A 72,089-nucleotide genomic window follows, 5' to 3' on the forward strand; every position below is an offset into this window, starting at 1 on the left:
CCGCTCAAACCACGACCTCTAAATTTATTTTAGATCGTGGTGAGCGTCGTGCGATCGTGGTCTAGTGGGACTGGGGCTTTACCTTTCTCTTGATTCTTTATATCTTCAAATGTGCCTGCAAATGGCCACGGCAAACATTTATTCAGTTCAAAAATGAGACTACATGCAAATCTCCATTTGTGTTTTGATTTTTAATTCTATTTTATAAATGAAGACGGCCTATCTAACAAGGTGTAATAATCAGATAGAATTTTCTCTTGTAATTTCAAAACTTTTTGTTGAATATCTTTGATATTTTTTTTGATAGAAATATCATAATTTTTATTTACAGTTACAGAATAGAATTGTTGGGCTCAAAGACTTTGTGGAAAGCAGTCAGAGACAAATTCATAGATTGTCATCACCAAAAATTAAGGTAGAATTACTCAATTTGTTATGGTATTCCTATTGACCCCCCTTTCTTTAGTAGTAAAGTATACGGTAGTATTTGCTTTCCTTTGTTTTAATCAACAACTCCATAAACCAATATTGAATTACATGTACATCTATAGGTTTAAAACGGGTGAAAATGGGATATTACTTGATGTCAACTTGAGTTATTTAATTTTCGTGAGTTTATTATTACTATTTTTAAAAATTAAATAACAAGAGTTCATATCAAGCAATATCTCATTTTCACAAGTTGTAAAACCTTTTTCTTGTATGGTCAACACTCATTATGTTGAATAAAAAATTCTGCATAATGTTGATCTAGTCTTTTCCACATTCCAATATGACACCATATGTCCTTTTCCGGTGTCAAATTTAAACATCAGACATTTTAAGACTTTTTGTACGCTTGTCTGAAAAAAAAAATTGTCATGTGAAAAATATGAGTGTTTTGTATATTGTTGAAGAAATCACATATGTCTGTTGCCATGGACTAAATATACATCTTAACCTTTGAAAGTCATCAATGACCTAGGGAATAGTTTGTGGAAACGCTGTAATATGATCTTATAGTACTTTGTAAGGCAATCAAATTAACACAGATTTTCGTATCACATTTTTGTATCACACTCTATGCAGTGTGATAGAAAAATATTTATCCATGCAAGAAATAGATAAAAGGCCACAACCATAAGAGAATAAAAGTGATCTAATAGGCCAATTTAAATTAATTGATAGATTTTCATCCCGCCCGCCCCTCGAAAATCGTGCTGCCCCGATTTTTAATTTTTTGGTGGAAGAAGACTTCAAGTCTTCTGAAGACCTATGGTGCCGACTTTACAACCATTACAACCTCTGAATGCCGCATCCGTTTCTGTGCTTTACAATTTCATAACAACTTCCGATTCTTGACACCGATTTTTACACATGATTAAGCATCTGAATCTTTTTATTTGTCAATTAGGATTGAAAAACAAATCACTATCGTAAATATGTACCCTTTTATTTATGTAAATTATTAGATTTCATCTCATCTATATGAACATTGTTTGTTTACTTGGAACCGGATGTTTTTAATGTAGATATTTGTAGTATGCATGCGTGAATTTGGATCGGGTCGACTCGCCCTGTTTACATGTTCACCCTTGGTCTGTTCGTCCTGAGTTCTTTCGACCATATAGTTCGCCCTGTGTTCATTCTCTTCACTCTTATCAAGGACGTTTTATAATACGTCCTTGCATGTATTAGAAAATATTAAAAATCGTTAAAAAAAACCTCTAAAACAGATTTAGTGAAAATCATCTGTTCCTTATTTTCTTCCCAAGGTAAACCAATCGTGTTCAGCCAATCAAATTCTGTGTTTCTCATAATCAAATTAATAAGCCAATCAAAAACGTTTTCTCTGAAGATTATTCTAACATGCTAGATTTTGAACTTTGCTGTTTTCATCTTGTAAAATTGTGAACATGGCACTGCCGCAGGTGAATTTTCATCTGCAAAGAGGGTTCTTAAACAGCTTAAGGACAAAAGCATGGCTGATTGACAAAATTCAATGATGCAGTACTACCATAAAGATAGTAGTTTTTTCACTAATTTATTGACATAATACGTTATTTTTGTATTCAATCAAATAATAAAAAAGAAGATATAAGTTTAGAAACATCACAAAATTCTTTTGACATGTTTTGACCATTTAATACGTGATAGATGCATAGTTCTTTGGGAAAGTTTCATCAACTAATATGAATATAAAGGTGCTCATTTTTTACAGTGGGTTGTTATGGTCTTCCCATGCGGGTAACCCCTCATTTGGAGTGTTGTTCTCAACCTGTAAAAGGTCCATCATTGTGCATAATTCAAAATTGGAAATTTCAACAAGCATCATATATTCTTACACAAGAAAATAAACCCTGGTCTGCTAGCTACATGTTCATGTTTTCTACTGATTTAATAACTAGAATCATGCAAACAGACTTAAGGAAAGGCATGTAAGCTCATCATACAAATATGACACTTTTTCTACACAATCTAGATCGTGCAAAATACTTCGCTAAAAATTGTAACCTTTAAAATTGTTATCGCGCACTAAAAACCCCCATGGGAACTTTCAAAAGTGGCAGGTATGTAACAAGTCTTACTATTTTTATGCCCCATTTATGGGCATTATGTCTTCTGGTCTGTCAGTCCGTCCTGCTTCAGGTTAAAGTTTATGGTCGAGGTAGTTTTTGATGAAGTTGAAATCCAATCAACTAGAAACTTAGTACACATGTGTTCCTTATGATATGATCTTTCTAATTTTTCTGCCAAATTAAAGATTTTACCTAATTTTCAGGGTCCACTGAACATAGAAAATGATTGTACGGATGGGAAATCCATGTACTTATGACACATTCTTGCTTGAAGAAAAAAAATATGTCATAACGATAATGGAACAAAATAGGCTGGGCTAGTGGGGCTGCTGTTATGGTAATTCAAGTTACCTTTTATTCACCTTCCTCCACCTCAGAGCTATCAGCTCTTTGATTTTTAAATTTTACGAATTCCTGGATTATGTTCATTTCTGTTACCGGTATCCGTATAGACAATTTCGTTTTTAGTTAACATCCAGTAACAATATTCAACATGGTTTTCGTGATACTTAGAGGGAAAACGGTACTATTTATTCTGCCATTGGCGACAATATTAACATTTTCTAAATTTACCACTTTTTAAGATAAAAACCTGGATAAATCAGTTATATGTTGTGTTAGTACTTTATTATTCTGTTTTAAAAATTATAGCCAAATAGTATCATGACCAACTTTAAACGGAGCTTGTTTATGTTATCCAGGCCCACCATCATTTTGCACCAAATTTATGAAATTTTGGAAGTTTTTCGAATAATTCTCCAGAAAATATTTCAATAGGTTTCAAAATTTATATTGTAAATATACACACTGCAGTTATTCATAGATAAATAGAAAATATATTGTACCCTTACATCCAGTCACAGCGCTCCTAATTTGACTTCCTTCACCTGCCTTGGGTACACATAAGGCCAACCTAATGCTGGGGAAATTAAAAACTACCATTTTCCCTAGAGTAGCATGCGGTGTGAATGAAAAGAAATCGTGGTACGCTACGAATTTCAATGATGAAAAAAACGTTTTTGATTTATATAATGACTTCGTGTCAGGAAATCTGGACCATAAACCGCCAGTGGATGAAATGTAAAACGCTAGAATAATGGCACACATTGGAACAAAAAAAAGTGAATTGAATACGGAAATCGATCCCTGCACAAAGTTTTGTGATGCGGTACCTTGTCTTGGACCCTACATTGAATACAAGGTAAATAAAGATGAAAATGAAAACTGTGTAAATAATGCTAAAGCTGATTTTAATGCAGGATGCAAATAAAACTGATCATCTGCCTAACATTAAACATGAATTAAACCAAAAGAACAAATTATTTAATGATTTAAGATGTTGCCAATAAAAACTATTCTTTTAGAATTTGGATAAAATTTGAAAAAGTATGATGATTTTTTTTTAGTTTCACAGCAATACCGATCAGAATGTAGTGCTTCGAAAAAACAAGTTTTCCAAGGGGATAAGGAGAGGTGGGAATATTTAGCACCTGTGTCTAATATCAATCCAACAAAGCGATCAAGATACAATTTATTACATACTGCTATTATACATAGTGACTTTTTTGCTCCTATTGTGGTCAATGACTACTATCCGGGTGAACCAAACAGAAGATATGACTATTTCAAAGGCCTAATAGTTCCGGTAAAATGCTGTCAATTTACATATACTGGATCAAAAGAACACTTGATGTTTCTGTGGAAAGTTTCAATGGTATCTGAGAGTGATTTACTGACAAAGAACATGCAAATAACATGCATTTTGCGTAAATAACTCCCAGTGTATCACAGTCGGGTAATGCGAGGTGAATTTCTTTCTTTGTTTGGTCGCACAATTTCCATGCTTTTTAAAGAGAGGCTTATAGACGTTTCACTGGGGACCAGTCTGCATCACAGACAGCAGTTGACAAGCGCATTAGTGAAATTTTAGACAATGAAGACTCTGAAATTATTTGTGACTTAAGATTAAAAAACCGGGGTCAACCCGAAAAGTATAATGATTTTCTTTCAGAATGCCAAAACTATATAAATGAGAAGCTTGAATTAGCTGTAGATGACAGACGGCATTACAAAATTGATAAGGGAGGGTGATGTTATTACTGATTTGGCAGATGCTTTTTCAGTTAGAGATCTTTATGAACAGGTTAAAGCTAAATTACCACCAAACATTTTAGTCCCTTCACAGCAATGGTTGTGTTGGCAATTTTGGCCACGACATGCCAATTTTCAGTCTTCTTATAGATATACAGGCAAGTTAAAAGTAAAATTTATGATTCAAAGTCGCCAATTTAGAAAGACTCATGCAGATATGCAATATGCTTCTGCTATTTTTATACGACCGCAAAAATTAAAAAAATTTTGGTCGTATATTGGTATCTAGTTGGCGTAGTCGTCGTCGTCGTCAGCGTCCGAATACTTTTAGTTTTCGCACTCTAACTTTAGTAAAAATGAAAAGAAATCTATGAAATTTTAACACAAGGTTTATGACCACAAAAGGAAGGTTGGGATTGATTTTGGAGTTTTGGTCCCAACATTTTAGGAATTAGGGGCCAAAAAGGGCCCAAATAAGCATTTTCTGGGTTTTCGCACTATAACTTTAGTTTAAGTAAATAGAAATCTATGAAATTTTGACACAAGGTTTATGACCACAAAAGGAAGGTTGGGATTGATTTTGGGAGTTTTAGTTCGAATAGTTTAGGAATTAGGGGCCAAAAAAGGGCCCAAATAAGCATTATTCTTGGTTTTCGCACAATAACTTTAGTATAAGTGAATAGAAATCAATGAAATTTAAACACAAGGTTTATGACCACAAAGGGAAGGTTGGGATTGATTTTGGGAGTTCACAGAGGTCTGAACAGTTTAGGAATTAGGGGCCAAAAAGGGGCCCAAGTAAGCATTATTCTTGATTTTCGCACCATAACTTTAGTATAAGTAAATAGAAATCTATGAAATTTAAACACAAGGTTTATGACCATAAAAGGAAGGTTGGTTTGATTTTGGGAGTTTTGGTCCCAACAGTTAAGGAATAAGGGGCCCAAAGGGTCCATCAAAAATTGAATAATTGGGGTTCTTTGATATGCCGAATCTAACTGTGTATGTAGATTCTTAATTTTTGGTCCCGTTTTGAAATTGGTCTACATTAAGGTCCAAAGGGTCCAAAATTAAACTTAGTTTGATTTTAACAAAAATTGAATTCTTGGGGTTCTTTGATATGCTGAATCTAAAAATGTACTTAGATTTTTGATTATTGGCCCAGTTTTCAAGTTGGTCCAAATCAGAGTCCAAAATTAAACTTTGTTTGATTTCATCAAAAATTAAATAATTGGGGTTCTTTGATATGCCAAATCAAACTGTGTATGTAGATTCTTAATTTTAAGTCCCGTTTTCAAATTGGTCTACATTAAAGTCCAAAGGGTCCAAAATTAAACTAAGTTTGATTTTAACAAGAATTGAATGCTTGGGCTTTTTTGATATGCTGAATCTAAACATGTACTTAGATTTTTGATTATGGGCCCAGTTTTCAAGTTGGTTCAAATCAGGATCCAAAATTATTATATTAAGTATTGTGCAATAGCAAGAAATTTTCAATTGCACAGTATTCAGCAATAGCAAGAAATCTTCAATTGCACAGTATTGTGCAATAGCAAGAAATTTTCAATTGCACAGTATTGGGCAATAGCAAGAAATCTTCAATTGCACAGTATTGTGCAATAGCAAATATTTTCAATTGCTCAGTAGTGTACAATAGCAAGAAATATCTAATTGCACAATATTGTGCAATAGCAAGAAATTTTCAATTGATTGGAGTTATCTTTTTTTGTCCAGAATAGTAGTTGAATCAACTTAAATCATTGTTTTATATAATATACAATGTGTATTCACTTTTACTACCAACTGATAAATTAAAACAATCTTTACCATTCAGTGATAACAAGCACCTTTTGTTACATTTTAATATTTTATGATGTATTTAAATGAGTAGTTATTGTTGCAAACTCCATTAGAAATTTGAATTGAGATCAGTTTTGGAAAAAGGGAAAGGGGGATGTGAAAAAAAATGGGGGGGGGGGGTTAAATTTTTCTCATTTCAGATTTGATAAATAAAAAGAAAATTTCTTCAAACATTTTTTTGAGAGGATTAATATTCAACAGCATAGTGAATTGCTCAGAGGCAAAAAAAAATTTTTAAGTTCATTAGACCACATTCATTCTTTGTCCCAAACCTATGCTGTGTCAACTATTTAATCACAATCCAAATTTAGAGCTGAATCCATCTTGAATATTTGTGTCCATACTTGCCCCAACCGTTCAGGGTTCAACCCCTGCGGTCGTATAAAGCTGCGCCCTGCAGAGCATACCCGTAGCCAGGAGGGGTTCGAGGGGTTCGGACGAACCCCCCCTTGAAAACTAATAAGCACTGTTAAAGTCGATGTTCTGTTCGAATTGTGACTGTTAAAGTCGAGTTTGTGAGTCAAACGAACCCCCCTTTGGAAAATCCTGGCTACGGGCCTGCAGAGCATCTGGTTATGTACCAAAAAGAGTTTGCAATAATGTATAAACCATTTTGTAATTTTTGTGTATGGATGATAAGCACAAATTGAAAGTTGGGGAGCCTGGATATCCAGTTGCAACTGTGGAAAGGGGGAAGCAAGTCATTGTTGCCATGGGAAAGAAATTTGAAGTTGCTGATCACGACTTCACAAAATTTTCCAAGTGTATATATTTATTTTCAGAGATTCCAGATAATAATTGAACAAACATTTTATGGTAGGCAAGTGTTTGTTGGTGTAAAAGAAACAGAATTTCAATCTTCTTCCCCATGGCGACATGCATCTGAAATGTCTAAAATTTTGAAAAATTCATTTCTAGATCAAGCCCATTTTAATTTTTTACAGCGACTGGGGTCCCGACCATAGATTGACATATGTTTCTGTTCAAATGTCTTTGATTTGCCTGTTTCTTATATTTGATGATATGATTTGTGTTGCTAGAACCCCTCCACAAAATAAAGAATAATGAACCTGGGTTTTCAGTCAGTAGGACTGATGCGTGAAAAAACAGAGCACTATGAAAAACAATTACATTCTGTAAATTCATTAGGTGAAATTAGAAAACTAGCAGAAAAATATCCTACTGTTGAGGAAGAGGTTCTAGACTCAGTAGAGCCTGTTCGTATTTTATTGTCAAATGTAATAACTAGGCTCAAATGGAAAGATAAAAACTTAAAGGTATTTGATCCAGCAACAGGGGGTGATATATTTGTTTTCAGACGAGAAATATTGAAAATAGACCAGGATATTAAAGTTACAGATAGTACTCAGCAGGATATTAAAAAAAGAAAATTGTTGATCAGTTTTTTGAATGATCATTTTAAAATCGCTCAGTACATTTTTAGTGTAAATAATGTTGTAAAACATCATGTCATGTTTACAAAAAACGTCGTTTAAGTAATGAAATGTTTGAAAGTCTTTTTCATCTTCTGGACCCAGAGCGGCTTAATTGTAACAAATATAAATCATTTGATCAGTAATATGGAAAGCCAACTTCAGTAAAATATAGACCATCACTTGCTGGCAAACCATCATTTGAACATGGATTACCATTTTCTCCATCTTCTCGGTATGCTAAAAATGTGGAAATGGTTGATCTATGTTCCGATTGTGATAAACCTAGAGTTCTCTACTCCAAAAAGGTAGTAAGGGGTGTCAGAAGGACACAACTATCAAACTATTTAACTGATCTTCAGTACACATCTGGTTTCTCATTTGATGAGTTAGATCTTGAAGAGGAAACCCATATTTTGAAAACTGTTTGTAAGAAAAAACATAACATGTACCGGTAACTGTACTGTTGAATTAACTTATTATTCTGCTGGTTTTGAAGCTGTTCGTTTCTTTTGTGGAACTGATGAGCTTGGACCTGCTGAGGCAGGTCATGAAGACGAAGATAATAAATATTATCCGATATGTACTGGTTGTAAAGAGAACTTGTCGAAAGACGTACTAGGAACAAATTTAATCCTGAATGACTTTGAAAAATATTAAACCAAAATTTTCTATAAATCATACATTGTTACAAATATGTTTGAACTCTTTGTTTTGATACATTCCAAAATTTGTAATACATTGCATTTAAATATCATTTTTGTTTTGTTTAATAAAACAGATAGTTTTATTTAAATTTAACTTTTATTGTCATTCACTTTGATATGGTCAACTGCTGGATAATTTTCCCAATGGATATTTGTCAAAGAAATGAAATTTGAATCTTGTCACATGAGATGGATCATCTGATATTGAAGACTATTTCTGTGACCTTTTGGTCAGTTTAATTCTGCAGATATTGGAAGTTGAAATTTCTATTGTGCATGTGTCTGGAATAAAATATAATATAAAAAAGAAGATGCGGTATGATTGCCAATCAGACACTATTCACAAGAGACCAAATAACACAGAAATTAAGAACTATAGCCAAGGTCATCTTATGGCCTTCAATAATGAGCAAAATAAGCCATTTTATAACGTTTACATATTAGTAACACCTTACAAAATAGTTTCATATAACATAAAAAAATAAAAAATAAATCCTCCCACCCGCGCCATTTTTTCAAAAAGTTGGATGAAAATCGAATTAATTTTAGTTGGCCATACACATAACAGTGTAGTTTTAATAATTTTAAGTGTACCCATAGCAGACAGCTATGTCAGTGGATCTCTGATGAATGGTTGTCTCATTTGCAATCATACCACATCTCCTTATTGTATATGGACATCATGATATTTGAAAAAAAAAGGGGGCAGGCAGCTTTTACAGTAAAAAAAGATGCACAGATAAGTCAAAATTAATGAAATCTTTAAGCAACTCACAGGAGTCATTGTATCTGTATCACAATTTTAACCCTCTTTTATTTTTTTTTGCCAATTTCAAGTAACTATATGCATTTTGTATATAGCTAGAACAGGATAATGGATACACAAAAGCTCTGTTAAGAAAAAATGATAAAGAAACATATAGGGCACCCAGTTTACCATTACCAAAAATATTGTTGTTGCATTGTAATAATTCTATGCAAAAATGCTAGGTTAATGATACAGGCTTCTTAATACAACCTCTAATTTTTTTCAATAATGTTTAAATGTGCATTTTCTTTTGTTTTTATTGAACTAAAACATAAGTCAATGCTTTACATAAATACAGGTTCCTTGGAGGGTCTGGTTTTCTGTATTTTTATAGACATATTTGAGATCAACCTGTCATCCTGCTTTCTGTATACTTGTAGTCAAGATTGAAACAAATTTATGAGGAGTGCAGTGCAGACAAGGGGAAAAAAGTTATACAAAGAATGAAGATGACATTGGAAAAGGGGATTGACATACAGAGAAAAGACATGTTCCAAGAAGTGTCAAAAGAGATCGTAGCAGAACTAGAAACTCTGATGGTATTAATTATTTCTACCTTTGGTAACACATTAATTGAACACTGCAATTGACCTTTGCTTTAAATACTGTCATGTTTTATGGACATCCAGTGTCCTGCTTGTGTATGGCTGAAGGTGACAACAAATATGGAGTTGTCATTTTAACATGTTTCAGAAGTTAATGCAACCTTTTTGACTTGGTGTTTCACCTATCACAGACATATGCATGATTCATAAAAGTGATACAGTAAAAACCGGCTAGCTATATTTGGGGCTATGAAAAATGGCCAGTTTTGGACAGTCTGTCAGTATATTTAGATTTCTGTATTTGCATGAAGTCATTGACTTGTTACCTTAGATATTTTTATGCCACCGCCATAGGGGAGGGGGCATTAAGTTTTACCCTTGTCCATCTGTACATACGTACGTACGTCCGTACGTCCGTACGTCCCATAATTAGTTTCCGTTCTCTAACTTTAGTTTGCCTCAACCAAATGTTGTGAAACTTTTAAACAATGCTTATTATCACAAAACACAGATCAAGTTTGAATTTTGGTGGCGTCACTTATACCGCTCTAGAGTTATGGTCCTTTAGGAATGGAAAAATTACTAAATTCTTCGTTTCCGTTCTCTAACTTTAGTTTGCCTCAACCAAATGTTATGAAACTTATACACAATGCTTATTACAACAAAACACAAATCAAGTTTGAATTTTGTTGGTGTCACTTTTATAGTTCTAGAGTTATGCCCCATTATTCATTATAAAAAGGAGGGGTTTCCAGTTTTTGGACAATAACTAAAAAATGCTTTCTCCAATTTGCAAGAAACTTTGGTCAATTGTTTTTATCTATTGACATAAGCTCCCTTTTGATTTTTATAAATTTTAGATTTTACGTTTTCGAGTTGTGGGGTTTTATTCATTAAAAAAAGGGGGATTTTCCAGTTTTTCGGACAATAACTCAAAAATGCTTTCAGCAGTTCTCATGAAATCTTGGTGATTTGTATATATCTATTGATGTAAGCTCCCTTTTGATTTTATAAATTTTAGATTTTTCGTTTCCGAGTTGTGGGGTTTTATTCATTAAAAAAAGGGAGATTTTCCAGTTTTCAGACAAGAACTAAAAAACGCTTTCAGCAGTTCTCATGAAACTTTGGTGAATTGTTTATATCTATTGATGTAAGCTGCCTTTTGATTTTTATAAATTTTAGATTTTATGTTTTTGAGTTATGGGGTTTTATTCATTAAAAAAAGGGTGATTTTCCAGTTTTTATACGACCGCAAAAATTGAAAATTTTTTGGTCGTATATTGGTATCATGTTGGCGTCGTCGTCTGTGTCGTTATCGTCGTCGTCGTCGTCGTAGTCTGAAGACTTATGGTTTTCGCACTATAACTTTAGTTTAAGTAAATAAAAATCTATGAAATTTAAATACAAGGTTTATGACCACAAAAGGAAGGTTGGGATTGATTTTGGAAGTTTTGGTCCCAACAGTTTAGGAATAAGGGGCCAAAAAGGACCCAAATAAGCATTTTCTTGGTTTTCGCACTTTAACTTTAGTTTAAGTAAATAGAAATCTATGAAAATTTGACACAAGGTTTATGACCACAAAAGGAAGGTTGGGATTGATTTTGGGAGTTTTGGTTCTAACTGTTTAGGAATTAGGGTCCAAAAAAGGGCCCAAATAAGCATTATTCTTGGTTTTCGCACAATAACTTTAGTATAAGTGAATAGAAATCAATAAAATTTAAACACAAGGTTTATGAACACAAAAGGAAGGTTGGGATTGATTTTGGGAGTTGAGATCCAAACAGTTTAGGAATTAGGGGCCAAAAAGAGGCACACAAAAGCATTTTTCTTGGTTTTCGCACCATAACTTTAGTATAAGTAAATAGAAATCTATGAAATTTAAACACAAGGTTTATGACCATAGAAAGAAGGTTGGGATTGATTTTTGGAGTTTTGGTCCCAACAGTTTAGGATTAAGGGGCCCAAAGGGTCCAAAATTAAACTTTGTTTGATTTCATCAAAAATTAAATAATTGGGGTTCTTTGATATGCCAAATCTAACTGTGTATGTAGATTCTTAATTTTTGGTCCCGTTTTCAAATTGGTCTACATTAAAGTCCAAAGGGTCCAAAATTAAACTAAGTTTGATTTTAACAAAAATTGAATTTTTGGGCTTCTTTGATATGCTGAATCTAAACATGTACTTAGATTTTTGATTATGGGCCCAGTTTTCAAGTTGGTCCAAATCAGGATCCAAAATTATTATATTAAGTATTGTGCAATAGCAAGAAATTTTCAATTGCACAGTATTCAGCAATAGTAAGAAATCTTCAATTGCACAGTATTGTGCAATAGCAAGAAATTTTCAATTGCACAGTATTGCGCAATAGCAAGAAATCATCAATTGCACAGTATTGTGCAATAGCAAGTATTTTCAATTGCACAGTATTGCGCAATAGCAAGAAATATCTAATTGCACAATAGCAAGAAATTTTCAATTGGAGTTATCTTTCTTTGTCCAGAATAGTAGTTGAATCAACTGAAATCATTGTTTTATACAATATACAATGTATATTCACTTTTACTTCCAACTGATAAATTAAAAAAATCTTTACCATTCAGTGATAACAAGCACTTTTTTTACATTTTAATATTTTATGATGTATTTAAAGAGTAGTTATTGTTGCAAACTCCATTAGAAATTTGAATTGAGATCAGTTTTGGAATAAGGGAAAGGGGGATGTGAAAAAAAATGGGGGGGGGGGTTTAATTTTTTCTGTGTCAGAAACCTATGCTGTGTCAACTATTAATCACAATCCAAAGTTAGAGCTGAATCCAGCTTGAATGTTGTGTCCATACTTGCCCAAACCGTTCAGGGTTCAACCTCTGCGGTCATATAAAGCTGCGCCCTGCAGAGCATCTGGTTTGACAATACCCTTAAAAGTGCTTTGAACAGTTTTCATTAAATTTTCATGCCTTGTTTATATCTATTAAGATAACCTCCCTTTATTTGTTTATTGTCTGACAACAGATTTACAAAGTATTGAGCAACAGCATAGTGTATTGCACAACAGCAAGAAATCTTTAATTGAATATAAATTCAATTCATATAACCAATTTCAAGTTCTTTGACTACATTTATTCAGACACCTATAATATGTCAAATATTTAATTACAATCCAAATTCAGACCTGTATCAAGCTTGAATATTGTGTCCATTTTTGCCCCAACTGTTCAGGGTTGGACCTCTGCGGGTGTATCCAGCTGCGCTCAGTGAAGCAGTTTATTCCTTTCTGTTTTCAATCTTTAGTTTGCTTCAACCAATCTATGATTATAGTTGAATAAACTACAATCAATGCTTTACACAATGCGATGTTGAATTTTGCCTCCCACTGATAAATAAAAGCAATCTTTACCTTTCAGTGCTTTCAAGCACTTTGATTACACTTGTAGGGTTATGCCCCTTTACAGATTGAAAAATTGTTGAATATTTCGTTTTCATTCTTTAACTTAAGTTTGTCTCAACTAAATGTTATGAAATGTATATATAATGCTGATTACCACAAAGCTCAGTTTGAGTTCAAATTTTGGTAGTGTCACTTTTACGGTTCTAGAGTTATGCCCCTTTATAATGTCATGTGCTAGCGGGGTGCATCATCTGTATCCCTATGGACACATTCCTCATTTATTTATGTAAAAGTTTATTCTCATTGTAAACTGGAAACTTATAATAACAAATACCATAATAATCTGTTTACTAAAATTTATGTCATGATTTGAACAAAAATATTGTGACATAAACATTAAAAGTTTTCTCTGCATTTTCACAATTTTACTACACAAGATGGTGTCTTTAGTCATCTTATTCTTTTTCTTTAGAAATTCTAGAAATATGTTGTCCTAATTCGAAACAATAAAATGATGAAGTGTTTACATATCCTAGCAGTCAGGATTCTACTTCGTCAAAATTATCTCCCCATTACGCCAGTTCATTTTTACAATCGTAGAAATGGAAGCCATTGTAGGGATGACGCGCTGCCAATTTAGCTCTTGAAAACCGATAAATTTGTCCACATAGCACCGTTACGATCCTTATATGTCATTTGTATTTTAAAAGAAAAATGTATCTACTAGCTAATGAGCATCAGTTAATGTTCTTGTCTGCATTGAGACCACTTAAAACTATTGTCTAATCGGTTGTCAGGTGGAATTTGCGAAAATTCATAAAAATTAAAAAAATTCTAAATAAATATTTTGTGGAAGGGCAGACTAATAAGTTTCAGTGGTTGAAGACTATAAACCCTAATTATCACACACAAAAAATGATTTTTTTTCGAAGATATGCATTTTTACCATCCAACTTAAAAGACTGTCGTCAAGTACTTTTAATAAAAATTAGCTATTCGAACACACCTACTCTTTTTTTTGTGATTCATTAGAAAGGTATTTCACTTGACCCATATATTTCATCTTTTAGTACTATGAATTTTTGATGTAATAAATTCAACCTGTAGCCTTGATATATAAAAATGATAGAATCTGTAGCGAGATGATGTATCAAATACTCTTGCTTTATACGTTTTCAAGACAAAATATTCAACTCAAACACGCCCTAACGTAAAAAGGTGCACTCGATTTTCTCTTTTCGAGACAATTGTTACACATTTTTGGGAATTTTTTCTTGAGTCACATAATGGAAGGGCAGACACGAAAATTACTGAACTAATAGATTGATATGTTCTCCGTCCGCCGTAAAAAAACAACTTAAAAATCGAAGGTTATGCGTTTTCTACATTTAACTTGATAGATACCCATGTCGTCGACTTGATATCTAATTGTTTTGCTTAACTATGAAATAGATAAATTGAAAACTTATGCAAATGGTGTTTTCGAACAGAAATGTCATTTTGTTTGTTTCTATTAACTTTTAAAATGTTTGTTACTATAGTAAACATTACAGTAAGCATTTATCGCTTTTTCTAACAAAGAGCTTCGATTCTTTTGTTCTATTTCAACCGGGTTTCCGCCTGCTAGTATGTCATTGCTCAAAGTGAACTTTGTCCTTTATTTACTTTAGCCATGTTTTCTTATTATTCAAAAATTTATACTCACATAATGATATATCATCTCCACTTTTGGCAGATTGAGCCAACATTTGTGATTACAATGCTGCACCATCTAACAGTAGTCTTGCCCATTCTGACTACATCATTCTTGACCAATGGCAATGCAGAAGAATGATATATATACTCATGCAATTAAAACAGTTGCATACTGTAGATTTCATATCAATAAGATAGTAATTACAATGGCAAAAAACATATCATATGTATTCAATGAAATTTTGCAAATGAAATCTGGTGCAGTGTGGGTGGGTGTCTTTCCATGATACGTACACATTTTTGTTGTTGAAGTTACAATCAAACTTATTTCATACAATTATTTGTAGAAACCATGAAGGTTACTTTGTTTAAGTATTGAAGAAAATGCCAATTACTCTTTTTATATAATTGCAGAAAATTATAAAAGAAAAAATTTTGTGTGTATGTACCGAACTAGTCAGATTTATAAAGACGACATTTGAACCTTTGTGGACACATGCAGACACTCAAGACCTTCGAAATACAATATTTGATGGTGGGTAATTCAGTTGTTATAAAATAATAAGATAACAACACCTAATTGTCTAAAAGATGATGAACAACTTGAAACTTTAAACTATGGTTCATGTAGTATAAGTAAATGACTTTTGTAATTAATTTTTAAATGGTTAAACAAGTTATGTTTCCAGACAATATCTTCTGAGACATACATAAATCTTAAACAAAATTGTTTAGTAATGCAACTTGAAAAAATATTTGTGGTCACTTATACAAAGGTCAAGATCACTTCAGCAGCTTATGCACTGAAATGTGAACATTGCCTACAGTCATGTATTTACACCAAACGTCAAAGCATCCAAACAGTCATAAGTTCCAGAAGAATTTATATCTTTCAAAAAGTCTATCGATAGGATAATGCTGACCCAGATCTCCACTATATTCCATATGTTTCGGAAAAAAAATAGCTTCTGGGATTTTTGTTCGGCACGACAGTTTTCCCGGCAAACTTTTCCAATTAAACATACTTTTGTTAAGAGTAAAAACAAGCTTTAATTGAATACCCTGCCAAACACTGAAGCATCACCAGTTTCACTTATCTTTGTGAAGTCACCTGGCCCGAAGGGCCAAGTGAGCTTTTCTCGTCACTTGGCATCCGTCATCTGTCATTCGTTGTTGTTAGCTTTTGCAAAAATCTTCTCTTCTGAAACCCCTGGGCCATTTTTAACCCAACTTGGCCTTAATCATAATTAGGGTATATAGTTTTTAAAAAATTGTGTCTGATGACCCTGCCTTCCAACCAAATTGGTTGGCATGGCTAAAAATAGAACAAAGGAGTAAAATGCAGTTTTTGGCTTATATCTCTGAAACTAGAGCATTTAGAGCAAATTTGACATGGGGTCAACATCTATCTGCCCTGAAATTTTCAGACCAATCAGGCAAATCCTTGTTGAGTTGCTGCCACAGAATTAGTAATTTTAAGTAAATTTTGCCGTTTTTGGTTATTATCTTGAATATTATTGTAGATAGAGATAAACAGTAAACAGCAAAAATGTACAGCAAAGTAAGACCTACAAATAAGTAAAAATGACCAAAATGGTCAGTTGACCCCATAAGGAGTTATTGCCCTTTAAAGTCAAAATTTAACAATTTTTCGTAAATTTTTGTAATCTTTTACAAAAATCTCCTGTAACAACAGAGATAGATTTTACCAAACTAGTTTAAAAAATTTCTCTGATGACCCTACCTGCCAACCAACATGGCAGACATGGCTAAAAATAGAACATAGGGAGAAAATGCAGTTTTTACTTATATCTCAGACTCTGAAACTGAAGCAAAAGTATAACAGTTGCATTATTTCATGCATCAGTTGTAAATAAAAATATCAGGTGAGCGACACAGGCTCCTTGGGGCCTCTAGTTTTTAATGGTTTATATCAAATACTATATAGTGGATGGAACCTTACTTGAATATTTTGTCACATATAATAGAAGAAAAATCACTTGATTTAAGTTCACTATATATAAGCTCAAGGTCAAAGTTACTAAAAATAACTATGACAATAAGTATGTTCAAATTTAATAAAACATGATTGATTGTTGGAAGTTAAAGCCACTTTTATCATTATAAGCTGTCTGGTTGTGACTAGATTTTATTGGTTGAGGGAGCTGGAGTGAACGATTATCTTTGGCAGAAAAATCACCAATCCAAGCCCAATAAAATTGAGTCGATTGCACCGATCATTTGCATTTCGAACTGACAACCTCAGTGTTGACTGGTTAAGGATTGCTGTATATGAACAGCCTACCTGTTTTAGTTTGTCAGGGGTGCCTAACACATTATACAACATTTTTGGTTAAGTGCTGTGAAAATCCAATGAGGATTTAAGGATCTGTCTGAAACCTACTTCCTGTCTGACACCTACTTCCTATTAACAGAAACTTTGAATTTTTCAATATTTTGAATGAACTTAACAATTTTTGTCACACTTTTCTCAAGTAACACAGAACATATTTATCAACTTGGTAGTGATGAGTTGTAATGTGTAAGCCATTAAACTGCTTCATGGTGTTCTATACTTTGAATTAAGAGTTGGGATATGCTTAGTATGGAAAATGTCTCCTTCTTAAATTAACCTACCAAAAGGTAATTCATTGCTATTTTTATTAACCCGAACAGAGAACTCATTGTGTTAATTCTACTTTGTATTTGTTGATAGATGTAGATGAAGCTGAGCAAGAATTAACAGTTTTATGTGACACGTTTGGTATAAAGATTTTGGATCAAAAACAAGAACTGGAAGGTCATCACCAACAGCAGGTAAGCGGGACTTTCTCAATGTGTTGAAGACCCATTGGTGGCCTTCAGCTGTTTTCTGCTTTGGTCGGGTTGTTGTCTATTTGGCATATTCCCCATTTCCAACTCAAATTTATTTATTATCAGATTAAAAGTTTTTGGTTGAGATAGTTTACCATGAAGGTCAGGTCACACCAACTTAAAACTAAGTATACATGTTCATTAGGATGAGGACTTCTCAAATTATATGGCTAATTTCATTTTTTTGCTCTGATTAAAGAGTTTACTAAACATAGAAATGTGAAAGTTGGAAATGACAACACTTTTAGGTTTAGGTATTGTCTAGTCATGAGACGAAAGTCTCCTCATGCTAGACATAGAGATGCTAATTTGGTAGCAGTGATTTCAGAGAGTCGAAGATTGGCTGCTGGTACAATAACCGGCAAAATCAATCCCAACCTTCCTTTTGCGGTATTGAACCTTCTGGTAAAATTTCACAGAGATCCATTCACTTAACTGAAGTTATTGTCCAGAAACATCATAGCATTATACGATGTAAAAATAAATTGATGTTGTATGAAAATAACAATAGAAAATATGTTATTCTTATATATATGCATCAATAAAAGATTTTGCTTTGATCATGTTGATCATTTGATTCATTCAATTGTTGGTGTGAAACACCACTTTCATCGATTTTTGATATTTTGTGACCACCAGTTTTAATTGGTGGAGGAAGCTGAAGTGACCACAGAGAACCACTGACCTTTGGCAAGAAAACTGGCCATCCTTTTTTATTAAGATCATATCCAACACAGGTTTTGGGTTCAAACTCACAATTTCAGTGTTGAAAGGCAAGTGATTCTGTAGATACACTTCTTAGACCACTACTTGACCACCAGGTCTCCCCGTTTTTTTTTTAAGTGAAAAATGATATGGTTTGAAACAATGAAGAAGCAGACAGCAGAAAGGAAAATAAGTAAAGTTGAAATCAATTTCTACAACACATTTCTACTACAAACAATTTATCTTCATAAAAACCTTCTGAAAGGTGACATTTTTGTGTTTTTGTACGGATGTCAAAAGATCTCGAATTTAATACTTGGAAACTCGGTCATGATACTCACGAGTACTCAAGTACTCGGATGAATCTTAAACGTGGATTGAAAAGTTTAGATTATATGTGAGATGCGGTGTTTTTATACCCCACCTACAATAGAAGAGGGCCATTATGTTTTCTGGTCTGTGGGTCCGTTCATCCGTCCATCTGTTCGTTGGTTCGTCCATCCGTCTGTCCTGCTTCAGGTTAAAGTTTTTGGTCAAGGTAGTTTTTGATGAAGTTGAAGTCCAATCAACTTGAAACTTAGTACACATGTTCCCTATGATATGATCTTTAATGCTAAATTAGATTTTTGACCCCAATTTCATTGTGCACTGAACATATAAAATGATATTGATAGTGCCAGTTTCAGGTTCAAGTTTTTGGTTAAAGTTTTTGATCAAGGTAGTATTTGATGAAGTAGAAGCCCAATCAGCTATAAACTTAGTATACATGTTCCCTATGATATGATCTTTCTAATTTAAATGCCACGGTCCACTGAACATAGAAAATGATAGTGAGAGTGGGGCATCCGTGTACTATGGACACATTCTTGTTGTTATTATCTTCATAAACATAACGAAAGACAAACCGTACTACAAAAATAACTTGATCCTCTGTTATGTGTATTGGCCCTCCTTTTTTGTGTTAATTAAACAATGAATTACCGACCGCCGTTTCTACAATTAACCTATCATAATAGCTATTATTGTGTGTGTACGTATTCATGAACCAAATTAGAAACATGCCAATAAAACCATAAATAGTTGCATATCAAAGTCCGACAAAGTAGACAATATGTATCATCTGTTCTCGTTGAGTTGGTATTTTCTATATTACGACTTGTCCATTAATTTGGCAACAACAATATTGGACTTCAAATTACTTGTGCTTGTTCGTGTTGCTCAGTCATAAGTTTTCTATGTTTTGTTTTTTTGCACTATCGTTTGTCTGTTTGTGTTTTTCCTTATTTTTTAGCCATGGCGCTGTCAGTTTATTTCCAACTTATGAGTTTGAATGTTGCTCTCGTATTTGTAGCCTCTTTTTAAATTGTAAAAAAAACAATAATTAAGTTTCAAATAAGGAGTAATTAAGGAGGTAGACCTAGGTTAAGGAAAGTAACTCTTTAAAATCATCAGTACGTTTGTGTCAGCCATTTTCATAAATATGTTCTTAGCTTCTAGGATACATAGATTATTTTCAACCTGTTTCAGGTAAATGCTTTAAATTCATTGACGAAACTTGACTTTTACAAACGCATAACTGATTTAAAGAGTTATCTCCCTGAACCCAGGTCTACCCCCTTAAATTAATTTAAACCTACATCTCATACCAATAACGTTTACATAGAAGGCTTGATTAACAAAAAAAAGGTAAGTTTACGGCTTGTGATGTGTTATTAATCCATGGAAGTGTTGATCAGTGTACAAACACCGTTAAAAAAAATCTAATCAGTAGGGTTCCCCGCAGGGCACTTTAATTTTATTCTTGTTCAGAAATATGATCTGGTCAACAACTTCAGATGAAAGACTGTTTGACTTTCTATTTTTTATACAATATATATATATATATATATATTGGTATCATGTCGTCGTCTTCAGCGTCGTCCAAAGACTGATGGTTTCCTGATAATAACTTTAGTATAAGTAAATAGAATTCAATAAAATTTTAACACAATGTTTATAACCACAAAAGGATGTTTGGGATCGATTTTGGGGTTATGGTCCTTAAGGTTTAGGAATTAGGGGCCCACAGGGGCCCAAAACAAGCATTTATCTAGTGTCAGGACAATAAGTTGTGTATAAGTATTTCAATTTCTCTGAAATCATATGCTGAATCTAAACATGTACTTAGATTTTTGATTATGGGCCCAGTTTTCAAGTTTGTCCAAATCGGGGTCCAAAATTATTATTTTAAGTATTGTGCAATAGCAAGAAATTTTCAATTGCACAGTATTCCGCAATAGCAAGAAATCTTCAATTGCACAGTATTGTACTAGCAAGAAATTTTCAATTGCACAGTATTGCGCAATAGCAAGATATCTTCAATTGCACAGTATTGTGCAATAGCAAGAAATCTTCAATTGCACAGTATTGCGCAATAGCAAGAAATGTCTAATTGCACAATATTGCGCAATAGCAAGAAATTTTCAATTGCACAGTTTTGCTCAATAGCAAGAAATATTCAATTGCACAGTATTGTCCCGTTTTCAAATTGGTCTACATTAAGGTCCAAAGGGTCAAAAATTAAACTTTGTTTGATTTCAACAAAAATTTAATTCTTGGGGTTCTATGATATGCTGAATCTAACCATGTATTTAGATTTTGGATATTGGACCATAATTGGTAAATGTCCAATTTGAATTTTTAAGTTTTTAAGTTTAAGTTCTTAGACCACATTCATTCTGTGTCAGAAACCTATGTTGTGTTAACTATTTCATCACAATCCAAATTCAGAGCTGTATCAAGCTTAAATGTTGTGTCCATATTTGCCCCAACTGTTCAGGGTTCGACCACTGCGGTCGTATAAAGCTGCGCCCGGCGGAGCATCTGGTTGGAATAAGGGAAAGGGGGAGGTGAAAAAAAATTTGGGGGGGGGGGGGGTTCAATTTTTCGTATTTCAGATTTCAGAAATTAAAAAGAAAATATCTTCAAATATGTTTTTTTTGAAAGGGTTAATATTTAACAGCATAGTGAATTGCTCAAAAGCAAAAAAAAATAATTTAAAGTTCATTAGACCACATTCATTTTGTGTCAGAAACCTATGCTGTGTCAACTATTTAATCACAATCCAAATTCAGAGCTGTATCCAGCTTGAATGTTGTGTCCATACTTGCCCCATCCGTTCAGGGTTCGACCTCTGCGGTCGTATAAAGCTGCGCCCTGCAGAGCATCTGGTTGTTACAAGTAGTGCACATGAAGACATCCCCTCAGAAGGAACGGACTTCTATTTAATAGCAGTGGCGGATTTACCGGGGGGCACAGGGGGCATGTGCCCCCCCCCCCCCCCCCCCAGTTCAGGTCACCAAAAAAAAATCTAACATAATTTTATTGCTATTGAATCTTCTTATCCAGAGCGGAAATTAATCCCAGCTTGATTTTTAAACTGGCCGTTATGTAATTAATACCAGCGTCCACATGTGTGATTTATGACAAATTATCGGTGGGTGTGTAAATATTGACACCTGTGTGTAATGTCTGCTTTCAAAGGCTTTTATGTAAAATACATTTACATGTTGATTCGAATAGTACGATTTTTTATTGGTTTATAATTACGATTACCAGGTGAAACTTCCGATGTTTTTTTTTTAAATAGGTACAACTATATGTTTGAAGTCGATAAGGATGGCATATGCATTTATATTTGGGTATCTCTTCATTCCAAAATACAGTACTCACAAATAAAATTTCTTCTTCTTCAATTTCAAAACTCGTTTTGAGAATTTATTCAGCAAACAAATTAAACTATTTTTATACGCCCGTCAAAATTTTGACGGGACGTATTATGGTATACAAATGTCCGGTGTCCGTCCGTCTGTCTGTCCGTCCGTCCGTCTGTCTGTCCGGCGTAAACATGTCGCACCGTAACTTGAGAACGACTTATCCAAATTTCATGAAACTTAACATAGTTGTTTCTTATGATGGTCAAATGATCTGTATACTTTTTGGTGAAAATAAGATTAAAACTTTTTGAGTTACGGCACTTTGTAACTAAAACAGGGGTGTGTTTTTTTCACATGTCGCACCGTATCTCAAAAATGATTCTTGATTATGGCTTAAAACTTTAAACACTTCTTAGTTATATTAATCTTAATATCTGTATACTTTTTGGTGATGATTCAATATTTTATTTTTGAGTTATTGAGTATTTTGTAAAAAAGGGGGAGGGTTTTTTTACATGTCGCACCATATCTCAAAAACGATTTATGATTATTGCTTAAAACTTTACACATGTCTTTGTTATATTAATCTGAAGATCTGTATACTTTTTGGTGATGATTCAAAATTTCATTTTTGAGTTATTGAGTATTTTGTAAAAAAGGGGGAGGGGTTTTTTACATGTTGTGCCGTATCTCAAAAACAATTTATGATTATTGCTTAAAACTTTACACACTTCTTTGTTATACTAATCTAAAGATCTGTATACTTTTTGGTGATGATTCAAAACTTTATTTTGGAGTTATTGAGTTTTTTGTTAAACAGGAGAGGGTTTTTTTTACATGTCGCGCCGTATCTCAAAAATAATTTATGATTATTGCTTAAAACTTTACACACTTCTTTGTTATATTAATCTAAAGATCTGTATACTTTTTGGTTTTGATTCAAAATTTTATTTTAGTGATGTTTAGTTTTTTGTAAAAAAAAAAAACAGGGTTGGGGGTTCACATGTCCCGCCGTGTCTCAAAAACAATATATGGTTATTGCTTAAATCTTTCTCAGAAACTATTTATGATTATTGCATAAAACTTCCACACAAGACGTTGGGCGTATCATGCGCTCATGGCGCAGCTGTTTATTTTAATACCATATAAGATTTGGGTTTTTTTAAACGGCATGTCATATTTCTTTCCCCTCTTATTTTCATGGAAAATTAACAATTTGTTTTACCCCTCCCCCTTTTCACCATGTCCAGGAAAAATGAATTGATATTTAAATTTCTAATAAATTATCATTTATAAATGCTATTTTATTTCCATAAGATCTACTTTAAAACAGAATCTGGGACTTATACAGCCCAAACATACAGTTATATTTGTTTATTTTTCTTGTTTCAATTACAGTACCATATGTACGTACATGTACAAGGAAATGAATAGGTCACCATATATAAGGATATGAAGGTGTTTTACAGAGATAAGAATTCTGTGCAAAAAAGTAAGCCTGGAAGGGAGGCCAAACAGTATAGATAAAAGAAGGTAGAGGCGATGAAATATAATGAAAATATTGATTGATTGTTGGTTGTTTAATTAAAGTCCAGTGGCAAATATTTGATGCATGTTTAGGACGAATATAAAAAAGATAAATAATAAAGTATAAAGTGAAATAGTTATAAAAAAATAGAAAACGATGATGTGACCCCCCCCCCCAAAAAAAAAAAAAAAACCAAACAACTAAACAAACCCACCCACACTCGCATATATACATGTATACATCTCTAAAAAATATATAAATTTTGGTTTCATGGTGCCCCCCAGAAATCGAGGTTCTGGATCCGCCCCTGCATAGTACCAAATAGAAGTCTCAGGATAAAAGTATGAACTTGTTAATGAATTTAAAATAGTATTAGGAAGGGGAAATTTCAACAGAAAGTGAGCGGAAATATTAGGAGAATTATCTCAAGATTTATAACAGGCAAAGGAGTATCCGAGTACTAAAATTGTACTTGAGTACTCGGCATTCCGAGCTAGTACCGGAGTACTTGAGTACTTGTTGCCATCCCTAGTTTTTATACCCCCGTCAAAATTTGGACGGGACCTATTATGGTATACAAATGTCCGGTGTCCGTCCGTCCGTCCGTCCGTCCGTCTGTCCGTCCGTCCGTCCGTCTGTCTGTCCGTCGGTCAGGCGTAAACATGTCGCACCGTAACTTGAGAATGACTATCCAATTTCATGAAACTTAATATAGTTGTTTCTTATGATGGTCAAATGATCTGTATACTTTTTGGTGAAAATAAAATTAAAACTTTTTGAGTTACGGCACTTTGTAACTAAAACAGGGGGGTGTTTTTTTCACATGTCGCCCTGTATCTCAAAAACGATTTTTGATTATTGCTTAAAACTTTACACACTTCTTAGTTATATTAATCTTAAGATCTGTATACTTTTTGGTGATGATTCAAAATTTCATTTTTGAGTTATTGAGTATTTTGTAAAAAAGGGGGACGTTTTTTTTTTTACATGTCGCACCGTATCTCCAAAATGACTTGTGGTTATTGCTTTAAACTTTACACACTTCTTTGTTATATCAATCTTAAGATCTGTATACTTTTTGGTGATGATTCAAAATTTTATTTTTGAGTTATTGAGTATTTTGTAAAAAAGGGGGAGGTTTTTTTTACATGTCGCGCCGTACCTCAAAAACAATTTATGATTATTGCTTTAAACTTTACACACTTCCTTGTTATATTAATCTAAAGATCTGTATACTTTTTGGTTTCGATTCAAAATTTTATTTAAGTGAAATTTAGTTTTTTGTAAAAAAATAAAAGAGGGAGGGAGGGTTTCACATCTCCCGCCGTATCTGAAAAACAATATATGGTTATTGCTAAAAACTTTCTCGGAAACTATTTATGATTATTGCATTAAACTTCCACACCAGACGTTGGGCGTATCATGTGCTCATGGCGCAGCTGTTTATTAGATATAGTGATGCAAGTAAATATTGCAAAAAATAATGAATAATTTAACTTTAGATTGCCTTTTCTCAAAAACATGTCCTACTAATTGTCTTAAAATTGATATATCATTGCCACTAGAATTTCCATTTTATAAATATGAAAATGATAGGATGTCATTGAATTATTTTTTCTTGTATAAATCAAACAAGTGGCTTTGTAATATCTAACTAGAGACTCTCAAGAGCCTGTGTCACTCACCTTGGTCTATGGGAATATCAAACAAAGCACACTCTCCAACATTGTAGACAAGAATACACCATGACAAAAATCTCTATTTTGTTGATCTTGTAGTACTGATCTTTTAGTCTGTCTAGTTTCTTCGACTTATTTAAAGGGTCTTGCCTTGCTGATCATTTTTGTGATTTTGAGTGTTTATTTATCTATCATAATGAGGCATAACAGAAAAAAAAATTTTCCCTCTAAATATCATAGTTTTCATGATGAAAGGCAAAAATGAAGAAAAAAATCGTAAAATTTAGTCATATATGGACAACAACTCCTATAAGAATTTGTCTAACAGTTTTGACGTATATATGGACAATTGGTAGAGCTTATTATTCTGAACATATTGTTTCCTTTCATATTTTTTCTATTTATAACGTTTCAAAATAATAGACAAAACTTGCTTTTTATCCCTATGTTCTACTGTTCGCGATGTCAGCCATGTTGGTTGGTAGGCAGGGTTATCTGACACATTTTTATACGACCCCAAAATTTTTTTGGGGATCGTATAATGGTATGATGTCGTTGTCTGCGTCGTCGTCGTCCGAAGACACAATGGTTTCCGGATAATAACTTTAGTTTAAGTGAATAGATCTTCATGAAATTTTTTCAGAAGGTTCAATACCACAAAAGGAAGGTTGGGAATGATTTTGGGCATGATGGTCCCAACCGATTAGGAATTAGGGGCCCAATACAAGTATTTTTCTAGTTTCAGGATAATAACTTGTGTAGAAGTATTTCAATTGCCCTGAAATCATACCGCAATGTTGAAAACCACAAGTAGAAGGTTTGGATTCATTTTAGGGGTTATGGGGCCAAAGTTTCGGAATTAAGGGCCAAAAAGGGGTAAAAACAAGCATTTTTCTAGTTTCAAGACAATAACTTATGTGTAATTGTATGGATCTCTCTGAAATTATACCACAATGTACCATATACCTAAGGGGAAGCTGGGATTCAGTTTTGGGTTAATTGCCCAAATAATGTAGGAATTAGGGGCCAAAAAAGGGCCAAAAAGAAGCGTGTTTCTAGTTTCCACACAATCATGACAATAACTTGTGTTTAGGTGTATGGATCTCTCTGAAATTGTACTTCAAGGTTCAATACTGCAATGGAAAACATAGGATTGAGTTTAAGGGTTATTGCTCCAAGGGGTTTTCAAAAAGTTGGGGGGGGGGGGGGAGGATTTTTTGTTAACCATTTTTTGAAGGGCTTCCTTTCTTCCAAAAATTTTCAAATTTCGAATTTTGAAAGGTTTCAAGAAGAAATCTTCAATTGCACAGTATTGTGCAATAGATTTGTTAGACCTTTGACCACATTAATTTTGTGACAAAAACCTATAATATGTCAAAAATTTGATCCAAATTTAGACAGAATCAAGCTTGAATATCGTGACCAAATTTGCCCTTACTGTTCAGGGTTCAACCACACTGGGGTCGTATAAAGCTGCGCCCTGCGGAGAACCTGGTTAAACTAGATAGATTTGTTAGACCTTTGACCACGTTAATTTTGTGACAAAAACCTATAATATGTCAAAAATTTGATCCAAATTTAGACAGAATCAAGCTTGAATATCGTGACCAAATTTGCCCTTACTGTTCAGGGTTCAACCACACTGGGGTCGTATAAAGCTGCGCCCTGCGGAGAACCTGGTTAAACTAGATACCTTAATGATGATTGTGGCAAAATTTGGTTAAATTTGTCTCAGTAGTTTCAGAGAAGATTTTTGTTAAAGATTACAAAAATTTACAAGAATATGTCAAAAATTGACTATGAAGGGCAATAACTCCTAAAGGGGTCAATTGACCATTTTTGTCATTTGACTTATTTGTAGATCTTACTTTGCTGAACAATTTTGCGGTTTACAGTTTATCTCTATCTATTATAATATTCAAGATTATAACCAAAAACTGTAAAATTTCCATAAAATTACAAATTCTGAGGCAGCAACCCAACAGCAGGTTGTCTGATGCGTCTAAAATTTCAGGGCAAATACGTCTTCACCTGATGAACATTTTCATCCCTGGTCAAATTTGCTTTAAATGCTTTAGTTTCAGAATATAAGCCAAAAACTGCATAATTTTACCCACAAGTTGTATTTTTAGCCATGGCGGCCATCTTGGTTGATAGGCAGGGTCATATGATACATTTTTTTAAACTAGATACCCTAAGGATATTTTAGGCCAAGTTTGGTTTCATTTGGCTCAGGAGTTTCAGAGGAGGAGATTTTTGTAAAATTTAATGGACGACTACTACGACGACGGACGACGGATGCCAAGTGATGAGAAAAGCTCACCTGGCCCTTTTGGACCAGGTGAGTTAAAAATGAAGAAAAATATGGCTTTAGGTCACAACATCACAATTACATTTGTTTATTCAGCACTTTATCCATTCTATTTGTACAAAAAAAATTCCTGAACTTTTATTAGGATATTTACCTGCATTCTAATATCATCATGTATTGTTTTTCTATTTTAAGACTTTTATGATGTATTTAAATGGGTAATTATAGTTGCAAACTCCATTGGAAATTTGAACTGAGATAATGACCATATCTTGAGGGAAAAACATTTTTTTTTTAGAAAAAGGGGGGGGGGGACAATTTTTTCTCAAGATTTCAGAAATTAAAAAGAAAATGTCTTCAAAGATTATTATTTTTATTATGCTCTCGCCGTAGCGAAGGGGGCATTAAGTTTTAACCTTGTCCGTCTGTACGTCCGTCCGTCCGTACGTCCCAAAGTTGGTTTCTGTTCTCTAACTTTAGTTTGCCTCAACCAAATATTATGAAATGATCAAGTTTGAATTTTGGTGGCGTCACTTAACCGTTCTAGAGTTATGTCCCTTTACAAACTGAAAAATTGCTGAATTTTTCGTTTCCGTTCTCTAACTTTAGTTTGCCTCAACCAAATGTTATGAAACTTATACACAATGCTTATTACCGCAAAATAAAGATCAAGTTTGATTTTTGGTGGTGTCACTTTTACTGTTCTAGAGATATTCCCCTTTACAAATGGGAAAAATTGCTGAATTTTCGTTTCCGTTCTTTAACCTAAGTTTGCCTCAACCAAATGTTATAAAACTTCTACACAATACTTATTACTACAAAACTCAGATCAATAACAAATTTGGGTAGCGTCACTTTTACTGTTCTTCAGTTTATGTCCCTTTATAACTATATATGTAATGCAAGCGGGACATCATCTGTGTCCCATGGACACATTCCCCATTTATTTTGCCAAAAAAGGGGGAGTGGGTAAAAAAAAATTCGGGGGGAGGGGGTGTTCAATTCGCAACATCATGGTGTATTGCTTGCACAAAAGCAAAAAAAAAAATGAATATAATTTCAAATCATATAACCAATTCTAAGTTCTTTGACTACAGTTATTTTTGTCAGAAACCTGTTATGTGTCAAATATATAATTACAATCCAAATTCAGACCTGTATCAAGCACGAATATTGTGTCCATTTTTGCCCCAACTGTTCGGGGTTGGACATCTGCGGTCGTATCCAGCTGCGCTCAGCGAAGCAATTTATTCTTGTTATTGCAAACTTAAACCGTCAAGGACATATCTATTTACTTTTTTGTCCAAATTGCAATCATCAATTCAAAGTACAAAGATCTACCACTCAATGACAACTAGACCTATCGTATGCAGTACCAAATTTCAGCAACAGCTTATCTTACCAACATCAACAACAGTTTGAACCAGAATCACTTGGCCACATGGAGACACTCAACCAGCTACTGAATCCAGAACACATGCCACTATTCTGACATATAGAGAAGATACACTTGCCCAAGTATGGTCTCACTTCAAAGACCACCTACCAATAGATGTAAACAGAGCTACAAATAAGTACCTAGAACTTAAACTACTACAACGTCTACAGAAGTCACTGAGTCTACAACAAATGGGAACTCAGTTATACTCGACAACTTCTTAGCTGATTATCCTAACTATGCAGTACTTAAAAAGCTACTACTTTAATATATTCCCTGTAGCTAGTATTGCCTGTGAGAGGGTTTTTTCTTGTGAAAACAGGATCAAGACCAGACTCAGATCCATAGACTGTCACCAAACTAATGAAAGTACAACAAGATGGCCAACCCTACCAGATTTCAAACCCAGGCTCTTGACTTACCAAGTTCCTTGAGCAAAGAAGCAGAAGAAAGTAAATGTGATAGACACTCATTATGAACACTTGTTATGTTGTAAAATACTTTATGAAAGTGAATTAAATGTAAATGTTGCTTTTTTGGCGTACGGCTGTCTCAGCAATTTAGCGTGCATGGTCACTTTATCCGAATTTTTTGAAAAACAAATAGAAATAGTGTAGTTGTAGGCAAACTGCGGTTTGCTTGCAAACATAACTTTAAAGTAGTCAGACCGGTTGGTTAGTGCCCAGTGTCTAATCTATTTTAAAGAAACACTATATTATGCACTATCCGCTCTCCTGGTTCCAAAGTATGTGATTGATAAGCATCTGAACTGTGATTCAGATAAGTAGCCAAAGATATAGTAGGAAGCCAGAGAGAGCCGATCTGCGAAATAATTAGCATAAGCCTTTGTCTGAGCTTTCTAGCCAGAAAATATTGGCAAGACTTATGCTAAAGTTAGGATGTAAGTGACCACTGAATTCCCCGTAAATTTGTGATTTGAGTGAAAACTCGAAATGACCCCAAAAACAGATGTTGAATATTTTGATTAGGCCGATGAGACAGATGGACCCCAAATTGACGGGAGAATGAAAAATAAGATTATGATAACTATGAAATGAAGTTGCTAGCACTTCCGATTTAAGTGTTTTTGGAACCAAAAACAGCAAGAATAGTATATTAGATGTTCTTTGACTGTGAAAGAAACTGTTCTCGATATAGTCAGTAATTTCATATTCATAATAATCAGTTTTCAAGTAAGAATATGTAACAAATTCGAAATATAACTCATCAAGGGTAATAACTAGTCTAAACACGAAGTATAGTTTAAAAACAAACCAGACGCTCCGCAGGCGCAGCTTTATACGACCGCAGAGGTTGAACCCTGAACGGTTGGGGCAAGTATGGACACAACATTCAAGCTGGATTCAGCTCTAAATTTGAATTGTGATTAAATAGTTGACACAGCATAGGTTTCTGACACAGAACTAATGTGGTCTAATGAACTTAAAATATTTTGTTTTGCCTTTGAGCAATTCACTATGCTGTTGAATATTAATCCTCTCAAAAAAATGTTTAAAGAAATTTTCTTTTTATTTATGAAATCTGAAATGAGAAAAATTTAACCCCCCCCCCCCCCATTTTATTTCACATCCCCCTTTCCCTTTTCCAAAACTGATCTCAATTCAAATTTCTAATGGAGTTTGCAACAATAACTACTCATTTAAATACATCATAAAATATTAAAATGTAAAATAAAGTGCTAATTATCACTGAATGGTAAAGATTGTTTTAATTTATCAGTTGGTAGTAAAAGTGAATATACATTGTATATTGTATAAAACAATGATTTAAGTTGATTCAACTACTATTCTGGACAAAGAAAGATAACTCCAATTGAAAATTTCTTGGTATTGCACAATATTGTGCAAATATTTCTTGCTATTGCGCAATACTGTGCAATTGAAAATATTTGCTATTGCACAATACTGTGCAATTGAAGATTTCTTGCTATTGCGCAATACTGTACAATTGAAAATCTCTTGCTATTGCACAATACTGTGCAATTGAAGATTTCTTGCTATTGCTGAATACTGTGCAATTGAAAATTTCTTGCTATTGCACAATACTTAATATAATAATTTTGGATCCTGATTTGAACCAACTTGAAAACTGGGCCCATAATCGAAAATCTAAGTACATGTTTAGATTCAGCATATCAAAAAAGCCCAAGAATTCAATTTTTGTTAAAATCAAACTTAGTTTAATTTTGGACCCTTTGGACTTTAATGTAGACCAATTTGAAAACGGGACCAAAAATTAAGAATCTACATACACAGTTAGATTTGGCATATCAAAGAACCCCAATTATTTAATTTTTGATGAAATCAAACAAAGTTTAATTTAAGACCCCGATTTGGACCAACTTAAAAACTGGGCCAATAATCAAAAATCTAAGTACATTTTTAGATTCAGCATATCAAAGAACCCCAAGGATTCAATTTTTGTTAAAATCAAACTAAGTTTAATTTTGGACCCTTTGGACCTTAATGTAGACCAATTTGAAAACGGGACCAAAAATTAAGAATCTACATACACAGTTAGATTCGACATATCAAAGAACCCCAATTATTCAATTTTTGATGAAATCAAACAAAGTTCAATTTTGGACCCTTTGGGCCCCTTATTCCTAAACTGTTGGGACCAAAACTCCCAAAATGAAACCCAATCTTTCTTTTATGGTCATAAACCTTGTGTTTAAATTTAATAGATTTCTATTTCCTTAAACTAAAGTTATAGTGCGAAAACCAAGAAAATGCTTATTTGGGCCCTTTTTGGCCCCTAATTTCTATAATGTTGGGACCAAAACTCCCAAAAAGCAATCCCAACCTTCCTTTTGTGGTCATAAACCCTGTGTTAAAATTTCATAGATTTCTATTCTGCGGTCGTATATAAAGCATATGAATTTGACAAATTGAAGTATATACACGATCATACTACGCTATCATGATTCTCAAAATAGAATATATTCAAATCATATAAGGAAACGTACAACACGTTTAGTTGAGTAACATATTATATAACTATCGATTGTTAAGCACCAATGATGAGTATCTTCAAGCTCATGATCATAGAAAGGGGATTACTATGTCCCGCCAAAGCATGCAGATATGTTTTCTAATGCACAAGTGCAACTAATGTACACACTAATTCCAATGAAGGTGTTATGTCCAATAATAAAGTAACACACTGCAGTCGACGGGGATTATTATGCCCCTGTTAATCAAATTGAAATTTCATAAAATAGAATTGTAGTCTACATGTAATTGACAAGAAAACACTCATTCTAAACAGTGGATTATTATGCCCCTGTAGAATCGCGCACATATTTTCCATGAACTCTACAAAGAAAACTGTTGAATAGTAAAACTAGACTAATCGGATATCAAAGCTAGCTGGGCTTGCTCAATCGTAGATTTTGGAGTATGAATATATCTGATATAGCATTCGGATCTCCAACGACCTAAAATCTTAATCAGGTGATCTTCAATTTTTGATGCAGCTGATGTTGCCGCTCCTATTCGGAACCTGTGTCCGTTGTAATTAGATGGGTTGAGTCCGATAAATTCCAAGATGGATCGAACATGATTGATAAAAAAAGGTACGTGTTAGAGCCTCTCCATTTTCCATAACAAAGAGCGGACTATAGTTGCAAGCTATGCTGAATCTAGATCTTCTAACATCGAGGTATCTAATCACCGATTTGACCGGGCACACAGAAGTATTGTTTTTGAAAAGATAAATGTTTACTCCACTTCTGAAAGGGTCTGTTTTAGACGTCTTTAAATGTAAGATTGCGTAATCCTCGAAAGTGATGTCTTCTATACATAGATTGCAAGATGCATCAAAGTCCGTGTTGACGGTTAATTCACCGCAGCGGAGAAATCCGAAGTAAGCGACAATACAAGCTGCCTCAATAAGTGCAGTTACAAATGGCGAAAATATTCCCTTTTGAAGCACTGTTATCATATTTCTAATTATATCATAAGTTAGCGGTAATCTTTTCGGGAACTCTTTACTTCTTCTTTTTAGCTCACCTGGCCCGAAGGGCCAAGTGAGCTATCCCATCACTTTGCGTCCGGCGTCCGTCGTCGTTAACTTTTACAAAAATCTTCTCCTTTGAAACTACTGGGCCAAATTAAACCAAACTTGGCCACAATCATCATTGGGGTATCTAGTTTAAAAAATGTGTCCGATGACCCGGCCAACCAACCAAGATGGCCGCCATGGCTAAAAATAGAACATAGGGGTAAAATGCAATTTTTGGCTTATAACTCTGAAACCAAAGCATTTAGAGCAAATCTGACAAATGTAAAATTGTTTATCAGGTCAAGATCTATCTGCCCTGAAATTTTCAGACGAATCGGACAACCCGTTGTTGGGTTGCTGCCCTTGAATTGGCAATTTTAAGGAAATTATACCGTTTTTGGGCTATTATCTTGAATATTATTATAGATAGAGATAAACTGTAAACAGCAATAATGTTCAGCAAAGTAAGATTTACAAATAAGTCAACATGACCGAAATGGTCAGTTGACCCGTTTAGGAGTTATTGCCCTTTATAGTCAATTGTTAACCATTTTTCGTAAATCTTAGTAATCTATTACAAAAATCTTCTCCTCTGAAACTACTGGGTCAAATTCAACCAAACTTGGCCACAATCATCATTGGAGTATCTCGTTTATAAAATGTGTGGCGTGACCCGGCCAACCAACCAAGATGGCCGCCATGGCTAAAAATAGAACATAGGGATAAAACGTATATGTTGGCTTATAACTCTGAAACCAAAGCATTTAGAGCAAATCTGACATATCAGGTGAAGATCTATCTGCCCTGAAAATTTCAGACAAGTCGGACAACTGGTTGTTGGGTTGCTGCCCCTGAATTGGCAATTTTAAGGAAAATATCCCGTTTTTTAGCTATTATCTTGAATATTATTATAGATAGAGATACACTGTAAACAGCAATAATGTTCAGCAAAGTAAAATCTACAAATAAGGTAATATGACTAAAATGGTCAGTTGACCTCTTAAGGAGTAATTGCCCTTTGTAGTCAATTTTGACCAATTTTTCGTAAATTTTTGTAATCTTTTACAACAATCTTCTCCTCTGAAACTACTGGGCCAAATTTAACCAAACTTGGCCACAATCATTATTGGGGTATCTAGTTTAAAAAGTGTGTGGCGTGACCCGGCCAACCAACCAAGATGGCCGCCATGGCTAAAAAATGAAACATAGGGGTGAAATGTAGATTTTGGCTTATATCTCTGAAACCAAAGCATTTAGAGCAAATCGGACATGGGGTTAAACTGTTTATCAGGTGAAGATCTATCTGCCCTGAATTTTTCAGACAAATCAGACAACCAGTTGTTGGGTTGCTGCCCCCGAATTAGTAATTGTAAGGAAATTTTGCAGATTTTGGTTATTATCTTGATTATTATTATAGATAGAGATAAACTATAAACAGCAATAATGTTCAGCAAAATAAGATCTACAAATAAGTCAACATGACCAAATTTTCAATTGACCCCTTAATGAGTTATTGCCCTTTATAGTCAATTGTTAACATTTTTCATAAATTTTTGTTAATTTTTGAAAATTTTTAGGAAATATTTTCCACTGTAATTACTGGGCCAAGTTCATTATAGATAGAGATAATTGTAGCAACAAGAATGTTCAGTAAAGAAAGATCTACAAACACATTACCATCACCAAAACACCATTTTGTCATGAATTTATCTGTGTCCATTGTTAATATGCACATAGACCAAGGTGAGCGACACAGGCTCTTGAGAGCCTCTAGTTTGTTATTATCTTGAATATTATTATAGATAGATATAAATTGTAAACAGCAATTATGTACAGCAAAGTTCATGAAATAAGACCTAAAAATAAGTCAACATGACCAAAATGGTCAGTTGACCCCTTAAGGAGTTATTGCCCTTCATAGTCAATTTTTAACAATTTTCATAAAATTTGTAGATTTTCACTAACATTTTCCGCTGAAACTACTGGGTCAAGTTCATTATAGATAGAGATAATTGTAAGCAGCAAGAATGTTTAGTAAAGTAAGATCTGCAAACACATCACCATCACCAAAACACAATTTTGTCATGAATCCATCTGTGTCCTTTGTTTAATATTCACATAGACCAAGGTGAGCGACACAGGCTCTTTAGAGCCTCTAGTTTAATACCCCTGTAAATTGTTTCAAACCTAAGCAGTTTTAAGGAGCAACAGCTACTGAATAAATACTGTACTCCGGATTGGAGATATATGTATCTTAAACCGCAAATGTACATTTTTATTGTAAAACATTTTATCTTAAGATTTTCGTGACAGTATGTAGCGTAATGCATTAAAATATCTTTCGTTAGAGGTGGCAAATCTGTTTTATCATCCCACATAAAACCGGAGAGACACAAAAAGTGTTTGTATGATTTAAATCCATGTTCGTATTGGGAACGCGTACTGTTTGCGATTGAGTTGTGAATTAAATTTTTAACTTTTGCATTTAATTCCACATTACTTGCCAAGATTTCGGACACGGAGTGGGTACTGTCTCTGCTAGTGGTGCTGCTTTTTGGAAGGTCTGAAAATCGAAGCGAGATAAAGAGTCAGCTATCACATTTTAACTCCGGGAATATGTTGACATTGAATAGTAAAGTTTTGTTTAACGGACAGCCAAGTAAGTGTTCTCATTAACTTCATAATGTCTAGCACTTTAGATCTTCCTTTGTTAAATATTTTAACGACGGCTTTATTGTCACAGTGGAACATGATACGTTTCTAATTCCATAAGTGCCCCAATAATAAAGATGCAACAACAATCGGGTACAGTTCTCTAAAAGCCATGGACATGTCTGAATCGAGTGAAGTTGATAGTTCAGAAGGCCAAGTACTACTAAACCATTTACCGTGAAAAAACCCTCTGAAACCAAAGTTAGAAGCCGCATCTGTGTACAGTTCAATGTCATTAGCTAAAGTTATATGTTCGTCATAAAAGAAAGTAACTCTATTCCAGCCTTTTAGGAAATTTCGCCACATGATTAAGTCAGTTCTACAGTCTTTTGATAATGATATATAGTGATGCAGTTTATTAACTTTAGTAGATAACTTAATGAGATAACTGACAAACGATCTACCCGGACAAATAATTCTGGCCGCAAAATTAAAATGTCCTAACAGTTGTAATAATTCTCTTTTCGTTACCGATTTTTTATGCAGAAAACTGTCAATAAAATTTGAAATTCTTTCTACCTTTTCATTAGGTAATCTTGCTTCAAAACTTACAGTGTCTAGTATGATTCCTAGATACTCGATAGTACAAGTGGGACCTACAGTCTTTTTAGCTCACCTGGCCCGAATGGCCAAGTGAGCTTTTCTCATCACTTTGCGTCCGGCATCCGTCGACGTCGTCCGTCGTTAGCTTTTACAAAAATCTTCTCCTCTCATGGCTAAAAATAGAACATAGGGATAAAATGTAGATTTTGGCTTATAACTCTGAAACCAAAGCATTTAGAGCAAATCTGACCTGAAAAAAATTGTTTATCAGGTGAAGATCTATCTGCCCTGAAAATTTCAGACGAATCGGACAACTGGTTGTTGGGTTGCTGCCCCTGAATTGACAATTTTAAGGAAATTATACCGTTTTTTGGCTATTATCTTGAATATTATTCTAGATAGAGATACACTGTAAACAGCAATAATGTTCAACAAAGTAAAATCTACAAATAAGGTAATATGACTAAAATTGTCAGTTGACCCTTTAAGGAGTTATTGCCCTTTATAGTAATTTTTTACCAATTTTTCGTATTTTTTTCTAATCTTTTACAAAAATCTTCTCCTCTTAAACTACTGGTCAAAATTCAACCATACTTGGCCATAATTGTCATTGAGGTATCTAGTTTGAAAAATGTGTGCGGTGACCCTGACACCAAACCAAGATGGCCGCCATGGCTAAAAATAGAACATAGGGGTAAATTGTAGATTTTGGCTTATAACTCTGAAACCAAAGCCTTAAGAGCAATTCAGACATGGGGGTTAAATTGTTTTTCAAGTCAAGATCTATCTGCCCTGAAATTTTTAAATCAATCCGACAACTGGTTGTTGGGTTGCTGCCCCTGAATTGGAAATCTTTAAGGAAATTTTGCTGTTTTTGATTATTATCTTGAATATTATTATAGATAGAGATAAACTGTAAACAGCAATAATGTTCAGCAAAGTAAGATCAACAAACAAGTCAACATGACCAAAAAGGTCAGTTGACCCCTTAAGGAGTTATTGCTCTTTATAGTCAATTTTTAATAATTTTGTAAATTTTTGTAAATTTTAACAAAATATTTTCCTCTGTAACTAATGGGTCAAGTTCATTATAAATTGAGATAATTTTAAGAAGCAAGAATGTTCAGTAAAGTAAGATCTACAAACACATCACCATCACCAAAACACAATTTTGTCATGAATCTTTCAGTGTCCTTTGTTTAATATGCACAAAGACCAAGGTGAGCGACACAGGCTCTTAAGAGCCTCTAGTTCTTAGAAATCGGAATATTTAGACGATTGAATATAAGCGTTATTAGCGCCATTGTTCTAAATCCGCAAGAGTCCGGTGGTTGAATAGTGAGAAATCATCTAGGAGATGAAGTATAACTGGTATGCCGTAATTTTCCTTTGCTATCCAAAAAATAGCCTGTGATAGATTGTCAAAGATGCAAGGGGAGCTGCGAGAACCAAAACAAAGTCTTACATAATGATAATAATTGTTTTTCTATTTCATGCATTATAAGTGATGCTGGTCTTTACGGATTCCTAGCTGTTTGAATGCATCGGTCATATCGGTTTTGCTTAGAATTGTTTGCTTTCCGAAATGCTTGATGGCCCTTATTGCGTCATCTATGTTTACATAAGATAGCAAACATACCTCCTTATCTATAAGACTATTGATGCTTTCATGTGTTCCATGTTCGTGTGGTAAAGATAGATCAAGGATAAGACGTTTTTTGCCAGAATATTTGCCTTCTGCAATCCCAATATGAATAACACGGTAAGTTTCGAAAGGTGGACTACTAAACGGACTTTTAACATATTCTTTATCTATTTCTTGTTTTAAAAGCATATCAACACTTTCGGGGTCTCTGATGGCAGAAAGTAAATTCTTACATTCAAACGTAGGTAAATCGAGTATAGATACTAATATATCAAAACCGAAACGTATACCATTCAGAAGATACATAACAAAATGTTTATCTGGGTGTTCTTTAAGTTCGTATTCAAGTCTATTTACGTTTATAGGTGACATATCTAGTCAGATGTTAGCCTTTGGCATTTCTTTTTGTGACGCTTTAGATAAGTTGGATGATTTATCTAATTTTGCAGTTTCATTGTTTGACCTTGGTTGTTTTGTCTTTTGTTTGGCTAAACTACAAGTTTTCATGCCATGCCCGCTTGACCCACATTGACTACATGCGTGCATGAATTTACATTCTCCTCTATAGCAAGTGCCGTAATTGAAGTTATTGCAGAGTTCTGCCTCTGCAATATTAGAAACCGGTCTGCCCCTCTTATCTGTGTTACGAATATTTGCAGCCCCTTGGGATAAAGTTGGGTTGCCGTGTTTTGCTTTTTCACAGAATTTTGATGTGTGGTCAAATTCCCCGCAGTGAGCACATGCTCTGCTTTGAACATAATGAGTAACAAGGTTCAACAATTAGTCATCGACCTTTGACCACTTGATAAAAATATTGTGTTCAACTATGGCAGCAGCTGCTTTAGCAGAAAACATCTTGTGATATGTATAGAAACATGGGCCGTAATTTTGTGATATTTCGTTTATGTCAGCTTCATATTGTTCCAATTCTACTTTTTTTTTTAGGGAAAGCTTTCCCCATATTATTACGGTATTTCCGGAAAGCCCTATTAAACTCTTCTATTGAAAGATTGTGGTCCAATCTTACGTCTTTCTTACTCGAAAGCTCAACGGTAAACCCCCTTGACTGCATAGTTTGGTTTTGAGGTATATCATATTTTGGTGCCAATAATGTAGCCAGGTTAATGTCCCTACCTTCTATTATCTGCTTTTTGATGGAAGGTGCAACGAAATCCATCTTCGGTAGATCTTCAGCGTAGTATACTTTTCCTGTCGATGTAGCCTCGGCAGCGGAATCTGTTTGTCGGCTATTAGAACATCTTATGGCAGATTCTAGTGTAGGTGTTGTTGCTTCCTTATTGGTAACATTTGAAGTTTTTAACATGAGCTTAGCGCTATTTGAAAGAGTATCTGTTGCTGAGGTAAAGGCTGTCGCAGATTCCCTGAAGAGTACCTCACTGTTTAGATTAGGTGTGTTACCTGGCGTATGAATACGCGTATCATTTACGACAGGAAGCGTTGACGGGTGATATAATCCTACTTCTTGATCATTCGTATTTGTAGAGTTTTGCAACTCATTAACGGGAGGCTGATTAGATGTTTCAGGAATTGTTATAGACGGAGTTTTTGGTTTATTAGCCAAATACAACTAACGAAGCATTTCTACCTTCCACGTTGCATTGACCCCGACACCCATCTCTTTTAATTTTTCCAGATATGTTTCTTTTGGCCAATTACTACTATTATCAATGTTTTGCCTACGTGGCCTCTTTCTACCAATCATATTGTTTTAGTTGATGTACTTACGTGCGATTAAAAGCAATAGATGTGTAGAAATTTTTCCTCTGTATCACGTTATAAATACAAATAAATAAATACAAATATTTTATTAGCACAAACTCATCAACAATAAATGGTTAAGGCTCATGGTATATGAATTACATAGTTGGTCAAACATAATAAGTATTGCAAATAATGACTATATTAATATGTAATATTATAATTATAAACAATGATTATGAATTAGACATATTGACAATTTTATAGAGTTTGTTCTGCTTTACGCAGGTTCAAACTGTCTGAGATGAAAGAGGAAGTCAATTTTTAGGATTGTGTATGAATTATTATTTAATAAAAAGATTATATTATTTTCATGTTTTTGAAACTTTGTAGGATCAACGATTATATTTGAAACTTTATGGTAAAATATGGTCCTTTTAGTTGAGTATTTTTCACAATGTAAAAGAAAATGTTTTTCATTTTCAATTTGACCAGAATTACATACAGAGCAGTATCTCTCATTTCTGGGAATATTTAGATGTCTCCCTCTTTCAATCATCAGTATATGAACGCTTATACGGATCTTACATATTGTAGCTCTGTCACTTCTGTTTTTCAATATATCAACATAGGGTGGTCTTCTGCCCATTATGTAGACACTCTTGAAAAAGTCTAACTTTTTGGATTCAAATATATTTGCATTTTGGACTTGCAAACATTGGTCATTAATTCTTTGTTTAATAGAATTTAAATTACCTTTAACATAATTAAAGTTATTGATGATATAAGACATTCCAAGTTCATTCAAAAGACTCTTGACCTTTATGACCCAAGGGTTTGAATCTACAGATTTAGTGAATATATCATATGCCAAATATTACAGACTAGGGGAATAGCTCTGGTAGCATGGATGGAGACGATTATATTCGGACACATAAAAACACATCTGCCTCTATTTTCTACATTTTAATCAGACAAAGATTGACGTCACAAACATAAATACAAGATACTGGCAAAAGGGGAACAACTCTCTCTTTCACACAGAAACATAATCCGACTATACATACTGATACATAACATCCCGCCCACAAAACAAAAATTTACTAAATTTTTACAATGGTCAATATGTTTATGTGTAAAAAAAAAAATACAATTAATAATAATTTCCAAAATTAAAAGTTCACATGAATAAAGTTAATCTCTCGACACTCTAGTAACCATTTTAAAACAAACGTATCAACGCTGCAAACCCGAAAGTCTGGCATCTCGGACTCCTCCCTCGGATGACTTTATGCACGCATCACTTCCACACAACAATTACAGTGATACACACATATTAATGGCATTTCCTACTAGACAAACATATATCATTATAAATAGCTGAATACAAATTTGATAACATCATCAGAGACCTTAAACTCTTAAATTTAATATTTATGATAAATATCACACCGCTAAATGATAAACACATTCACATTAGCTTAATTTCAAAATAAACAAATAACGTAGATCAAAAGTATCTGGATTCCTAAAATCAACATAGTTAAAAATAAAATGTTCTCGTACAGAATAAATTCATCAGCTTTTCTTTAAAAAAAAAAAGTCTTCTTGGAAATCTTCGAAACCATGGCGATACAGTTATCACCAAAACCAGTACAGTTAATATAATTACGTTTTTAAAAGACGGAGTCAAATAAAGGTTACGGCGGAATGAACACAACAGCAATACAGTCAACATATTACGCAATACACATCACACGTGTAGAAGGTTTCAACGGATAAATCTGGGTCAACAGTAAAAATGGTTCTTTTGGTGAAATCGAAAGTTTAGACTATGCATGGCGATACAGTTATCACCGATACAAATTGAATAATGTCAAATGAAAATAGCATATATATTAACAGGATCCAAATGTTACGAAAATCAAATAATGTATACTGCAATGAGATAATTCTCACGTACGTTCTGGATGAAAACGGAATACATGTAGACATCCACTAATAATTCACAAAGACAGTACGTACACGAGACGAGACATGGTCTGTTCTTCTTTCAAAAATCCATTTAAATTTTGGTATCATAATAAAAGTTCAGGTATAAATTTTTAAAAACAATAAAAAGTTATCAGCATCATGGCGGAATAACAGGATCCATCAGGAACAATCGGTCAACTTTTTAAGCAAAAATATCCAAAATCGAATGAAAAATTAAAACTCCAAAATATGTATAAATCATTATCAAATCATCGTTTCGGGTCCCCACCATATTACAGACTAGGGGAATAGCTCAGGTAGCATGGATGGAGACGATTATATTCGGACACATAAAAACACATCTGCTTCCATTTTCTACATTTTAATCAGACAAAGATTGACGTCACAAACATAAATACAAGATACTTGCAAAAGGGGAACAACTCTCTCTTTCACACAGAAACATAATCCGACCAATTCTATTAAGTTCGGCTCGACATCCATCATTAGATGCCTTACAGTGAACCCCTAATATGTCTTTGATAAATTTAACATGAAGTTTTTCAAATGGATCAGAGTCTTTAAAATGTGAATCCACCCCCAAATTTCACTACGATATGTAAGAATGGGAGTAACTAAACAATCAAACAATTTTTCAAGAAGTCTACATGGGTTGTTGAGACCTATAGTTTTTTTTTATGCCCCACCTACGATAGTAGAGGGGCATTATGTTTTCTGGTCTGTGGCTCCGTTCGTTCGTTCGTTCGTCCGTCCGTCCGTCTGTTCGTTCGTTCGTCCGTCCCGCTTCAGGTTAAAGTTTTTGGTCGAGGTAGTTTTTGATGAAGTTGAAGTCCAATCAACTTGAAACTTAGTATATATGTTCCTTATTATGTGATCTGTCTAATTTTAATGTCAAATTAGAGTTCTGACCCCAATTTCACGGTCCACTGAACATAGAAAATGATAGTGCGAGTGGGGCATCCGTGTACTGGGGACACATTCTTGTTATCTTATAATATGCCTTCCTGGCATTTTCCATTAGAGTATTCACAGCAAGGCAAAAATTGCCATTATACTTTATAAATAACTTTCTCAGGTTTCGAAAGTTCACCAATAGTTCATGAAATGTGTGTATAAAACTGTTTGTAATTAAAACAACACATTAATGTTCAGATAAATCCTTATTGATATGGAATGTCACTTTAGAATCGGATTTTATATCAGCACCCGCTTGGTATATACGAATTAGTTGATTAATTGTGTTTAAAATATTAACAAAAAGAATAGCGATGCCTTCAACGTAAACAAAGAGAATTTATAAATAGTTTTCACGTGCTAAAAATAATTCAATATAGATAATGCAATGTGGAATGGAAAGGGGCAAATCGTGTGTTGTATAAACCTGAATTATATTCATAATTCTCATATTATGAACACTTGTTATGTTGTAAAATACTTATGAAAGTGAATTAAATGTAAATGTTGCTTTAAATGAACTGTAGTGTTTTGTCAAAACTTCTAGAGTTGTTGAAAAACAGTGCATTATATGTGTTATATATGATCTGCTGTGCCTTTTATGTGTCTTTTCTATATTTTATATTAACTGTAGCTGCTTCTATGTGTATTGTAATGAATAAGAACTTACCAGAGCTTATATATTTTATTGAGGTCAAGGTCATAGGTTAATTGGACGTTCTAGATTTTGACCTTTTGCTTCAAATTCATTTCTATACACCATAAAGCCATATGACTCTGTGCTTAAGGTTACAAACAAAATGACTTTTAAAAAAGGAAACCGGAAGTGACCTTTGTAAACCGGAAGTAGCTCTTTTTAAACTTATTCCATTAAAAGTATATAGAAACCATATATTTTTGGAATCAGCTAAGAATTACATTTCATTTGACACTGGAAACTACATTTTAAACCGAATTCTAATATTTTCATATCAAAATAAATTGTAAGGAGTGGAAAGACCTTCAATTGTTCTCTGAACAATTGGTTTTTAATTATATTGGGTATTTCTTCCTGAGTTTTTTTAGTTCTGTTTTCTTTCAAAGGTTTACTATTTAAGTGGTCCTACCAGTTGCATATATAATAAAAGAAGTAAAACATGTGGAAAAAATTAATTGTTGAAAGTGAAAGTAGTGATTTTGCCAAAATGAAAGAAATTAGCCTTCGACATTTATTCTAGATTCAAATCCTTCCATTGGCATGTTAATATTGCTCTCAAAAGAAAAAATAAAGATGGATTGTCCTGGGACAAGCATTATTTATTAGAATAATAATTGTCTATAAGCAGTTCAATTTGTTTCATATTTGACTCGGTGCAATTTTTGTTTAATTCAATTTAACTTTCACAAAGAAATGCAATGGGAAGAAAAATTGTGGTCTGAGGCCTGTACTGCTATTAAACAATCCAAGATGGTGGTATGCAGTGAATCTACCTTAAACAATTAGTTTTTATACGCCCGTTTACGGGACGCATTATGGTATACCGTTGTTCGTCTGTCCGTCCGTCGTCAACATGTCGGACATTAACTCAAAAACGCTTTCACCAATTTGAATGAAACTTTGGTGAATTGTTTATATTTATTGACGTGAGCTCCCTTTCGTTTTTTATAAATTTTAGATTTTACGTTTCCGAGTTTTTGGGGTTTTATTCATTACAAAAAGGGGGATTTTCCAGTTTTCGGACAATAACTCAAAAATACTTTCACCAATTTGCGAGAAACTTTGGTGAATTGTTTATATATATTGACATGAGCTCCTGTTCGATTTTTATAAATTTTAGATTTTACGTATTCGAGTTATGGGGTTTTATTCATTACAAAAAGGGGGATTTTCGAACAATAACTCAAAAATGCTTTGTTTTTCCTGAAATTTTGAGGAATTTTTTATATCTATTGACGTAAGCTCACTTTTAATTTATATAAATTTCAATTAGATTTTAAGTTTTCTAGTTATGGGGTTAAATTAATTAAAAAAGACAAATAGCGGGGGATTTTCCAGTTTTCGGACAATAACTCAAAAATGGTTTGCAGTTTTCATGAAAACTTTGGTAAATAGTTTATATCTATTGTTGAAAGCTCCCATTTGAATCTTTAAAGATAACCTCCCATTTTTTTTTTTTATTAATGTCTGATATAACATTGAGAAGTTATTGAACTTTATTCTTTGAAAACACGACGGGCGTATCATGCGCTCATGGTGCAGCTGTTTATTAATTTTAATTTGCTTTCAATATAACTGTAAGGTACAATTCGTTATTTTGTATTTTTGCTTTTTGTTTTCTAATTCATATTTTTTAATTGTTTGCTTCTAATTTTGTTGTTTGGTAACTGTCTTATTAATAGTAACCCTACATAGCTTTTTATTCATATTTTTTATGTATTGTATATTTTTGATTTTAGGAGCCAACAAAAGCTAAGAGCATGGATTGAAAATAACGGTGGATCACTTAAAGAGAAAAGACTCATGAACTGTATTCAACTTTGGATATGTTATAAAATTGGCAAAATAATAGGATGTCTTTAGAGATGACTATTGTTGGTTATTCAAGTTTTATCCTTTAAATAAGAAAATAGTAGTGTATTATGGCGTAAAAGCAATTTTCGAACATTTTCATCTCTTGCCTTCTGTTTCAATGTCTTCCAGGATGTCATGTTACACCAGTCACTTTTAACAAATTATTTTATAGATGTTTTACAGTAAGACCCATGAACTAATGATATTTATAGCTGTAATTCAGAAGACCATCTTTTTCATAAATAGAGAGAAAACATTGTACATTTAAACAAAGTCAATACAAATTGGCCTGTGTGCTTGCCTTTTTTTTTATAGAGGGAAAAGATATCTTCAAAGCATTAAATTCAAAAGATAGGTATTGTTTGCTGAACCTAAAAACGCAGTTCTCACATATTCAAGTAAATTTGGTCTTACTTGTACAGATAAGGGAGAATCTGACTTTAAAATTTAAGTTGGATCTGCATTTAAATCTGACTTGAAGAAGTGGACTGACTGACAGAAAAATACAATGACTTCATGTTATTGTAATATCAAGTCATTATCTAAATGATTTTTTACAGGTAATGTATTAAGACACTATATAATGGTCTTGGTATTATCTTAATTTTCGCTGATGAGGGCATTTATTTTGTATCAAGAAATTTAGTCGTATTGCAAAGATAACTTTAATTGTTTAAAACTGTACAAGTGTACTAACTTATGTATGACAGAGAATGTTAACTGTTTTAAAATTATCATGGTAAAGTGTTTGTTTTACAAACAGATGCAATAAGTGTGGAAATCAATTGAAATTTGGTTTAGATACTACTTTTAAAACCAAGATTTTGTACATCATCCATTTTCATATATATTTCACATCAATAAGATGGAGAATGCTTTTTTTTTTTTAGTTTATTTGTTTGTCAGATATTATATAGAATACTTATATTCTCCACCTTATATATATGTGAAGTGATCATTATTTGATTTCTTTGCCTAATTGAAGTATTGGAATACCCCCCCCCCCCCTTTTCCAACATCCATGTACATGCAGGTAAGGGTGCATGACCACAGTTCTACAATGCTGGTATATTTTTAGGATTCTAAGTTGCCCATAATCATACTAACTCGGTAAAGAGATGCATCTAGTAAATTCTGACAACCTAACACAAATTAAGTTATTCTGACCTACTTTTAACCTTTTATTTACATAATTTAAGATTTCCATTAGAGTTCAGATCTCAGATCTACAAAAACTCAAATCATATAACTTGACATAATGACCCATGTTAAGATGTATAGCTCTCTACAAAATGAATGTCTTTCTGAAATATTTTTTTACAATGTATTGTCTTCTTTTAAGTTTTGATTAAGAGCTCAGACATCAGGTACAAAATTACCTTAATTCATATTGATTGTTGAAAGGGTGCTTCTCGTGAGTTTTGCAGCATCCAAAAAATAGTAACTCACTCTGACCTTTTTTATGCTTTCAATGACTTTTATTAAGTTTTACATGACTTTCAGTGTCACATTCGTACATTTGTACTTAGAATGGAATGCTTTGTAATGCTTATGTCTTACATAATCGTCCAATAACGTCATTTACACCGATTGACTTCGGATAACTCATTCATAAAAGCATATGACGTGCGAGTATTTCAGAATAGCCCAAACAAATCATGATGTTGTCTATTAGCTGACATGCAATATATTCATATTTTACCACTGGTGTGTACTCAAAGCGTTTGAAGAACATCATATTAGAATTTACATTATAAGAGTTGATATCAATTTGATAAAGTTTGAAACAGATTTTTGAAAGCAATATACTTCAATTGGGGTACCACATTGAGGCTTCAAACGGTGACATTATGGAGTATAGGGGAGGTCGTCAAAATGTGTCATTATAGATAAAAGGATAGGGGGCATCATATTGGAGGAAAGGGTTAACATAATCTAAGTTCATTTGTCTCTTATTTTGTTATATCAATTTGATTCTTTTTTTTTATTGAAGTTATTTGTACTTATTGATCAATTTTTTTGTTTTGTTATTATACGACCGCAAATTTTGAAAAAATTTTCGTCGTATATTGCTATCACGTTGGCGTCGGCGTCGTCGTCGTCGTCGTCGTCGTCGTCGTCGTCGTCGTCGTCGTCGTCGTCGTCCGGCGTCCGAATACTTTTAGTTTTCGCACTCTAACTTTAGTAAAAGTGAATGGAAATCTATGAAATTTTAACACAAGGTTTATGACCACAAAAGGAAGGTTGGTATTGATTTTGGGAGTTTTGGTCCCAACATTTTAGGAATTAGGGGCCAAAAAGGGCCCAAATAAGCATTTTCTTGGTTTTCGCACTATAACTTTAGTTTAAGTTAATAGAAATCTATGAAATTTTGACACAAGGTTTATAACCACAAAAGAACGGTTGGGATTGATTTTGGGAGTTTTGGTCTCAACAGTTTAGGAATTAGGGGCCAAAAAAGGGCCCAAATAAGCATTATTCTTGGTTTTCACACAATAACATTAGTTTAAGTAAATAGAAATCAATGAAATTTAAACACAATGTTAATGACTACAAAAGGAAGGTTGGTATTGATTTTGGGAGTTTAGGTCCCAACAGTTTAGGAATTAGGGGCCAAAAAGGGACCCAAATAAGCATTTTTCTTGGTTTTCGCACCATAACGTTAGTATAAGTAAATAGAAATCTATGAAATTTAAACACAAGGTTTATGACCATAAAAGAAAGGTTGGGTTTGATTTTGGGAGTTTTGGTCCCAACATATTAAGGGGCCCAAAGGGTCCAAAATTAAACTTTTGTTTGATGTCATCAAAATTGAATAATTGGGGTTCTTTGATATGCTGAATCTAACTGTCATGACTGTGTATGTAGATTCTTAACTTTTGGTCCCGTTTTCAAATTGGTCTACATTAAGGTCCAAAGGGTCCAAAATTAAACTTAGTTTGATTTTGACAAAAAATGAATCAGTTAGGTTCTTTGATATGCTGAATCTAAAAATGTACTTAGATTCTTGATTATTGGCCCAGTTTTCAAGTTGGTCCAAATCGGGGTCCAAAATTAAACTTTGTTTGATTTCATCAAAAATTGAATAAATGGGGTTCTTTGATATACCAAATCTAACTGTGTATGTAGATTCTTCATTTTTGGTCCTGTTTTCAAATTGGTCTACACTAAAGTCCAAAGGGTTCAAAATTAAACTTAGTCTGATTTTAACAAAAATTGAAATCTTGAAGTTCTTTGATATGCTGAATCCAAAAATGTACTTAGATTTTTTATTATGGGCCCAGTTTTCAAGTTGGTCCAAATCAGGATCTAAAATTATTATATTAAGTATTGTGCAATAGCAAGTCTTTTCAATTGCACAGTATTGCGCAATGGCAAGAAATATCTAATTGCACAATATTGTGAAATATCAAATTTTTTTTTTAATTAGAGTTATCTTTCTTTGTCCAGAATAGTAAGCAAGAAATATCTAATTGCAAAATATTGTGCAATAGCAAGATTTTTTTTTAATTGGAGTTATCTTTCTTTGTCCAGAATCAACTTAAATCTTTGTTATATACAATATACAATGTATATTCACTTTTTACTACCAACTGATAGATTAAAATAATCTTTACCATTCAGTGATAACAAGCAGTTTTTTTACATCTTAATATTTTATGATGTATTTAAATGAGTAGTTATTGTTGCAAACTCCATTAGAAATTTTAATTGAGATTAGTTTTGGAATAAGGGAAAGGGGGATGTGATTAAAAAAATTGGGTTCAATTTTTTTCAATTGAAATTTCATAAATAAAAAAGAAAATTTCTTCAAACATTTTTTTGAGAGGATTAATATTCAACAGCATAGTGAATTGCTCTAAGAGAAACAAAAATTTTAAGTTCATTAGAACACATTCATTCTGTGTCAACTATTTAATCACAATCCAAATTTAGAGCTGAATCCAGCTTGAATGTTGTGTCCATACTTGCCCTAACCGTTCAGGGTTCAACCTCTGCGGTCGTATAAAGCTACGCCCTGCGGAGCATCTGGTTATACATGTTGTAAGATTTATCAAATCAGTAAGCTTTGAAATCGTAAATAATGTTACTATAGTGTTTCACAAATCTAAGAAGCTATGCTTGAATAAATACTGTTTGACAGATGATTCTTATTGACCTAGTATTATCAAATTTTTATAGTTTATGGACACCATATGCAAGGACCATGGTTTATGTGCAATATTCATAACTTACACTGTTTTTGATTAACATTGTTCAAATACTACATGTACATACATATATTAAAACAAAATGATGTAATGAAAATCTGTTTTTGAAAATGAAATGAATTAAAATGGAAAGAATTTTTATATTATAAATGTGCAACCTTCAACAGAACATGTTGACCGATAGATAAGCCTCAGCAGGGGTTGCTTTTCATCCTATTGAACAAATGAGAGATGAAGTTATCAAAATGTAGTTTTTATCCATTAATAATATAAGTAACACCAATTTTTACGCTCAATCACTGGATATATTTTTGTCCTTTTATAATGCAATTCGGATAATTGTTTTACCGAGTTGAAGTTGGAATTTGTCTCTTTATACTGATCAACAGGTGACAAAAATTAGCCATTCCTAGTGACGATATTGTTAGTATGAAGCTATTGCTTTTATTGTGTTTAAAAAAATATTCTTATTCCATTTTTGACAACTTGAGAATGTATTTGCAATGTTAAGCTTCTAGTTGTAAACAGCTAATAAATAATTTATTGTAAACATTGTTTTTACAGTTAAATTAATTATTGAAAACATTAAATTCAAGGCACTTATATAGGTGGTGTGTAACATAAAGTAATATAAGCTCCTTTGGAAGTCACTTCTTCACTAATTACTACAGAAAAATATATTAAAATTAAATAAACAGTAACACTTTGTTTGAAAACGAAGCAACAACTTTTCACCCAATAAAACAGTATTTAGAAATATTTGCATTCAAATTGTCATTATGATAGAACTGTTCATATCCAGTTCAAACTTTTTAAGCTCTCATTCCTGATAAATATGTGTTTAAAAGAACATTTCAATTTCTTTTTAAAGACAGTCAATAAATGGAAAATGATGGTAAACATTATTTATTTTTACACCGCACTTGCTTCATACTAACAACCTTTTATTATCAATTAGCTTAAATATTTTACCAGTTGATCAGTTTGAAGAGATTAATTTAATTTGCAACTTTGTTAAATTATACCCTTTTGGTATTGTGAAAGGACAAAGTCTTTTGAAAATGCAATGTAATTGACAACGAAACAGGCAGCTAAAAATCATGTATATTTTATAATAATGTGTTCATTTTTCTTGCCAATATGATAACTTAGCCTATAGTGACTATTTTGACGAATTTTCTTTAACTTAAACTCTGTTAAAACTGTATTTGCCTTCAAAATTATATAAATAACATTGTTGTTAGTGGCGATAAAAGAAAAGTATCATTATTATCGGACAATAACTTTAGTTTAAGTTAATGGATCTGTATGAAAATTTATCAGAAGGTTCGATACCGCAAAAGGAAGGTTAGGATTGATTTTGGGGGTTATGGTACCAATAATTTAGGAGTAAGGGGCCCAAAACAAGCCTTTTTGTAGTTTCTGGACAATAAATTGTGTGTAAGTGTATGGATCTCTCTGAAATAGTACCACAATGTTCCATATCACAAAGGGAAGGCTGGGATTGAGTTTGGGTGTAATTGCCCAAAACGTTCAGGAATAAGGGGCCAAAAACAAGCATTTTTCTAGTTTCCAGACAATAACTTGTGTTTAAGTGTATGGATCTCTCTAAAATTGTACTGCAAGGTACCATACCACAAAGGAAAGGCTGTGATTAAGTTTTGGGGTTACTCCAAAGGAGGGTTCAAAAAAAATTTTGGGGATTTTTTTCACAATTTTTGGGGGTTTTTTTCCTTAAAATTTTCCCTTTTTACATTGATTATTTCTGATTTATATATAAAAGCAAAAAAAAACTGATATGGCAGGAGGTACACACCAAACAGGGTGTATAAATTATTATATACAACAGATTAACTAAGTATTGTACAACAGCACAGTATTGCGCAATAGCAAGAAATCTTCAATTGCATAGTATTGCTCAATAGCACAGTATTGCCCAATAGCAAGAAATCTTCAATTGCACAGTATTGTGGAATAGCAAGATATATTCAATTGCACAGAATTGCGCAATAGCAAGAAATCTTCTGTTGCAAAGTATTGAATAGCATAGTAATGCACAGGCAGTAGCACAGTATTGCACAATATCACGCTATTGCGCAATAGCAAGAAATCTTCAATTGAAAATTAATACAAATATTTTAACCTGGTTAAGATCTTTCACCACATTTATTTTGTGTCGGAAACCTACAATATGTCAAAAATTTGATCACAATCAAAAATATCAGATAGTATCAAGCTTGAATATTGTGTCCAAACTTGCACCAACTGTTCAGGGTTCGACCTCTGTGGTCGTATCAGGCTGCGCTCGGCGAATAATTTTATTAGTATTTATATAATTTAAATTTTTAACACTACTTATTGAAAATAAAATGAATTAAAACACTGTTTTTATTTTATATAAGCACAAATAAGAGACCAAATGATGTAGATGTAAGCAACTATTGGTCACCGTACTACCTTCAACAATGAGAAAAACCAATACCACATAGCAATCCTTTTTAGCTCACCTGGTCCAAAAGGGCCAAGTGAGCTTTTCTCATCACTTGGAGTCCTTTGTCCGTTGTCGTCTGTTAACTTTTACAAAAATCTTCTCCTCTGAAACTACTCAGATAAAGTTAACCAAACTTGTCCAATGACCCCGCCCACCAACCAACATGGCTACCATGGCTAAAGATATAACATACATGTTGGGGTAAAATGTAGATTTTGGCTTATATCTATGAAACCAAAGCATTTAGAGTAAATCTGACGGGGATAAATTGTTCATCAAGTCAAGATCTATCTGCCCTGAAATTTCCAGTCAAATCAGACAACTCGTTGTTGGGTTGCTGTCCCTGAATTGATAATTTTAAGAAAATTTTGCAGTTTTTGGTTATCTTAAATATTACTATAGATAGAGATAAACTGTAAAACAGCAATAATAATCAGCAAAGTAAGATCACTATTAAGCCAAAATGGCAAAAACTTTAACATTTTTTGGTCGTATATTGGTATCACGTTGGCGTCCGTCGTCGTCGTCCGTAGTTGTCGTCGGCGTCCGAAGACTTTTGGTTTTCGCACTTTAACTTTAGTATAAGTGAATAGAAATCTATGAAATTTAAACACAAGGTTTATGACCATAAAAGAAAGGTTGGGATTGATTTTGGGAGTTTTGGTCCCAACAGTTTAGGAATAAGGGGCCCAAAGGGTCCAAAATTAAACTTTGCTTCAATTCATCAAAAATTGAATAATTGGGGTTCTTTGATATGCCGAATCTAACTGTGTATGTAGATTTTAATTTTTGGTCTCATTTTCAAATTGGTCTACATTAAGGTCCAAAGGGTCCAAAATTAAACTAAGTTTGATTTTAACAAAAATTGAATTCTTGGGGTTCTTTGATATGCTGAATCCAAACATGTACTTAGATTTTTTATTATTGGCCCAGTTTTCAAGTTGGTCCAAATTGGGGTCCAAAATTAAACTTTGTTTGATTTCAACAAAAATTGAATTAGGGTTTTTTTTATATGCTGAATCTAAACATGTACTTAGATTTTTTTATTATGGGCCCAGTTTTCAAGTTGGTCCAAATCGTAATCCAAAATTAAACTTTGTTTGATTTCAACAAAAATTGAATTCTTGGGTTTTTTTGATATGCTGAATCTAAACATGTACTTAGATTTTTTTTATTATGGGCCCAGTTTTCAAGTTGGTCCAAATCGTGGTCCACAAATTATACTTTGTTTGATATCAACAAAAATTGAATCCTTGGGGTTCTTTGATATGCTGAATCTAAACCTGTATTTAAATTTTTGATTATAGGCCCAGTTTTCAAGTTAGTACAAATTGCAGTCCAAAATTAAACTTTGTTTGATTTCAACAAAAATTGTATATATGGGGTACTTTGATATATGCTTAATCTAACCATGTATTTAGATTTTTGATGTTTGGGCCCGGTTATCAGATCGGTTCACATTGAGGTCTAAAGGGTCCAAAATTGAACTTTATTTGATTTCATCAAAAATTGAATTCTTGGGGTTCTTTCATATGCTGAATCTAACCATGTATTTAGATTTTGGATATTGGACAATAAAAGGTAATGTCCAATTTAAAATTGAAAGGTTTTGGTGGAAGAAGAGTCTTCTGAAGGCCAATGGTGCCGACTTTAACATCATTGAACCTCCGTATGCCGCATTCGTTTCTGTGTATTCATTTCATAACAACTTCCGATTCCTGAAACCGTTTTTTACACATGATTAAGCATCTGAATCATTTAATTTGTAAATTAGGATTAAACAACAATCACTATCGTAAATATGTACCCTTTTATATATGTAAATTATAAGATTTCATCTCATCTACATGAACGTCATTTGTTTACTTGTAACCGGATGTTTTTATTGTAGATATTTGTAGTACGCATGCGTGAATTTGGTATCGGGACAACTCGCCCTGTTTACATGTTCGCCCTTGGTCTGTTCGTCCTGAGTTCTTTCGCCCGTATAGTACAGTCGCCCTGTGTTCTTTCTCCCGTATAGTACAGTCGCCCTGTGTTCATTCTCTTTACTCTTATCAAGGACGCTTTATAATACGTCCTTCATTTATTCAAAAATATTAATATTAAAAATCGTTAAAAAAAAAGTCTAAAACACGATTTAGTGAAAATCATCTGTTCCTTGTAAGACAATCGTGTTCAGCCAATCAAATTCTGTGTTTCTCATGATTAATTGATAAACCAATCAAAAACGTTTTCTCCGAAGATTATTCTAACATGCTAGATTTTGAACTTTCTCTAGTTGTAAAATCGTGATGGCATGTGAATTTTCATCTGCAAGCAGGGTCTTACAGAAGCTTAGTAAGACTAAACAAATCCTTGCTTGTTGTAACATATTTTATTTTTTGTAATCATTTAAATCATTTAAAGGGCAATGTACTAATTTTTTTTCTCAGGACCAACAAACAGGTTTGGACCCCCCCCCCCCCCTCTATTATGAGTGGTGTCCTTTAAATGAGGGACTGTCCCTAAAACAAGGGGTCATTTTACTGTTGAAAAATAATTTAAAGATTTTTAACTCAAAAGCGGGAAAATTCATTATATTTTGAACAACTTTTCTAAATGAGGGGTCAAATTAATAAAGAAGATATAAGTTTAGAAACATCACAAAATTCTTTTCACATGTTTTGACCATTTAATACTTGATAGATGCATAGTTCTTGGGGAAAAGTTTCATCAAATAATATGAATATAAAGGTGCTCATTTTTTACAGTGGGTTGTAATGTACTTCAAATGAGGGTTACACATTCTTGTTCGAAGAAAAAAAATATGTCATAACGATAATGGAACAAAGCAGGCTGGGTTAGTGGAGCTGATTTTATGGTAATTAAGTCTCCCAAACAAAGTTTGGAGACTTATTGTTGTCTCCCAAACAAAGTTTGGAGACTTATTGTTTTGCTCAGTTCTTATTATTTTTATTATTCTTCTTCTTTTTCTTCTTTTTCTTCTTTTTCTTCCGCCGCTTTAAAAATGAACTTGTCCGCAGCGTTTCTCCAAAACCCCTGGTCAGATTAACTTAGGGTTTCATAGAATGTTAGACTAATATGTCTAGGTGAGCCATCAATCTTTTGTTTGTGCATTGGGGTCTAATAAGGGGTATTTTGGGGGCAGAAAGAAAGGAGGGGTTTACTATAAAATTTTCAAATGAATATAACTTGAAAACTGTAAGTGATAGATACATGTAGTCTTCAGAAATGATTATAAGACAATAAAACAAATCACATGAAATATAGGGGAGTCCCTGGGGGGGGGTCATCCCCTCCCCCTTCAATTTGAGAATATGCTTTTATCTTGTAAACGGTCCAGATCCCCATCCCTAAACCTCATATATTCTTGAATGGGACGATAAAACAAATCAAATGAAATTAAAGGGAAGTCCCCGGGGGTTCTCCCCACCCCGTTCAATTTGAGAATGTGCTATTATCTTGTACAGGGTCTAGATCCCCACCCCTACACCATATATATTCTTGTAGGGGACAATAAAACAAATGAAATGAAATAAAAGGGAAGTCCCTAGGGGGTCACCCCACCCCCTCTTGTTCGAAAACTTGTAAACGGTCATCATCCCCACCCCTAAACCATATATATTCTTGTATGGGACAATAAAACTAATCAAATGAAATTAAATGGAAGTTCCTGGGGGTCACCCCACCCCGTTCAATTTGAGAATGTACTATCATCAAGGGGACAATAAAACAAATGAAAATGAAATAAAAGGGAAGTCCGGAGGGGGTCACCCACCCCCTTTTGTCTGAAAACTTGTAAACGGTCAACATCCCTACCCCTAAACCATATATATTCTTGTATGGGATAATAAGGCTAATCAAATGAAATTAAAGGGAAGTTCCTGGGGTTTCCCCCCACCCTGTTGAATTTGAGAATGTGCTATTATCTTGTAACCGGTCCAGATCCCCACCCTTAAACCATATATATTCTTGTAGGGGACAATAAAACAAATGAAATGATATAAAAGGGAAGTCTCGAGGGGGTCACCCCACCCCTTCTTGTTTGAAAACTTGTAAACGGTCAACATCCCCACCCCTAAACCATATATAGTCTTGTATGGGACAATAAAACAAATCAAATGAAATGTAGGTAAAGTCCCTGGGGGTCATCACCACCCCCTCCTGTTTGAATACTTGTAAATGGTGGAGATCCCCACCCGTAAGCCATATATATTCTTGTATGGGACAACAAATCAAATGAACATGGGACCATATGAATGGCGAGTTATGGGAGCTTTGTTTGGGAGACTTCGTAACAGCATCCTGCTACAATTACTTCTTGTTCAAGTTACCTTTTATTCACCTTCTTCCACCTCAGAGCTATCAGCTCTTTTATTAAGTTTAAGTTCTTTGACCACATTCATTATGTGTCAGAAACCTGTGTTGTGTCAACTTTTTAATCACAATCCAAATTCAGAGCTGTATCAAGCTTGAATGTTGTGTCCATACTTGCTCCAATGTTCAGGGTTCGAACTCTGCGGTCGTATAAAGCTGCGCCCTGCCATCTGGTTGTAATCTTTTACAAATATCTTATCCTCTGAAACTACTGCGACAAATTTAACCAAACTAAGCCACAAACATCATTAGGGTATCTTGTTTAAAAAATGTGTCCGATGACCTAGCCTGCCAACCAACATGGCCGACATGGCTAAAAATAGAACATAGAAGTCCATGGGGAAATTGTAAAAAAACAACTTCAAATGGTCACAACTTGAACACTAATTTAAATAATGATAAGGGGTCCTCAGTTACTATTGTAAGACTACAATGGGATGACCTGCTTTTAATTTAACTACTAGGCCAAATTGAACCAAACTTGGTCTCAATCAATATTGGGGTATCTAATACTATATATTATGACTTCAACCTTATTTTACATGATTTCCAAAACCACAGTAGATACAGGTGAGCGACACAGGCTCTTGAGAGCCTCTAGTTTTATCTAAATGCCTTTTCACAAAAAAAAAAATTTAAAAAAAACCGTAATAAATTCCGTGCGTCCGAAGCGCTCTTCTTGAATTACCTTCATCAGGAACGCCCAAAGCCAAATATTTGAAAGCTAAGGATTTATAAGAACCTAAAGAGTTGAAGATCTATATTACCAAAAAAGGACCTAAAAGAAACGGCCAAAACCATCTAAGGTCAACTTTGCCTGAGGGAGTTGAAACCTTAGTTTCTAATAATTTCAAAATCTATTAACGTACAATTTTAGAGAGGTTTGTTATGAATCGTGTTAGTACTGAAGTACTGTTTACTAAGCTGATGATACCCTTTGGGGACTGATAGCCCACCAGTAGAGGTATCGACCCAATGCTGTAAAAAATGAAAAGAACACGTTAAAAATTCCATGCGTCCGAAGCTCTTTTCACAAACTTCTGTTACAAAAGTTATGTTGAGAATTTGATATTTTAACAGACAAATTCATAAACTTTCAATCAAAGGTATATTTAAGCACAACAGGCGACCTTAACACTATAAATAAGTTGAGCTGTAAGCTACTGCTTACTAATAATTCCCCCATTATATGTATTCGGTAAAGGGAGTGATTTTGATCAAAAGTAAAGCATGCTCACATGAAGCTTGATACAAAATAATTGTATTTCATGAGCCAAATAAGCGACGAAAATTGTATACACATAAAATGTAGAAGATATGGTATGATTGCCGATGAAAACACTCCACAAGAGACCAACAAAGTAAAATAACAAAAATACCGAAATCCGAGGAAAATTCAAAACGGAAAGTCCCTAATAAAATGGCAAAATCAAAAGCTCAAACACACCAATCGAATGGATAGCAAATGTCATATTCATGACTTGGTACAGACACAGATACAGAAATTATCAACTATTGGTAACCGTACGGCCTTTACCAATGAACAAAGTCCATACTGCATAGCCAGCTATGATACATGGTCATTTTATAGAAATACATAAGTATAAGTTAAATAGGAAGTTGATGAGCTAAAACAGTGAAAATGCATTATACAGTACAGCATACTAACATGCAGTTTGTTATCAAATTTCAGGTTTTGATTCGTAATTCTTTTACAGAACGAACAGACAGAAGTAAACCAGTATGCGCCCTTCTTTGAATGGGGGTATTATATTACTATGAATTGTTCAAGCCCAAACAGAAGAGAAAATACCAAAGAGTTAATCAAAAACCATCATCAGGTCGAAGTAGAAAAAATATCACAATGACCAAATGATAAAGACAATTAACAGAAAACAAAACACTGCATAGAAAACTTAAGATTGAGCAATATACGCAAAGGGCAAAAGTACCTTAGGCCTTCGTCAATAGTTTGGTAGCATGAATGTTGTTGAAGATCATGCAGACAGGTACAAATTTCAAATTAAAAAGTTATGAGTCTGCTAACACTCCTGCAACAAAGACCTAAAACAATATGATTTTTGCGCTTAATCATATTTGTTTAACTGCTTATGAATGAATCTAGGTATTTGCATGTCACTTAATCATATTTCATACCCAAATGATACTTGATATTCATAAAATCTTGGATGTATTAAAAGCTATATATACCAGACTCTGAACTTGCTCCTGCTGTAGTAAATCTTAGCCCTGGAAATGTGCTCCCGAACGATAAGGCCCTATGTAAAATCAGATTGTTAAAAGGGAAAATTCGAGATTTTTGACTTGTAGCCTAAATATGTTCATTATATTAACATAAAATACATACTCACAAAGTTTTATCGATGCATGTGCAGTAATATAGAAGATAATCAATAATTATTAAAAAAAGAAATATTGACAACTTCCTCTAGTACGTGCCACAATTGCATGTTCGCTGCCAATACCCGTGAAAGACTTGCTAAAATTAATGTAATTTTCAGATCGGGATTTAGCCGGGCCCTAGGGCACATCGTGCCAGGTGTGAATGTCTTTTCGAATGATTTATAATTTTAAATTAAACATAAGAAATGGAACTCTTTGTTAGAGAAGGTAAAAAAGACAAATTGGTATACTTGAATTGTTTGCATCTGTTTCAGTGGGATATCCAATGAACGAAAACAAAAGAAAATTGTTAATTTCTGTGTCATTTGGTCTCATGTGGAGAGTTGTCTCATTGGCAATCATACCACATCTTCTTTTTTATATTCACTCTTCTTATGATAGAGTCGAAATAGTCAATAATAAAACAATGCCGGTGACGATACTGATCAAAAATTATTTCTAAATAATGATTGTTCGTTTTAAAGAAATTATTTGTTAAACTGTGTTATTAGAAATATACATGCAAATAAACGATGTTTTATGTTTAGTATTTATCGAGATAGTTGCATTAGAAGCTTGTAAAACTGAAATTTAAAAAATGCCAATCTTTGCTGCATATTGATTAAAAAATTTTTTAGAAAAAATCATGAACATACAAAATCTTAAGATCTTTCGGGTCACATATTTTACGGAGTGTTCCACTAAGTCCTTAGCATGTTACAAGTTCCCAAAGTATACTAATTTTTTCACAACTAAGTTATCGAGCACACCGGTCTGCTTTGTGACGTGTACATTCAATAAAATCTAAGATTTCAGAAATTAAAAAAAAAATTTCTTCAAAGATTATTTTTTTATTATGCCCCCGCCGTAGCGAAGGGGGCATTAAGTTTTACCCTTGTCCGTCTGTACGCCCATCCGTACGTCCGTCCGTACGTCCAAAAGTTGGTTTTCGTTCTCTAACTTTAGTTTGCCTCAACCAAATATTATGAAACTCATACATTTAGTTGATTCAAACTGAAATCTTATAATTCCCTTTACCCTAACACACGAATAGAACAGAAAAAAAAGATGTACAACTACAAGCGATAAGACATTTGACAATAACAAATATAACATCAAAACTAAATACATGAATACCGTGACACGTCTTATAGCAACGAGAATTCACACTCAGCAAAACAGTCACAATCGGGAATAAGTCACGTTCGGTACTTAAAAGATCAGACGGCGTAATGACAAACCACATCTACAGATCAAGTTTGATTTTTGGTGGTGTCACTTTTACTGTTCTAAGGTTATGCCCCTTTACAAATGGGAAAAATTGCTGAATTTTTCGTTTCCGTTCACCTTTTAAGTTTGCCTCAACCAAATATTATAAAACTTATACACAATACTTATTACTACAAAACTCAGATCAATAACAAATTTGGGTAGCGTCACTTTTACTGTTTTTGTTTTGTGTGGGGGTCAAATCGCAACATCATAGTGTATTGCACAAAAGCAAAAAAAAGGGGGGGGAAATTCGGGGGGTGTTCAATCGCAACAGCATGGTGTTTTGCTTGCACAAAAGCAAAATAAAAACGAATATAAATTCAAATCATATAACCAATTCTAAGTTCTTTGACTACAGTTATTTTGTGTCAGAAACCTGTTATGTGTCAAATATATAATTACAATCCAAATTCAGACCTGTATCAAGCGCGAATATTGTGTGCATTTTTGCCCCAACTGTTCAGGGTTGGACATCTGCGGTCGTATCCAGCTGCGCTCAGCGAGGCAATTTATTCTTGTTATTGCAAACTGAAACCGTCAAGGACATATCTATTTACTTTTTTGTCCAAATTGCAATCATCAATTCAAAGTACAAAGGTCTACCACTCAATGACACCTATCGTATGCAGTACCAAATTTCAGCAACAGCTTATCTTACCAACATCAACAACAGTTTGAACCAGAATCACTTGGCCACATGGAGACACTCAACCAGCTACTGAATCCAGAACACATGCCACTATTCTGACATATAGAGAAGATACACTTGCCCAAGTATGGTCTCACTTCAAAGACCACCTACCAATAGATGTAAACAGAGCTACAAATAAGTACCTAGAACTTAAACTACTACAACGTCTACAGAAGTCACTGAGTCTACAACAAATGGGAACTCAGTTATACTCGACAACTTCTTAGCTGATTATCCTAACTATGCAGTACTTAAAAAGCTACTACTTTAATATATTCCCTGTAGCTAGTATTGCCTGTGAGAGGGTTTTTTCTTGTGAAAACAGGATCAAGACCAGACTCAGATCCATAGACTGTCACCAAACTAATGAAAGTACAACAAGATGGCCAACCCTACCAGATTTCAAACCCAGGCTCTTGACTTACCAAGTTCCTTGAGCAAAGAAGCAGAAGAAAGTAAATGTGATAGACACTCATTATGAACACTTATGTTGTAAAATACTTTATGAAAGTGAATTAAATGTAAATGTTGCTTTTAATGAACTTCAGTGTTTTGTTAAAACTTCTAGAGCTGTTGAAAAACAGTGCATTATATGTGTTATATATGATCTGCTGTGCCTTTTGTGTGTCTTTTCTATATTTTATATTAGCTGTAGTGCTTCTATGTGTATTGTAATGAATAAGAACTTAACAGAGCTTATATATTTTATTGATATAAAATAAATATAAATTTGAATTGAACACGCATAGTTTTGAGTTTTATTTCCTATATGAAACTTGAATCCTGTACTCATAAAAACATTTTGAACTCACCATAATAAATTCCCTGTGAGAACCTAGTAAATTATTATTAAACCATATATTTTTGGAATCAATGCAAAGTAAGCTATTATTTGAGACTGCTAGTGGTTTGGATTGAATTTGAAATTGTTAATTAACTCCCTCTTTTAAGGGGAATGTACCAGATGTTTCTTTGTATTTTTGGAAAGTTTTTTTCCTTATTTTTGTTTTTAAATAAGTATGAGATAGGTGGAACGACCAATCATTGTTCTTTGAACAATTAGTTTTGTTGATCATTGGTATATATTTCCTTAGATAGAATTTTCTTAAACTTTGCCAAAATGAAGTTTTTACCTTGCTTTTTCCAAAAATATAATAAGTATGGGTGACCGTGCTATTTTTCAAGCTTCAAGTCATGCAAAATTGCCAAAATTTGCATAGATTTTCATGATAAAACACATTTTTGTGAATAAAAAGAAATCTATGAAATAGAATTATGAAATAAAATATGAGAAGATAGGTTTTATAATATGCTTTAAGAAAATAAAAAGAAAAAAATGGTGTCACCGAAATTGTTTTCTTGCTACAAGTAAAAACTGAAAATTTCACTAACATTCCATTATAAAAAAAAATCCTATACGAGTTATCCCCCCTCAAATGGCTAGGTTGACAAATATATTCGAATAAACTCAAATATTTGGTATTTGTTTTAACATTTTGGATTGTGCAATAAATCACCTAATTTCCTTTATACAAATAAACAATCTTACACATAAATTGCAAATCTGTCTCAAAATTTGCAGATTTAGGCAAAGAACTAGAACGATTCTGTAGGTTTCAGACCACAATTAATTCCCTTTGTTTGTGGTCTAGGAATATATTTCCCAACTATTAGGTCTTTCCACTTTTCCGTGGAACGACCTACTGGAATTAATCTGATTATTTTTTTTTTTTTTCCGTTTAATTTTTTTTCCTTCGCTGTTTTTTTGTTTCGCAAGATGTCGCTTAGACTTTTGGAATATGATATCGAACAGTTTATACGCTTTTGAAACCAACTCTGCTTAACGGAATACTTTCCCATATAAGAGTTATCTCCCCAAACACTGTTTTTCTTGTTATCTCTAAGGCTTCGCAACCGTATTAGAAACGGACAAATTTATTTTTCCAAATTGCTTGTTATATCCTGAGGATGTTCTGTTTTATTTTGACCGAAGCCGTATATAGATTCCATATGAGAGTTTTCCCCCCTTTTATGTTTGATATAAGAATATGCATTTTTAACTGGTAAACCATAAGTGATAGAGACCTAGGGTCTTTTGATTTGAGATCCTTGGTACAAAAAAAATTAAAATAAGGTCAAGGTCAAAGGTCAAGGTCATATTCTAAATTTTGATTTTGCCTTATTTTCAAAAACTATTTAACATATCGACAAATTATTTTGACTAAATTGTTAGTTGCGACATGTTAATTTGGTTTGAAAGGATGCGTAGACAATAAATGCGAGTTTTCGCCCCTATTATTTCTAGAATCATGCGTAAAGTGATATAACTTATAAACCATACCTTTTAGAGACCTAGGCTAGGGTCTTTTGATTTAAAGTACTTGGTCAATGACCTTGAAATTGAGGTCAAGGTCATAGGTAAATTGGACTTTCTAGATTTTGACCTTTGCTTCAAATTCATTTCTATACACCATACAGCCATATGACTCTGTGCTTAAGGTTACAAACAAAATGACTTTTAAAAAAGCAAACCGGAAGTGACCTTTGTAAACCAGAAGTAGCTCTTTTTGGACTTATTCCATTAAAAAGTATATAGAAACCATATATTTTTGGAATTAGCTAAGAATTACCTTTCATTTGACACTGGAAATTACATTTTAAACCGAATTCTAATATTTTCATATCAAAATAAATTGTAAGGAGTGGAAAGACCTTCAATTGTTCTCTGAACAATTTGTTTTTAATTTTTTTAAATTTTTTTTTTCTTCCGCCTCATTTTTTTCCTTGGCTGTTTTTTTTTTTCTCGCAAGATGACGCTTAGATTTTTGGAATATGATATTGAACAGTTTATACGCTTTTGAAACCAACTCTGCTTAACGGAATACTTTCCCATATAAGAGTTATCTCCCCAAACACTGTTTTTCTTGTTATCTCTAAGGCTTCGCAACCGTTTTAGAAACGGACAAATTTATTTTTCCAAATTGCTCGTTATATCCTCAGCATGCTCTGTTTTATTTTGACCGAAGCTGTATATAGATTCCATATGAGAGTTTTCTCCCTTTTATGTTTGATATAAAAATATGCATTTATAACTGGTGAACCATAAGTGATAGAGACCTAGGGTCTTTTGATTTGAGATCCTTAGTCCAAAAAAATGAAAATAAGTTCAAGGCCAAAGGTCAAGGTCATTTTCTAAATTTGATTTTGGCTTATTTTCACTTATTTTCAACCAGATGCTCCGCAGGGCGCAGCTTTATACGACCGCAGAGGTTGAACCCTGAACGGTTGGGGCAAGTATGGACACAACATTCAAGCTGGATTCAACTCTAAATTTGGATTGTGATTAAAAAGTTGACACAGCATAGGTTTCGGACACAGAATGAATGTGGTCTAATGAACTTAAAATATTTTTTTTGCCATTGAGCAATTCACTATGCTTTTGAATATTAATCCTCTCAAAAAAATGTTTGAAGAAATTTTCTTTTTATTTATGAAATCTGAAATGAGAAAAATTTAACCCCTCCACACCCATTTTATTTCACATCCCCCTTTCCCTTTTCCGAAATTGATCTCAATTCAAATTTCTAATGGAGTTTGCAACAATAACTACTCATTTAAATACATCATGAAATATTAAAATGTAAAATAAAGTGCTTGTTATCACTGAATGGTAAAGATTGTTTTAATTTATCAGTTGGTAGTAAAAGTGAATATACATTGTATATTGTATAAAACAATGATTTAAGTTGATTCAACTACTATTCTGGACAAAGAAAGAAAACTCCAATCAATTGAAAATTTCTTGGTATTGCACAATATTGTGCAATTAGATATTTCTTGCTATTGCGCAATACTGTGCAATTGAAAATATTTGCTATTGCACAATACTGTGCAATTGAAGATTTCTTGCTATTGCGCAATACTGTGCAATTGAAAAATTTCATGCTATTGCACAATACTGTGCAATTGAAGATTTCTTGCTATTGCTGAATACTGTGCAATTGAAAATTTCTTGCTATTGCACAATACTTAATATAATAATTTTGGATCCTGATTTGAACCAATTTGAAAACTGGGCCCATAATCAAAAATCTAACTACATGTTTGGATTCAGTATATAAAAAAAGCCCAAGAATTCAATTTTTGTTAAAATCAAACTTAGTTTAATTTTGGACCCTTTGGACTTTAATGTAGACCAATTTGAAAACGGGACTAAAAATTAAGAATCTACATACACAGTTAGATTTGGCATATCAAAGAACCCCAATTATTCAATTTTTGATGAAATCAAACAAAGTTTAATTTTGGACCCCGATTTGGACCAACTTGAAAACTGGGCCCATAATCAAAAATCTAAGTACATTTTTAGATTCAGCATATCATACAACCCCAAGGACTCGATTTTTGTTAAAATCAAACTAAGTTTAATTTTGGACCCTTTGGACCTTAATGTAGACCAATTTGAAAACGAGACCAAAAATTAAGAATCTACATACACAGCTAGATTCGGCATATCAAAGAACCCCAATTTTTAACTGTTTGATGAAATCAAACAAAGTTCAATTTTGGACCCTTTTGGCCCCTTATTCCTAAACTGTTGGGACCAAAACTCCCAAAATCAAACCCAACCTTCCTTTTGTGGTCATAAACCTTGTGTTTAAATTTCATAGATGTCTTTTTAAATATACTAAGGTTATGGTGCGAAAACCAAGAATAATGCTTACTTGGGCCCCTTTTTGGCCCCTAATTCCTTAACTGTTCAGACCTCAACTCCCAAAATCAATCCCAACCTTCCTTTTGTGGTCATAAACCTTGTGTTTAAATTTCATTGATTTCTATTTACTTATACTAAAGTTATTGTGTGCGAAAACCTAGAATAATACTTATTTGTGCCCTTTTTTTGGCCCCTAATCCGTAAACTGTCGGAACTAAAACTCCCAAAATCAATCCCAACCTTCCTTTTGTGGTCATAAACCTTGTGTCAAAATTTCATAGATTTCTATTTTCTTAAACTAAAGTTATAGTGCGAAAACCAAGAAAATGCTTATTTGGGCCCTTTTTGGCCCCTAATTCCTAAAATGTTGGGACCAAAACTCCCAAAATCAATCCCCAACCTTCCTTTTGTGATCATAAACCTTGTGTTAAAATTTCATAGATTTCTATTCACTTTTACTAAAGTTAGAGTGCGAAAACTAAAAGTATTCGGACGACGACGACGACGACGACGACGCAGACGACGACGCCAACGTGATACCAATATACGACCAAAAAATTTTCAATTTTTGCGGTCGTATAAAAACTATTTAATATATCGACAAATTATTTTGACTAAATTGTTAGTTGCGATATGTTGTAAATTATTAATTTGGGTTGAAAGGATGCGTAGACAATAAATTGGAGTTTTCGCCCCTATTATATCTAGAATCATGCCTAAAGTGATATAACTTATAAACCATACCTTTTAGATATCTAGAGTCTTTTGATTTGAAGTACTTGGTCAATGACCTTGAAATTGAGGTCAAGGTCATAGGTTAATTGGACGTTCTAAATTTTGACCTTTGCTTAAAATTCATTTCTATACACCATAAAGCCATATGACTCTGTGCTTAAGGTTACAAACAAAATGACTTTTAAAAAAGCAAACCGGAAGTGACCTTTGTAAACCGGAAGTAGCTCTTTTTGGACTTATTCCATTAAAAAGTATATAGAAACCATATATTTTTGGAATCGGCTAAAAATTACCTTTCTTTTGACACTGGAAACTACATTTTAAACCGAATTCTAATATTTTCATATCAAAATAAATTGTAAGGATTGGAAAGACCTTCAATTGTTCTCTGAACAATAGGTTTTTAATTACATGGGGTATTTTTTCTTGAGTTTTTTTACTTCTGTTTTCTTTCAAAGGTTTACTATTTAAGTGGTCCTACCAGTTGCATATATATTAAAATAAGTAAAACATGTGGAAAATATTTATTGTTGAAAGTGAAAGTAGTGATTTTGCCAAAATGAAAGTAAGGTAGAAATTAGCCTTCGACATTCATTCTAGATTCAAATCCTTCCATTGGCATGTTAATATGGCTCTCAAAAGAAAAATCATAGATGGGTTGTCCTGGGCCAAGCATATTTTATTAGAATAATAATTGTCTATAAGCAGTTCAATTTGTTTCATGTTTGACTCGGTGCAAATGTTTTTAATTCAATTTGAGTTTTACAAAGAAATGCAATGTAACCAATGGGAAGAATAATTGTGGTCTGAGGCCTGTACTGCTATTAAACAATCCAAGCTGGTGGTATACAATGAATCTACCTTAAACAATTAGTTTTTATACGCCCGTTTATTGGACGTATTATGGTATACTGTTGTTCGTCTGTCCGTCCGTCCGTCCGTCCGTCCGTCGTCAACATATCCGACATTAACTCAAAAACGCTTTAACCAATTTGATTGAAACTTTGGTGAATTGTTTATATCTATTGACGTGAGCTCCCTTTCGTTTTTTATAAATTTTAGATTTTACGTTTTCGAATTATGGGGTTTTATTCATTACAAAAAAGGGTGATTTTCGAACAATAACTCAAAAATGCTTTGAGCAGTTTCCCTGAAGTTTTGGGGAATTTTTATATGTATTGACGTAAGCTCCCTTTTAATTTTTATAAATTTCAGATATTAAGTTTTCTAGTTAAGGGGTTTAATTAATTAAAAAAGACAAACAAGGGGGGATTTTCCAGTTTTCGGACAATAACTCAAAAATGGTTTGAAGTTTACATGGAACTTTGGTAAATTGTTTATATCTATTGTTGTAAGCTCCCATTTGAATCTTAAACGATAACCTCCCATTTGTTTTTTTTTTTTATTAATTTCTGATATAACATTGAGAAGTTATTGGACTTTATTCTTTGAACACACGACGGGAGTATCATGTGCTCATGCAACAGGTGCAGCTGTTTATTAATTTTAATTTGCTTTCAATATAACTGTAAGGTACAGATCGTTATTTTGTATTTTTGCTATTTGTTTTCTAATTCATATTTTTTAATTGTTTGCTTCTAATTTTGTTGTTTGGTAACTGTCTTATAAATGGTTACCCTACATAGCTTTTTTATTCATATTTTTTATGTATTGTTTATTTTTGATGTTAGGAGCCAACAAAAGCTAAGAGCATGGATTGAAAATAATAGTGGATCATTTAAAGAGAAAAGACTCATGAACTGTATTTAACTTTGGATATGTTATAAAATTGACAAAATAATAGGATGTCTTTAGAGATGACTATTGTTGGTTATTCAAGTTTTATCCTTTAGATAAGAAAATAGTAGTGTATTATGGTGTAAAAGCAATTTTCGAACATTTTCATCTCTTGCCTTCTGTTTCAATGTCTTTCAGGATGTCATGTTACACCAGTCACTTTTAACAAATTATTTTATAGATGTTTTACAGTAAGACCCATGAACTAATGATATTTATAGCTGTAATTCAGAAGACCATCTTTTTCATAAATAGAGAGAAAACATTGTACATTTAAACAAAGTCAATACAAATTGGCCTGTGTGCTTGCCTTTTTTTTTATAGAGGGAAAAGATATCTTCAAAGCATTAAATTCAAAAGATAGGTATTGTTTGCTGAACCTAAAAACGCAGTTCTCACATATTCAAGTAAATTTGGTCTTACTTGTACAGATAAGGGAGAATCTGACTTTAAAATTTAAGTTGGATCTGCATTTAAATCTGACTTGAAGAAGTGGACTGACTGACAGAAAAATACAATGACTTCATGTTATTGTAATATCAAGTCATTATCTAAATGATTTTTTACAGGTAATGTATTAAGACACTATATAATGGTCTTGGTATTATCTTAATTTTCGCTGATGAGGGCATTTATTTTGTATCAAGAAATTTAGTCGTATTGCAAAGATAACTTTAATTGTTTAAAACTGTACATGTGTACTAACTTATGTATGATAGAGAATGTTAACTGTTTTAAAGTTATCATGGTTAAAGTGTTTGTTTTACAAACAGATGTAAAAAGTGTGGAAATCAATTGAAATTTGGTTTAGATACTACTTTTAAAACTAAGATTTTGTACATCATCCATTTTCAATTTTCATTTATATTTCACATCAATAAGATGGAGAATGTTTTTTTTTTTTTTTTTTATCTTAGTTTATTTGTTTGTCAGATATTATATAGAATACTTATATTCTCCACCTTATATATATGTGAAGTGATCATTATTAAATTTCTTTGCCTAATTGAAGTATTGGAATACTCTCACCCCCCCCCCCCCTTTTCAAACATCCATGTGCATGCAGGTAAGAGTGCATGACCACAGTTCTACAATGCTGGTATATATTTTGGATTCTAAGTTGCCCATAATCATACTAACTCGGTAAATAGGTGCATTTAGTAAATTCTGACAACCTAACACAAATTAAGTTATTCTGATCTACTTTTACCCTTTATTTACATAATTTAAGATTTCCATTAGAGTTCAGATCTCAGATCTACAAAAACTCAAATCATATAACTTGACAAAATGACCCATGTTGAGATGTACAGCTCTCTACAAAATGAATGTCTTTCTGAAATATTTATTTTACAATGTATTGTCTTCTATTAAGTTTTGATTAAGAGCTCAGACATCAGGTACAAAATTACCTTAATTCATATTAATTGGTGAAAGGGTGCTCCAAAAAATAGTAACTCACTCTGACCTGTTTTATGCTTGCAATGACTTTTATTAAGTTTTACATGACTTTCAGTGTCACATTCGTACATTTGCACTTAGAATCGAATGCTTTGTAATGCTTATGTCTTACATAATCGTCCAATAACGTCATTTACACCGATTGACTTCGGATAACTCATTTATAAAAGCATATGACGTGCGAGTATGACAGAATAGTCCAAACAAATCATCATGTTGCCCATTAGCTGACATGCAATATATTCATATTTTACCACTCGTGTGTACTCAAAGCGTTTGAAGAACATCATATTAGAATTTACATTATTAGAGTTGATATAAATTTGATAAAGTCTGAAACATATTTTTGAAAGCAATATACTTCAATTGAGGTACCACATTGAGACTTCAAAAGGTGACATTATGGTGTACAGGGGAGGTCTTCAAAATGTGTCATTATAGAGAAAGGTAAAGGAGGAGGCATTATTTGGAGGAAAGTGTTAACATAAAGTCTAAAGTCAATTGTCTCTCATTATGTTATAACTATCTTTCTTTTTTTATGCAGTTTAATTGTACTTATTGATTTTTTTGTTGTTGTGATTATACATGTTGTAAGATTTATTAAATCAGTAAGCTTTGAAATCATAAATAATGTTATCTTGTGTATAAAATATAAATATAAGAAGCTATGCTTGAATACATACTGTTTGACTGATGATTCTTATTGACCTAGTAATACGTATTATTAAGTTGTTTTAGGTAATGGACAAATTTTGCAAGGACCATGGTTTATGTGCAATATACATTACTTACACTGATTAACATTGTTCAAATATTACATGTTCATACATATATTTTAACAAATGATGCAAATGAAATATTTTTTAAAAATGAAATGAATTAAAATGAAAAGACTTTTAATATTATAAATGTGCAACCTGCAACAGAGCATAGTGACAGGGGTTGCTTCTCATCCTATTGATCAAAATTATCAATATGAAGTTTTAAACATTTATCATTTAAGTATCATCAATCTTAACATTCAATCCAGAGGTGGATTTAGAGGGTTTTCCAGGGGACCCCGGCCTTTCCTTTTGTGGGAAAGATTAGTTGATTATTTAGGGAATCACTGATCACTAACTTTAACTATACTGCTATGTACAAATTAGTATAATAGTTTCAGGTCTTCGACAAAATTCAATAATAATTATTGTGTTAATACCCCAGTCCCACTATGCCACGATCGCACTACGATCTGTGAAAAAAATGCAAATTTTGATGATCGTGGTACGATCGTGTAGGTCGCAGTAAGGTCGTACCACGGTCGTGGTGAGGTCTTCAAGATCGTGAAGAGCGTGGCCAACTTTGAACATGTTCAAAACAATCGTGGTGAGGTCGTGGCGAAATTAGGTCGTAGTAGAAGCGTAGTGAGAGCGCACTAAGATCGTAGTAAGATCGCAAAGGTCGCTGTACAATCGTAGCGAGAGCGTAGCAAAAGCGTGATTCTATTCGGAGAGATTGCGCAACGATCTCACAGCGACGTTATCACGACCTTACTACGACCATCACGTTCTCACCGCGACCCAACTACGCTTCCACTACGACTTTACCACGCTGTTCACGACCATAGTACGATTCTAGCACGCCCTTGCCGTCCTCATCACGCTCTTCTCACGACCTTACTACGTTATCACTACGACCATCATTTTTATTGTCATTTTCACATAAACTGGCATATATAAAAAAACTCCCTAGATTTTGTTTGTCTGAATGTATTTATCCATGTGGTCTAACGGCTCAACCATGCTTCTCGTTTTTATATAGATTAGACCGTTGGTTTTTCCCGTTTAAATGGTTTAACATTAGTATTTTTTGGACCCTTTATAGCGTGCTGTTCGGTGTGAGCCAAGGCTCCGTATTGAAGACCGTACCTTGGCCTATAATGGTTTACTTTTATAGATTTTTACGTTGATGGAGAGTTGTCTCATTGGCACTCATACCACATCTTCCTATATATATTGACACATCTGTGTCATCTCTGCTATCGTTCACTAAAATATCGTCATTTGAGCTTTATGGACCAGCAATAGGTTGTAATTTAGGTTTGATTGGTCGTTCCGACATCTCTTGATGACAAGTATTATACTACTTATGAGTATAGTATCAGTTTAATTGAAGTCTGGAGCTGGCATGTCAGTTAACTGCTAGTAGTCTGTTGTTATTTATGTATTATTGTCATTTTGTTTATTTTCTTTAGTCACATCTTCTTACATCAGACTCGGACTTCTCTTAAACTGAATTTTAATGTGCGTATTTTATGCGTTTACTTTTCATTGGCTAGACGTATAGGGGGAGGTTTGAGATCTCACAAACATGTTTAACCCCACTATTTTTGCGCCTGTCCCAAGTCAGGAGCCTCTGGCCCTTGTTGGTCTCATACTATTTTTAATTTTAGTTTCTTGTGTACTATTTTGAGTTTAGTATGGCGTTCATACTTT

At 33.3% G+C, this 72,089-nt stretch overlaps 1 protein-coding gene across 1 annotated transcript; it reads left to right on the forward strand.

Annotated features, from left to right (window-relative positions):
- The first annotated feature begins 335 nt into the window (after window positions 1–335).
- LOC143062176 (uncharacterized) lies at window positions 336–46,176 on the forward strand. Its single transcript, XM_076233969.1, has 5 exons — window positions 336–415; window positions 9,838–9,996; window positions 15,497–15,617; window positions 17,799–17,899; window positions 45,343–46,176. The coding sequence occupies exons 2-5, from the start codon at window positions 9,901–9,903 to the stop codon at window positions 45,370–45,372; spliced, it is 348 nt and encodes a 115-aa protein (XP_076090084.1). The 5' UTR covers window positions 336–415; window positions 9,838–9,900; the 3' UTR covers window positions 45,373–46,176.
- Window positions 46,177–72,089: the final 25,913 nt, after the last annotated feature.

This window comes from Mytilus galloprovincialis, chromosome 2 (genome assembly GCF_965363235.1).
Source record: "Mytilus galloprovincialis chromosome 2, xbMytGall1.hap1.1, whole genome shotgun sequence".
NCBI classification, from domain to species: domain Eukaryota; kingdom Metazoa; phylum Mollusca; class Bivalvia; order Mytilida; family Mytilidae; genus Mytilus; species Mytilus galloprovincialis.

Excerpts from the sequence above, each read along its gene's own strand:
- LOC143062176 (XM_076233969.1), top strand. The coding sequence starts at position 9,901 with ATGAAGATGACATTGGAAAAGGGGATTGACATACAGAGAAAAGACATG. Across the intron at positions 9,997-15,496 it reads CAGAACTAGAAACTCTGATG|AAAATTATAAAAGAAAAAAT; the intron begins GTATTAATTATT and ends ATATAATTGCAG. Across the intron at positions 15,618-17,798 it reads TCGAAATACAATATTTGATG|ATGTAGATGAAGCTGAGCAA; the intron begins GTGGGTAATTCA and ends ATTTGTTGATAG.